This window comes from Panthera pardus, unplaced genomic scaffold, assembly GCF_024362965.1.
Source record: "Panthera pardus isolate Hobbes unplaced genomic scaffold, ASM2436296v1 HiC_scaffold_12, whole genome shotgun sequence".
NCBI classification, from domain to species: domain Eukaryota; kingdom Metazoa; phylum Chordata; class Mammalia; order Carnivora; family Felidae; genus Panthera; species Panthera pardus.
Window position 1 is genome coordinate 10,662,775 of NW_026526677.1, and position 68,777 is coordinate 10,731,551.

General features: G+C 55.2%; 3 protein-coding genes across 10 annotated transcripts in view; all 3 read right to left on the reverse strand.

The window, feature by feature from the left end:
- Positions 1 to 18,580: 18,580 nt before the first annotated feature.
- Positions 18,581 to 31,814, reverse strand: MS4A10 (membrane spanning 4-domains A10). Of its 8 annotated transcripts, none has more exons than XR_008421119.1 (10): positions 31,724 to 31,814; positions 28,105 to 28,323; positions 26,796 to 26,915; positions 26,228 to 26,284; positions 24,480 to 24,611; positions 23,169 to 23,279; positions 21,226 to 21,347; positions 19,668 to 20,409; positions 19,010 to 19,619; positions 18,581 to 18,686 (listed from the first exon to the last, which is right to left on the reverse strand). XR_008421119.1 is itself a non-coding variant. In XM_019414547.2 (8 exons), exons 1-7 carry the CDS (start codon positions 31,757 to 31,759, stop codon positions 21,243 to 21,245), a joined length of 780 nt encoding a protein of 259 aa, XP_019270092.1. In that variant the 5' UTR covers positions 31,760 to 31,814; the 3' UTR covers positions 18,581 to 18,686; positions 21,226 to 21,242. The 8 variants fall into 8 exon arrangements, 2 of the variants coding, with proteins under 2 accessions (XP_019270092.1, XP_053755638.1); XR_008421120.1 differs by having other exon boundaries at positions 18,588 to 18,686; positions 19,180 to 19,619; XR_008421121.1 differs by lacking the exon at positions 18,581 to 18,686 and having other exon boundaries at positions 18,746 to 19,619; positions 26,228 to 26,271; positions 26,792 to 26,915.
- A 4,325-nt stretch (positions 31,815 to 36,139) lies between these two features.
- LOC109246516 (membrane-spanning 4-domains subfamily A member 15) lies at positions 36,140 to 44,328 on the reverse strand. The gene is made up of 6 exons (XM_053899193.1): positions 44,098 to 44,328; positions 41,445 to 41,567; positions 40,374 to 40,430; positions 38,355 to 38,447; positions 37,878 to 37,991; positions 36,140 to 36,971 (listed from the first exon to the last, which is right to left on the reverse strand). Exons 1-6 carry the CDS (start codon positions 44,326 to 44,328, stop codon positions 36,855 to 36,857), a joined length of 735 nt encoding a protein of 244 aa, XP_053755168.1. The 3' UTR covers positions 36,140 to 36,854.
- A 24,381-nt stretch (positions 44,329 to 68,709) lies between these two features.
- Positions 68,710 to 68,777, reverse strand: part of LOC109247026 (membrane-spanning 4-domains subfamily A member 8-like) — an 11,213-nt gene continuing 11,145 nt past the window's right edge. Inside the window, exon 7 of the mRNA XM_019415368.2 lies at positions 68,710 to 68,777. This exon is cut by the window's right edge and continues 388 nt beyond it. The gene's annotated coding sequence lies outside the window, so the exon portion shown is untranslated.

The window sequence follows — 68,777 nt, forward strand, 5'->3', positions numbered from 1 at the left end:
AGGGACTGAGGTACGCGTGTAGAGACCGGGGGTAGGGCCCTGGCGCCCGGTCGTTGCTGGTGAGTGACGCCCGCTAACCTTACGGAAGACATCTTCGGCATCACTGGACTTGTCAGAGTCCCTGACATCAGACACACGCTCTTTCCCTCGCACTGTTTTCAGACGTAAACCAGGTGAGCCGAACAAACCTGGGTCTGTTTTCTGGAAGGATCGGGGGTATGAATATTTGGGGCAAGGGCTAGCCTCCACCTCTCCCACGTTACCCTCTGATTTGACTGTGCGATCTTCTGTGGGTCCTCAGCACGTGTTCCTCTCCTTCTGAAGGACCCCCGTTTCGCTTTGCCCGGCCAGTTTCCCTTCCTTCCCCAGATGCCAGCTTTAGGATAGTTTTCTCTGCACTCCTGTTCCACTCTGGAGTCCCCCGAGGGCCGGGAATGGCTTTCCTGGTGGTCTCAGCTAGATGTCGAGATGTGTGGTGGGGAGACCACTCTGCCTGGCCCTTTCCTGCCTCCCTAGCACCTGCATTGGGGTCTGGCACAGAGCGGGTGCACATGCATTTTGTCCACGAGAATTTGCCCCACAAGGATTCTTCCCCAGCAGATCTGTCAGAGAGCACAGAGTATACCTCCCGAGACTTCTATCGGCTTCTTCTGTGGAGACTGGGGTTTCACCATAGAAGGTGGGTTGCCTTGGTCTGGGGTAAGTGGGGGTTGTGATGATTAATTTTGTGTGTCAGTTGGGCTGGGCCACAGTGCCCAGATATTTGGTCAAACACTTTTCTGGATGTTTCTTTGGAGGTGTTTTTTTTTTGGGAGGGGGGAGAGATTAACATTTAATCAGTGGACTTTGAGTAAAGCAAATTGCCCTCCATGACGTGGTGGGCCTTGTCCAATCGGTTGCAGGCCTGAACAGAACAAAGACTGATTTGCCTCTGGCTAGAAGGCACGGATGGGAGCTGCAACTCTTTCTGAATCTCCAGCCTGCTGGTCTACCCCATCAGAGTTTTAGACTCACCAAACTTCCATAATCAAATGAAATTGGTAAAGATGTTGAAGAAGAAATCTCGGGAGGGACTTTCTCCTCCTCCATCTACGACGCTTTCCTTCCTTGGGGTGGGGGGTGGGGATAATGAAACAATTATACTTTTTTTTTTTTTTATAAGTGTGTTTACATTCAGGGCTTGCTACCTGTACGCTTGTCTTTACTGAGCATTTTTCTGAGAGTTGCCGGATTTCCTTGGGTGGGAATGGATGGAAGTATCATAACTTCTCCACTCATGTTCACGAAAATATTTTCCTTTCATGGCTTCTCATTTAGCATCGGGGTCTTGGGAAACAAAATCGGGTCGCCACATGAGGAATGGACAGATAATCCTGCCTGCTTGTCCATCTACCCATGTGGACATGAGATGCCCGGGGTCCCCAGACTTGCACACACAGGTAAGCTATGCAACTTTAGGCACTGCGTCCAGACAGATGTGATCCCAGCTGAGTGCCAACCTTTTATTGATGACAAAGAAGCCACATGGGGGATGTTTCCAAGACACCACGAGCAAGTCTGTCTCCATGCTGGTGTGTGTGTGTGTGTGTGTGTGTGTGCGTGCAACTGGGGGACTGATCTATGAAGCTGGGAGTTCCAAACCCCCAGAGACAGGAATGGAGAGACCACAGAGCCTCGGAGAGGCCAGGTGCCAGAGAAGAGTCCTCACAGACCATATTGAGCTCAGCCCCCGGGAACAGCAGGTGCTTTGTGCTCACGCAGCGGCTGGGGGCTCCTGCACCTGGTGAGGTGGGCTTTCAGGAGGTGCTGCTATAGCCATGGGCATGGCCTGGGTGCAGGTGCTAGAGTCGGGAGAGGAAGGAAGAGCCAGGCTAGTTGACTTTAGCTCGCCCTGAAGCCCCCGCAATCCCATGATCCCTTAAGATCCTTTTGTGTCTGCTCCTCTGCGACCCAGGCCTCCCCACTTGCCGGCCAGGCAGCACTTGCCTGACCCCCAGACCACGGGCTCGGGGCTGAGTTCCTCTTATAGCCCCGGTATCCCCTGGAAAGAAGGTTGCCCACGAGTTATATCTGGGTTCCAGAGCTGGCTGTGACCTCAGCCAGGTTATGTCAACTCTCTGAGCCTCACTTTCTTCTGTGACATGGTACAGAATCCCTTTCCTGCGCCCTGGAAGGCCGGTCGTGAGGGGCCAGGGCAACGAGCTTATCACCAACCTCTACAGGGCAGGCTCAGCTTCAGGCACCAGCCAGGACCCGGAGGTGTCACCCCTCTGCCCTTTCTCCCCATCGCATCTGCTGCCCCAATCTGTCTGGCCTTGCCACACGCTCTCGCCCCTCTACCTACCCCTGTCAGTTTTACAGTGGCCCTGGCCTTTAAGCTCCTGTAGACATCTTCTTCCCCAGCCCTCTTCTCCATTCTCAGGGGCTCCCCAGAGCAGCATCCCCGAGCATGGACCCAGAGGGGCTCACCCTGGCCGCTGCACAGGAGCCCCCCAGTGTAGACCAGTGGGGCTCACCCTAGCCACTGCACATTGGGTGTAGGGGAGAGGCTTCTGTCCCCTCCCCCACCCCAATGTTCTTGTTGTCCCTCCTCCCTTCTGCACCCCTGCTCGGGTCCTGGGAGTCAGTCCAGCAGATCTGACCAGGAGGGCACGCACTGGGTACTGGGCTGAAGATTGGTACAGGGACGGGGAAAGGAAGACAAGCTTCCAAGGAGGTGGCAGTCATCAGCCATCCATTGAGCACCTGCTAATCCCTTTATCAGGTCGGTAATATTATTAGCCCCATTTCACAGAGGATGAAACTGAGGTTCAGAAAAACATAGCCACACAGTGGGGGAGCTAAAGCCATCCAGTTCCAAATTCCACAAGATCAGCCACTCAGACAGACTTCCCACAGCAAAAAGTATAGAGAGGTCAAGTAAGAAAATACACAGGAGAGCGTCTAGGATTATTTGGCGTTGGAGCACAGGAGAGCTGGGGGGCAGGTGGGAGGTGAGGAGGTAGAGATGGGAAGAGATGCCTGGCCGTGAAAGGGGAGAGAGGGAGGACCATGGTCTCAGCACTCAGGAAGACGGAAGGCGGGAGAAGTGAACAAGGGTCGGGGTGGGAGGTAGGAGGAACAATTTGGGCTCTACTGGTAAGGACAGCTCGGAGGGGGGCCATGTGAAGATTCAGGTGCACGTGAGGTCACTGGCAGGAAGTGGAGTCTTGGGGGTTTGGGGGAAGGTCTGGAGTCATGGGCAGTAGGGCTGCTGAGGTGGTCAGGACAGAGCGGCAGTGGACGGGATGGTGTGTGTCCGCCCTCCCGTGCCCACGTGGGGTGTTGGACCCCATTGGGAAGAGTGGCACTGGCCCCTCCTGGCCTTCCCCTGGGACGTAAGCAGAAAGGACTCCGACCAGTGTCCTCGCTCCCTGTTCTTGTCACATCGGGGGCCACAGTAGTGACCGCACGATGTGTTTGTGCATCGTCCTGCAGATCGGACCTGGACCCCGGTCAGGAGAGGGTGACACTCACTGGTGAAGCCCAGTTACCTTTAGCCTCACCGTCTTCCCAGCTCTGTATGCTCTCTGGAGGGCTCCCTGCGTAGGAGGTGATGGGCTGGAGCCTCTCGCTCCGTGCAAGCATTCTTTATACCACTCGAAGCAAAAGAGCAGGTCTAGCGGTAAGTCTGGAGGAGGCAGATCTGGGGTCGGGTTCCGCCGCAGTCCCTCTGTAGGTACGTGACTTCGAGCTCATTGAGAAAGCAATTCAGTCGCATCCCCTGGCTCCCACTTCGGTAAGTGCGGAATAAGAAGACAGCTCCGGGGAGTCGTTTCCGGGGTTCGAAGGTATGCAAAAGGGCAGGTGCTGGTTCCCTGGCCCCTCCACTTGCTCTACCTTTTGGGCCCGGGGCACTCACCCGGGGGTACCTGCTCCTGGCAGCCAGCTGCACCACCAAGGCGCACATCCCGAGGCTGGCGCACGGCAAGCTGACCAGGTTCAGCCCTGTGCTGACCTTCACCTGCCCAGGAGATCAGAGAGCATCTGTCACGGCCCAGCCAGCAAGGGAGTGTGCTGGTCTCACACGCTTCGGGAGTCACAGGCTTCCTCCATGGGCTCTTGATCGGGGGAGAATTGTTGACCTTCCCCGGGGGACTAGGAGCTGATTACCGGAGGTAGGAAAGACATTTCTGCTTTGACCGTGGACCCCACGGGCCACAGACCCCAAGAGCTGCTGCTGGTCCTGACTGCTCTGGTGCCGATGGCACAGGTGACGCACATATGGTCCTTCCTTCCTGTGCCACGGCAGACAGCACGCATCAATCCTGGTAATCCACCAGAGCAGGCATCAGTATAAGAGCCGCCCGCCGTCTGCTGTGGGTTTGTGTCCTCCAAAAAGATAGGTTGAATTCCTATGGACGTGAATGGGACCTATTTGGAAATAGGGCCTTTGCAGCCGTAATCAGGTTAAAATGAGGTCTTCCTAGATTAGGGTGGACCCTTAGTCCAATATGACTAATGTCCTTATCAGAAAGGAAGAGACATATGTCATGTGATGAAGGTGGCAGGGGGCGAAGGGTTGCAGCCATAGCGGGGCAAGGGCAGGGACTGCCAACAACCCCCAGAAGCTCAGGAGAAGCGAGGAAGGATTCTGCCCCAGAGCCTTCAGAGAGAACGTGATCCTGCCGCCATCTTGATTTGGGGGTTCTGGCCTCCAGAATTGTGAGGCTATGAGTTTCTGTTTTTTGAAGCACCCCTGGTCTGTGCTAATACATTCTGGCAGCCTGAGATGAACACATCATCTCGCTTCCCTAGATTCGAAATCATCGTTGTGGTGTCCTCTGAAGTTCTGGCCCAGCAGGGGCAACATGGCGGCCGCGGGAAGGGCTCTGCTGTACGAAGGCGAGGAGGACTGGGGCATTTACTGACAGGCACAGATGCGGGAGGCCCCCACAGGGGAGGAGGGTAATCAGGTGTCCCACGGCAGGCAGGCAGCTTTGAGAACCAAGCCCCCTCTGCACCCTCCCCGCCATCCTGTGGAAAGGTTCCCACAAGGATCCTGTGAGCTTTCCCCAGGATGCCTTGTACCCGGAGGTAGAGACTGAGGTGGCTGAGAAACTCACCCTAGGAGTCGTGCAATTTGCCGTGGCCATCAGGGTGGCCGCTCCTGTGATAAAGACCTGCAGAGAGGGGCGGGAAGATTCACGGTCCCAGGGAGTCCCGGTGGCTCTGCCCCCCCCCGTAAAACCCTTGCTCTGGAAAGTTCGCTGGAAACTGCCACCTGTGAAGGATTTAGCCTGGGGGTGGAGGTCTATGGCTCATCACAATGTGGTCAATTAACAGGGAGGAACAGGGCTATGGCTACAGAGAAGGGCAGGAGGTCTCCCACCGGGCTCTGCAGAACTTGGTAGGACAGAATTCTAGAAGGTGACCACTAAAGACTCCTAGGTGCCTCGCCCACTACTTCTCCAACTATATGAGCATACAAGTAGCCTAGGCACTCCTTAAAATGCAGACTGATTCAGTTGGTCGTGGGAGGGTGGGGGTGGGGGCTGAAATTCTGCATCTCTAACACCCTCCCAAGGGGATGGCCAGCGCTGCTGGTCTGTAGATCACACTTTAAGGAAGGACCAGTCTCTTAATAGGAAGATGAAGAGACTAGGGCGGATTGTTCCCTTGTCTCCGCCTAAGTCACAGGGCTGGCAAGTGATAGATCTGGGTCTAGAAATCAGGCGTCTGACTCTACGTCCTGGGGAGGGGGAGGGTTTCCACTGCAGAGGCTGTTATTTCTTGACTTGTGTGCCAAATGTGGGACCCCCACCCCACCCCACCTCAGGAACCTCACCTTCCTTCTTCCTTGGGCCGAACCTACTGGGCCAGGAGACCCTTGTCCCCTGCTCCCTCCCCCGCCACCCCACGTGCAAGGGAACGGCAGCCTCTGGCTGACCACCCAGAAGCCCAGCTCCCAACCTGGGAGCACCCAGCCCTGCAGGGGGGGGGTGTGAGGTGGGGTGAATGAGATCTTCCTCTGGAGCTCAGGACAGCTCCGCATCCTGAATCCTTACCCCCATTTCAGACTCAAACTCTCTCCCCCGAGGGTCCAGGGAGGGAGGAGGATTCCCAGGTCCCCGTAACCCTCCCTGACTCGGCAGAAAGCCTGCCTCTGGCCACCACCGGGCAGCATCTCCAGGGTACTTACCACCAGTCCGCCGGCCAGCAGGTACCAGTAAGTGGTGGGAGGCGCCACGAGGTTTGGGGCCACAGCCAGGATAACCCCACAGCTGACGTGAAGAAAGCCAATAAGGATCTGCAGGGCCTGTGGGGTGGGGGTGGGGGTGAGCTAAACCCCGGTGGTCTCTGGGGGTGGGCTTCGTCTTTCAAGCACTTAAGTGGCTGGAGCTGAGCAGACGTCTGTCCGGATGTCACTTGCCAAAAGGGATCTTAGGCAAACCTCTTCGTCCACCTCCTGACTTGGCAGTGAGGGAAACAGAGGCCTGGAATGCCTGGCCAAGGGTCACACAGCCAGTTAGAGGCAGACCCAGGGCCCCCCGCCCCCAGCCGGGCACCACTGGTCTGTAGAACTCTTGGAAGCCTTGGGGTAGGTCCATTTTGGGCATTCAGCCCGGTCCTCCTTCACGGGGGATTAGCAGTTAGTAAGTGGGTTGCCTCCAAGGGACCAGGCTCCGAGCGTGCTAAGCACTTTGTGTGCGTCAACTCACTGAGCTGTCAGAACCCGGGGAGACAGTCACCTTGTCTGTGCCCAAGCACAAAGCCCGTGTTCCTTGCGCGCTGTGTCCCGCATTCCGTGTAAGCATCCTGATGGTTTCGACCTCGCCTTCCAGAATGCTGGGTTGCCTCGGCTGATTGCCCCAAATTTGTGGTCGTTTGTTCCAAGGTGTGACCTTGTTCTCGGCTTCTTTGACCCCGGGAGCAGCACCGTGACCTTGCCCTTGACATGCTGCATCCCTGAGTGTCACCCAAGAGACGTAGCTTCTCCTAGGCTCTCTCCGCTCTTTCTATCCTTCTCTGCCCATGGACAAGGTGAGGGAGCCTCCATTCTGGAAAGAGGCTCAGAGCTCCCGGCTGGTGACCGGATGATGTAGGATTCAAACGTGCGGTTCAACTGCTACTGTGACCTCAGTGCTGGACAAACATCCTCAGCCCTCACTTGCTGACCACGGGCCAAGACCCACTCAGGCCTGGTGGGGAGAACGGCCTGCAGGTGTGGGACATCAGCAAAGGACAGTCAAGGGGAACCAGAGGGAAGCTGACTGCTTACCCCAGAGTGGCCCCAGGAGCAGGTCACCCCGCTGGCTCTGGGTTCAAGCAGCCACCCTCCGGGATGCGGTGGCAGCCCCAGGCTTCCTGTTATTTTCCCAAGCTGGAGGCCATGCAGGGAAAGCCTTGCAGCTTTGGCTTGTTCTCGGGCTGCTCTAACTTTCCTGCTGAACATGCCCTTGGCCCTGCAACTCCTGCCCACTCTGTAGCTGCTGGGACCGGCAGTGGCTGTTTCGTGTCTACCTTGGAGGGAGGAGGGTCTGTGGGGACTGAGTGGTCCACTTACCCCCGAGGTGGCTGGCCGTCCCTGGAAGAAGAGGTCCTTCCTGCCGGGGCGGGGCGGGGGGTCTCCTGGGTCTGAGGCTGCAGGGGAGGGTCCTCCGGGCTCTGCCTTGACACCCTTGGGGTTTCGGGAGGAGGGGGCATCACTGGCTGTTGCTCCTGGCTTGTCACCCCTGATGCGCTGACTTCCAAGGGCAGCTGGGCCGGGGGGCCAGGCTGCCTCAAGCTCGTGGGAGGGAGCTAGAGCTGGGGTCTCGGAGCCTGCCGCCTCAGACATCCTCTCCGTGGAGCTCCTGGGCACACCCCTATGTCATCCAAGGATGCGGTAAAACATTCCCAAGCGGATCCCCATGTCCCGGGTCCCAGTTTCCCCATCTGCATTGCCAGGAGAGGACATTGGTAAGACGTGGGTGTTTACGCGTGTGCAACTTGCAGCCGTTAAAAGCAGAGGTCTGGCTGTCTGCAGAGAGCGATACGTATGCATCTTAAACAGGGCTGAGTAGGAAATTAAAGCCAGAAACGGAGCGAGACGTCACAATGCCGTTCGTGTAAATTAAATCCTTGCACACCAGACGATTCCCCGAACAAACACACGCGCGCGCGTGCCAAAACATACCGAGGGCGCTGCCTGGGGCTGGAGGATGAGAGCCGGGAGGGCGGGTACAGGGACCAGTTGAAGCAGGTGGGGGCCGGGTTGGGACCACCTGCCTTAGGCTCAGGCTTACAAGCATTTACAATTCCATAACCCCCATTTCCGTCGCACTCACGGGAAACAGTACTAGCTTGCCTGGGTCACACCGTTCATAGAGACCGGAGCTGGCCTCCGAGGCAGGACAGCTGGCCACGGAACCCGAGTTGTTCCTGCTTTGGGGCTTCCCTCCCACCCCCACCCCTCCCCCTTCTTCTCCCCCTCCCCCTCCTGCTCTGCCAGGCTAGTTAATAACCCACACCTGTCTCTGCGGCTCCTTAACCACGTCTCTAGTTCCCTCAGGTGGGTGCCCCTGCTTAATTACTACCCATCCCCCCCCCCCCCCCCCCCCCGCCGAGTTGTGAAAGGCTGGGAGTATCACAGGTCAGACGGATGGAAATGGGTGGGCCCACGCTAGCACCCATGCCTTCTGACCCCCACATCGTGTGTTCAGTCCACTGGCTCATGCTGCCTCCCTTTGCAAAAAAGGGGGACCTTAAAAATAAACAACAGAAACCCCAAACACCTCAAATTACGAGTGAGCTCAGGAACGGAGAGCTGGGAGGCCCCCAGAGGCGGAGGCCTGCGACTTTGAGCCTTCCTCTGACCGTGGGGGCCTCCGTCGGCAGCCTGGGGGCCTCCTCCCCTCCCGCCGCATGGCTCCTTCTCTTACCGAGCCTGCGGCCTCTCCCTGCTCCAAAAAGGGCCCCGCTCAGTCCCGCTGCCCGGCCCCTGCTCCAACCGCATCCACAACCTGCCACCTTCTCCCTTCTCCCATCCCCTGTGGCCCAGTCTTGCTTGATCGCCACCCTCGGCTGGGTGCCTGCTAAAAATAACCAACACTTGGGCCTCAGCATCTCCAGGTGAGGCGCCTGGGAATCCCGGCTTTGAGCACCCCCTCGGGTGATCCTTCCACTCAGGCCAGCTTGCGGGTCGCATCCACGCATCCACCCCTCGGGCCCTCGGCCCCTGCCGTGTCTCTGCGGCACCAATGAGGTCTGGCTGCATACGTGTTAGCTGCTTTTTTTCTGCTAGACGCAAACCATGTGCAGGAAGCATGGACCAGGGGGGCCTTCCTGAGGTTTGAAAGTGTGGTCCCCACTTGGGTCCAGTAGACCTGCCTCAGGGGGCCTCCTTTTATAAATGGGTGCCTGCCGATCGCATCGCCAGTCTCACATCAGCTCAGGGCCATGTCTGGACCTAGGCAGGTGCTGGTCAGGCCGGCATCCCCATCCCTCCTTCTGCTGGAAGCATCCAGAGCCCCACGTTCACTGCCTCCCCAAGCTTACCGTGGGCGCCACTGTTGCCCCTCAAAGGTCAGGCCTGGGTTCTCCTTCCTCCAAGCTCATGGCCACCTTCACTCTCTTATTTTCGCAAGGATTATTTTCCTAGGCTTCCTTCGCCACTTCTGGGGGCCATGACCGTGGAGGAGCTGTGGGCGGTGCCAGCGTGGGGTGGAAGGCAGGCGTTGGAGCTGGCGGAAGGGAATGTCTCCTGAGTTCAGTGGGAGTTGGCTGGTGACGGTAGAAGGAACAGTTTGGAGGGCGGGGGGGTGGGGGAAAACGTAGCTTCTTCCTGTAAAGGTACTGACTTGCTGTGTGACTTTGGCGAGACCCTTCCCCTCATGGGCCTCAGTTTTCTCATCTGTAAAATGGAGATGTTGGACCAGGTCACGAGCCCCAAGGCCACTTCCAACTCTAACTGACATTCTTAGTCTCAGGTTGAGATCAAGTAGACATTCCTAGCATAATTGTTAGTGGCGCAGGGAAAAAAATGCATCCATCGTCCAGGTGGGTGTGACTTCCATGCCTGACATTTGTGGGGTCCTGCCTGGACTCTGCCTGTATTTCCGCAGAATTTACCTTCCATCGACTGTATCCCAAAATTCGTATGTTGAACCCTGACCCCCAATGTGATGGTATTTGGGAGTGGGGTCTTTGAGAGGTGGTCTGCCCTCACGAATGGGTTTAGTGTCCTTACGGAAGAGGCCCCAGAAAACTCCCTTATTCCTTCTGCCATGGGAGGACACAGTGAGAAGACAGTCTGTGAACCTGGGAGGGGGCTCTCACAGGACACCAAATTTGCCAGCGCCTTGATCTTGGACTTCCAGCCTCCAGAACTGTGAGAAATGTCTGTAGTTTAAGCCACCCAGTCTACAGTGTTTTTGACGCAGCAGCTGAATTAAGACGGAAGCTTTTAGCCAGGCTCCGGGGCTCGCCTGAGTTAAGCAGTGATTGTTGTAAGGGCTGCACTGGGGTTCCATTAAATATGCTGCTTTGTGACCGGGAATGTCACCCCTCTGATGCTCGGCCTCCTCATCTATGCACGGGGTGGTGGGGGGGGGTGGTATCCTCATGCCCGGGGCCCCGTGGGTGCCAAATCAATTCCTTCTGTCTCCCCTCTGCCCGTCCAAGCTGGGGAGGGGTCTGAGCCGAACCCCAGCCACGTAGCTCTGCCCTCCTTCAGGCTTCCCCAGACACATCCGGAGAGGAGGACAAAGTCAGCACATGCCCGGGGATACAAAGCCGGAAAAATCCCAGCAGCCTCCCCCGTCTGGCCGGGCTAACACCTACGGAAGAGCAGCTGACCAGATTCAGTTTAAAAGGGAGAGACTGGCCAAGCACGGACATCTTAGGAAAGGATTAGCCCCCGAAGGTAGTTCATAAATGGGGTAGAGGATGTGAGAGGGTCTCAGGGCAGGAGAAGCCATGTGTGAGGGCCACGCATCCCCCATGAGGAAATGGACAAAGACAGAGTGTTTGGAACCTGAGGGAGGGGGACAAAGGCTCACAAAGAATACGAATTTGTTGGGAATTCCTTCCTGGGTCATCTTAGGAAGAAACACGGACACATAAGCCCCAGTGTCTGGGCCCCAAGAGCTTGTTGGAGGAACAATAATGGGTTCAAGTCTAATCACAAAGTTCAAGTCAGCTGTGCCACTAATGTTCTGTGGGGTGATGACGGGTCAGTTAATCCCTTCCCCGGGACTCAGTTTCCCCATTTGTAAGATAATGGGGATGAGCTGGAGTGATTAGTATCGTCAGAGTTCTGAGTGAGGCTGTCAACCCCATGCATGTTTCTTGCGGGGGGGGGGGGGTGGGGAAGCGAGCACCTCTCTGGCTCCTGTTGCCATGGAAACAGAGAATAAAGTCCTCCTGCCCCTGCGGTTTGAGATGCGGCTGGGGACACCCAGGGAGCAGGGAGCCCGGCCAGGTCACTGCAGGGCACGGGACCCTGGTGCCCAGGAAGGCCGCGGAGCAGAGACTCCCGGGAGAGCTGAGACGCCAGTTTGGAAATTCAGTAACTCTGCCGACCATGCTCTGTCACCCTCCAGGGCTTCTAATTTGTACCCAGAGCACGGCGGAGACCCACTGTGGGTTGCCCACTGTTGTTCTCATCATCTGCGTTGTTATACAGACGATGAAAGACACCGTGCGAGGCAGGAGCTCGTGGGCGGGCGGGGAAGATGTGCACGGACCAAGGGCAAGTATTTGGGGCCCTGGACAGAACTCCCTGATTCCTGGGCCTTGTGTCACCAACAGGGTATGAAGTGCTTGGAAATAAGTGGCTTTAGGAGGGAAGCCTTCTTGCTGGCGGCCAGTTCCTCTTGACTTAACACTCACTTTCTTTATTCGTTTATGCGGCTTACTTGGCTCCTGGAGGGCTGGGACTTTGAGACCCTTAAACATGAAGGGCCCACCGTGAGAGCCAGCGTGCGGTGGTGGGTGAGGAGTGTGTTGGTGGGGAGGAGGGGGGGTTGGCTCCATGGAGGAGTAGGTGAGCCCGGGAACTTTCCAGGCAAAAGAGCCAGATGGGGGAGTGGAGACGCAACCTGATGGGGCTGGAGAAAGACGGTTCTGCAGAAAGACGGTTCTGGAAAGGAGAGGAGGCTGGAGGGATTCTCTAAAGGCCACGGCCACGGCCACAAAGACAACCAGTGAGGGTAGGGTGGGTGAGACATACTCCTCCAGGCTTTCCCCCTCCAGAAAGCAGTCCCTGGGGCTGTTCACCTGTCCTCTGGAATCACAGGTGAGAGGGTCCCAGATAAGGGTGGCTGTTGGGGAGCCCTCTGCTCCCACCCTCCTCCCTTCCCTCTCCTCAGAGCCCCCTCAGCCACGTTCTGCCAGATGAGACAAAGGGTCCGGCCCTGGGAACTCCTCAGAAAGAGTCTTTTCCAGGATTTGGAGTGGAAGCGGGAGGCCGGGACAGAAAGGGAGCAGCGGTGGCCATAGGACACAGAGCAGGGACAGCAGGGGGGAGGAGTGTGGGGTTGGGGCCGGATGGTGTCGCTCTGCCCTACGCCCGCCAGACGGGGACCTGGTGCAGGCCCCTCACACTCGTGGGCCTCGGTTTCTGCTCTGTAGCAGGGGAACAATGGCTAAATGCAGGGCTGTCCGCCCTGACCCTGCAGGGCTGTCTGTCCACCCTGACCCTGCACCTCTGCTGGTTAAAGGCCAGGAGCTGGAGCCTGGACGTCCCCCCAGCCAGCAAGGGGACTGCTTCTCATGCTGGGTGGAGGGGGGCAGAAGGGCCTGCTGGAGAAATGAACCGTGCCTTTCCCCTCCTCTCCTCCAGTCTGTAGCTTCATTTGTTCTGCCTCCTGGGAAGGGTAGACACGTCTTCTGAGATCTGTCTGAGGTCCAGAGAGAATAGGGGACAGTAAGAGCATCTTTGTTTGCGTTAATTTATATATTTATTTATTAGGAATTAATTTATTTATTTTGAGAGAGAGCAAGACAGCGTGAGCAGGGGAGGGGCAGAGAAAGAGGGAAACGCAGAATCCGAAGCAGGCTCCGGGCTCCAAGCTGTCGGCACAGAGCCGGACGCGGGGCTCGAACACGAGAACCGCGAGATCATGACCTGAGCCGAAGTCAGACGCTTCACCCACTGAGCCACCAGGTGCCCCAGTGCTTTCAACATCACGTCACATCTGGAGGCTGTGTCCCTGGAGCAGCCTCTGGGAGTGGGAAAGTCAGAGGGAAGCCACATTCCAAGGATGGGGGGGGGGGGGGCGGTGAGTGCCTGGGTCTAGCTCGCAGGGCAATTGGCGGTCATGTCTTTTTTGATCATGGTCCCCCAGCGCTTGTCCACGTTTCCCTGAAATCCTTCTCCGAGAAAGTCACTGTGTCTGAGCGGAGCGCTGCACCCACATCACTGGGATACGGAGGGGAGGTAGTGAGGCCAGACGCCCACACCCGCACCCGTGCGCGCATGTGTGCGCAGCAGCGCGCGCGCGCGCGCACACACACACACACACACACACACACACACACATTCTTGGGCCACTTTCACCTTCCCGATGTTGGAATCTTTGCCCCATGGCTGCTTTTGCTTCCCTTGGGTGCACCTTCCCCCTCTGTGCACTTCGTACGCCCCGCCCCCCACCCCCCTGCGTTGCTGTTCTTTTCTCAGCCCTCCCTTCACCATGTCCGTCACCTTCCTGTGTCCTCACGAAGCCCCAGGCTCCCACCTGTTGAGGTGGGCTGGCCCAGCTTTGCTGGCCAATGGAGCTCCGGGGCAGAGAGGGGCCCTGTGCTGTGTCTGAGGTCTCACCCTCTTCAGGGCCACACGTAGCCCCGGCCCCACCCTGCCTCACACCTGCTGTGTCACCTCGGACAAGTCACTTAACCTCTCTGAGGGCTTGAGGTACCGGCCAGAGCACGGCGGGAGACTGACTGTGAAGAGGGTCTTTACTTACCCTTCTGCAGGATTAAACAGGCAAGAAACTCCTGATTACCAAGCCTCGAGTGCCGGGCACAGGGGCTTGCCCCTGAGCTGATGAGCCAGAGATGTAAGTGCTGGCCCCCAATGAGGTGAGAAATTCTCCCGACTTTGCACACCACGGTCTCAGAGAGATCTCTCCAGAACATAAATCGATGGCTCCCTGTGGCCGACAGCACACTCTCGAAGTGCTGGCCTCATTCGAACACGGTTTCCCAGCTTTGGCAATATTGGCCTGGGGGGCTGGTCCTTGCTGGGGGAGGTGGGGCCGTCCCCGGGCATTACCCCCGCCTCCGCTCACTAGAGCTGGTAGCATCCTCCACAACCAAAAATGTCTCCAGACATTGCCCATGAGAACCACTGCTCTGGCCCAGTTAAGGGTGAGTCGCTGGAGGTAGGGCGTGGCGGGGTGGGGGGGAGAGGTCTGCACAATTTAAAGGCTCCCAGGTGGTTCTGATCCAGGTGGTTCTGGGGAGGACCCTCTTCCTGGCCTGCCGGTGGCCGCTTCTCACCGAATCTTCTTGTGGCAGAGAGCAGAGAAGGGAGCGAGCTCTCCCCTGCCTCTTCCGAGGGCACTAATCCCAGTCACGAGGACCCCACCCTCGTGACCTAACTTCCTCCCGAAGGCCCCACCTCCTAACACCGCCACATGGGAGACTGGGGTTTCCACATAGGAGTCTGGGGCGGGGGCGGGGGGTGCGCAGACCTTCAGCCCACTGCAACGCTTTTTATCTTACCTGCTGTCTGTGGATGCTTAACTCCCGTGTGGAGAGGTTCTTTTCTGTATTTGGAAATTCCATTTGTAATTTCTTTTTCTTTTTTTCAAGTTTATTTATTTATTTTGAGAGAGACAGAGGCAGCACGAGTAGGGGAGAACAGAGAGAGAGGGAAAGAGAGAGAGAGAGAACCCCAGGCAGGCTCTGTGTTGCCAGCGCAGAGCCTGACTCGGGGCTCGAACTCACGAAACCTAGAGATCGTGACCTGAGTGGAAACCGAGAGTCGGACGCTTGGCTGGCTGAGCCACCCAGGCGCCCCCTCCATTTGTAAAAAAATTTTTTTAATGTTTATTTATTTTTGAGACAGAGAGAGATAGAGCATGACTGGGGGAGGGTCAGAGAGAGAGGGAGACACGGAATCCGAAACAGGATCTGGGCTCTGAGCTGTTAGCACAGAGCCCGACTCGGGGCTCGAACTCACCGACCGTGAGATCATGACCTGAACCGAAGTTGGACGCTCAACCGACTGAGCCACCTAGGCACCCCAACCCCCCTCCATTTGTAATTTTATAACTGTTTCCTGCTTCCCTCATCCCGTGCCTTTGCCCATGCTGTTCCCCATATTAGGGCACTGTTCCTGCCTTGGAGGCCCAGCTCAGGCACCCAACCCTCCTGCAGGGATTCCCTGAGCGCCCCATCCCCACGTTCCCCTGACACCCTGTCCTGCTGGTCCTGTGTTTACTTCCATTCCCAGGAGCCACCCGGCAGAGGGGCCTTTTTGCCTCTCTTTTAAGTTCCCACGTATTCAAACACCAGTCTAGGGGTTTCTGTGAAAGTATTTTGGAGATGTGATTGGATCCATAATCAATCAACCGGCTTTATGTGAGGGAGAGTTTCCTAGATAACCTGGGTGGGCCTGATTCAATCAGTGGAAGGCTCAGAGAATAGAAGTGGAGCTTCCCTTACGAAGGAGAGACTCTCGTGGTGGAGGGCGGCTTCGGGCGGGCCCCCCGAGATCCAGCACTGCCCCCCACCCCCGTGTCTGCTGCGCCCAGGGTACACCTGCCTGCCCGGCCCCCACAACCACGGCAGCCGATGCCTTGCAGCAAATCTCAGTGTGTGACTCCCCCTGGTTCTGACTCTGGCAGAGGGCTGACAGGCCCCAGGTGGGCAGGGGCCTGGCGCACAGTAGGCCGTTTGCTACCGAATGCATGCAAGGCAGCAGGAGGGCTGGAAGCAGTGGGGAGGCAGGGGGGGAGGTGGTCTGGTCGCAGCCCTGGGGGCGGGGCGGGGGGTGGAGCCCAGCGGGCAAGCTCCAGGCTGTGGCCCGGAAGAAAGGCAGGTCCGCTTCTGCCTTCTCTGCCTCACCCCGGAGGTGTTCCGGATCGGGTCCCTAGCACAGTCCTCACCACACCTGTTTCCCTTACAGCAGCTGCACATTTCTTTGTGCGATCGTTCGTGCCTGTCTCCACCCCAGAGAGGCCGGGGGCTGTCGTTGCTGGACTCATTCCCCAGACTCCCAGGGAAGGTGGGGCTGGGGGTGGGGGTGGGGGGCACGTCATGGGTAGACACCCGGGCCTCAGTTTCTCCACGCGAGGGGTTAGTGAGATCACCCAGGAAGATTCATCCAGTGCAAAAGTTCCACGAGACCGGGAGGTCGAATCAGGTTCGAGGGTCCGAGTAAGCTTGCATCGCAGGGTGCAAACCCGCTTCCTTCTTGTGAACGGGGTGGGGAGGGCAGGTCCGCTTTCCTTGCTTCTCAGACGTCGGTCATTCAAGCTCTACCTTCGCGATTTTTATGGATCTCTCTGTGCCTTGTACCATGATTTAACGGGCCTCTTCGGGTGGACTTCCTTTTTATAATTTTTTTTCCAATGCGATGATGCTCGCTGCCCGAGGTCTGCTGTCTCCCCGTGAAGGGACATTAGCTGGTGTTAGTTAATGACACAGCAGTCCCAAACGGAGACTTTCTCCCAAAAGAAATCCAAGAGATTGAAGGAGATTGAAAAGGGGACTCCTCCCTCCACACGCGCACTGATGTCCTTCATCACCATGGTCTTGTCTCCCACACCGTTCCCCCCCGTGTCTCACGCTTCGGGGAACACTGAGTTGGTACTTTCACATCCACAGTCTTCTCTGACCCTCACTACCACTCGGTGGGGGGAGGAAGCGCCATTCCCATTCTACAGATGAGAAAATGGAGGCTCAGTTCCATGAGGAGTCAGTGGTACAGGAAGTTCTTACTGCAGTGACTTTCTATCCCCCCTGAGCGCCGTGATCTCCCCTGCCCTGACCAGGACATGCGCGACTCTGTGTGTGCTCATTTCTCAGGAACCCACCGCTCACAAAGCTGGTCCCTCCCCAGGCACAGGGGTGGTCGGCGGTGTCCTCACTGGGGAGGGGAAGGCCTCACTCCCCATGGGGACCCAGGGGACAGAGCACTCTGGTTTATTTGCCCCAAGACCACTGAACTGACATCTCTAAGCAGCGGCATCTTGAGGCCAGCTGTGGGGCCGTGACACCTTTTCTGCTGGCTCACTGTCGCGGAAATCTAAAGTTCTAGAGCTCGCTGAGGCCCTGAGGGTCATCGAGGCCACTGCCCCCCCCCTCCCCCCTGGCCGCTAGGCTCATGAATCCCTTTCAGGGTTTGGTAATCGTATGAGCCTTGGGAGCATTTCCAATTTCTCTTCATTTACACATGGTATATATGATAATGAAGAAATTTTAAGAAGAAAGAATGAGTTTACATCACTGTACTCGATATAAGACTGTCGAGTTAGTGTTTACGACATTTGAGAGTTTTGTATATTAGACATTCAGCTCTTACAGAAAGACCAACTTCGACATTTTCCTCTCTGATAAGGGATGCGAGCTGTTTTGCTTTCTTAAAAACAACAACAACAACTCTGTAGGAAAAGCAGGTATAGAAAATGACAGTGGTTGGGGTGCCTGAGTGGCTCCGTCAGTTAAGCGTCCGACTCCGGCTCAGGTCATGATCTCACGGTTCGTGGGTTCGAGCCCCGCCTCGGGCTCTGGGCTGGCAGCTCGGAGCCTGAAGCCTGCTTCGGATTCTGTGTCTCCCTCTCTCTCTCTGCTCCTGCCCTGCTCATACTCTCTCTCTGTCTCTCAAAAAGTGAATAAACGTTAAAAAAAATGTTAAAAAAATGACAGTGGCAGTGGCGAGCTATGACAGTGACCCCCATGCCCGGGATTACTAACCGAGGGACAAGCAGGTTCCCGGGTTCGGGACATGACGCAGCGAGAAGGCCCCGCACCACCCCTGGGGAGTTCTCCCCAACGTTCAACGTTCACCCTGCATCGACCCAGGCCTCCGGGTCGCTGCCAGGTGACAAGAAAAGGGAGGATGGGGGGCAAGGGAAGGACACCGTGAGGAAAAAAACAGACGCTCCACAGACAGCTGTTCTTTTCAAAAAGCCCCTGTCATGAGAAAAACGTGGGAGGATTGTTCTAGATGAAAAAAAAAAGTGATGTGACAAATATAATGCATGAAACTTGACTGGGTCCAGGTTTAACCTGAAGTACAGTAAAGGACATTTTTGGCACCATGGGGGGAATTCAAATATGGACAGGGTCTCTGTAAAAAAAAATTAAAAAAAAATTTTTTTTTAACATTTATTTATTATTGAGAGACAGAGAACGACAGAACACGAGCAGGGGAGGGGCAGAGAGAGAGGGAGTCACAGAATCCGAAATAGGCTCCAGGCTCCGAGCTGTTAGCACAGAGCCCTACGCGGGGCTTGAACCCATGAACCGCGAGATCATGACCTGAGCCGAAGTCAGACGCTTAACCGACTGAGCCTCCCAGGCGCCCCCCCAATTTTTTTTAATGTTTATTTATTTTTGAGAGGGGGGAGGGGCAGGGGAGGGGGGGCACAGAGGATCTGAAGCAGGCTCTGAGCTGACAGCAGAGAGCCTGATGCGGGGTTTGAACCCACAAACCGTGAGATCACGACCTGGCCCGAAGTCAGATGCTCAACTGACTGAGCCACGTAGGCGCCCTGGAATTAAAAGAAAAAAAAATTATGTTTATTTATTCATTTTGAGAAAGGGAGTGAGAGAGAGAGAGAGGGAGGGAGGGAGAGAGAGAGAGAAAACAAGAGGGGGAAGGACAGAGAGAAGGAGAGACAGATTTCCAAGCAGGCTCCTGGCCACCAGTGCAGAGCCCGACGTGGTGTCTAAAGTCACGAGCTGCGAGGCCGCGACGTGGGCCAAGGTCAAGAGTCGGATGCTTAACTGACTGAGCCAGCCAGGCGCCCCACCCTGGAATCATCTTTAATGTTCTTACTGTGATAATACTATTGTGATTATGCAGAATGCTCACATTCTCAGGAAGAAATGCAGGCAGAAGAATCTGGGGACGGAGGGTCGTGGTGTCTGCCACTTCCGGATGGTTCCACACAAAAGCTTACACGGAGATGCAAGGGTGCCTGGGTGTGGACGTGCATGCCCGAGACGGATACACATGGAGAAAGAGGAAGCAGGCGTGCTAACCTGACACCCCAGTTGAGTCGCTCTACTCTCCTTTTCATAGATTGGTTGAAATGAAACCACTGGTCCAGTACAACATCCCATTTTACAGGTGAGGAAACTGAGGCCCTGTAAGGGGATGGGGCCGGGTCAAGGTCACAGAGGAAGCCACCACCCGAGCGGAAATTTGCACCCGGGATCTCCAGACAGCCAGGCTTTGAGGTTCTTTTCTTCGGATTCTTTGTCCTAACTGTTTGTCCCACACATCGGCATGGCTTTGGGCCCTCTGATGCTCCGTCCAAGGCCAGGGACTTACGCTTGACATTCTGCTCCAAAGCCAGCTGTGACCCACAGAAGCAGCAGAACACAAGCAGAGACCAAAGGTTACCGGCAAGTCACTAACTGAGACCAGAGGTGACAGCCAGGAGTGGCAACAAGGGAAGTGACGACAGAATTCAGACAACCTTGAACCCTGGGAATATTCAGTGCAGTGACGACAGAATTCAGACAACCTTGAACCCCGGGAATATTCAGTGCGAGGCTCGGGGACCCCGAGGGCATCGCTGCACCCTGGGGTTTTGTAGGACTGCGATCCCGGACAGCTGCAAACCTGGGCTACCACACGGCAAACGACCCATCTGGGAAGACGGGGTTCCTGTGAACTTTGAGGGCTGACTTTGCCGTGTGGACTGTGGTGGCTGTCGTACGGGCACGTCTCATCTGACCAGTGAGAGTAGCGCTCCTGGAGAGCAGGGGCCATCCTGTCGCCACATCTGGGCGCCGTCAGCGTGGAGTCAGGGTGCTCGGGTCCGAATCTGGGCTCTACTGCTTACCAGCTGGGTGCCTTCGGGAAGCCTGTTTAACATCTCCGAGCCTGCGTGTCACGGGGATAGTGACAGAACCTACATCACAGATTGATGGGAGGGGCAAATGACACGGGCTGTGGCCCAGAGTCAGAAGCCCCGTCTCTACTGGGCAGAGCGAGGGCCTGATTCTCCAGGGAAGAGAGTCCAGGCAGAGGAAGGGCAAGGGGGTGGCTCAGGGTCTGTGGAGCCTCAGGGACGCCGGGGTGGCAAGAGGCAGAGAAGCAGGTGCTGAGATCACCGCGTGGGGTGGCAAGCGAGTTTCGTCGTATGTTTGCAGCGTTTCCATCATTTTTGTGCTTTGCTTCTTTTTGTGGAAAGGTATCGGCTTCCTGTGTGTTGCTGACACAAAGTTCCCCTCGACGATAATGCGCGGCGAGAAGAAAAATCACTTTATGGAAACATGAGGGGAATAGAATACAGTCCGGAAATCGCAGGAATCACAGACTGTCCCGGGAAGGCTACATTCAGGAACGGAGAAGGCGGTTCTCCCTCGCTTGGCTTACTCCGCGGCGCCAGCCGGTGTGGACCCGGGACCTGAAGCCTCACTCACAGCCTTGGGTATCACAGCTGGAATCCCGAACCTGACTCCTATCTCTGAGCTTTCCAGCTTCGAGGCCCAGGTCCCATCATCTACCTCTCCCTCGGAGTACAGGTGGAGACACTGAGGCCCAGGGAGGCAGGGAGATGCGTTAACCGTTTGTGGGGGAGAACTGGGCCCCGTTTCCATCCGACTCGAGGCCCCGGCTGCGCCCACCCCCGATCCAGGGATTCAGACCCACGCTCCCCCAGAGACCTCACGGAGGGTTGAGTCTGGAGGCCAGGCCTCCCTGGGCTCTGAGGCTCCCTTGTGACTCGCCCCACGGCCCCCCCATGGACGAGCTCCCCATGTGTCCGCCAGTGACTGGAGGGCAGCGGACAGGGAGGGTAGAGGGGTGGAGTGGGGGCTGGGGTCTGTTCCTGGGTGGGTAGGACCTGGCCGTGCTCTGGTCCAGCTGAGGAACTGACATGTTACAGGGGGTGGGGCCCGGGGGTCCCTTCTGGGCCTGCGGGCATGGGGGCCGCCTCTACCTCGGCCACCAGCACGGGGCAGACGTTTCTAGCAATAGCACCGTTTGCCCCTTTCTGGCAACCGCCTCTTCGGAACTGTGCAGGGAGAAGGGACCCGGTGAATTCTGACAGTTTGGGGAGCCCAGGGCCTCCTCACCTCTGCTCTGGCTCGTCTTACATGTCACGCCAAGTCACATCCTCATAGGTTGGTGGAGGACTCATCGGTGGCCCCCTGAGCCCCCACGATGATGTGTCCGGAGCAAAGGATAAGTCACCTTCCTGCAAAAGAGAAGCCACCGTCCCTGCTGCTACAGTTGGGGAGTGAGTGGCCATTCACAAAGCACTTATCCACGGGCTTACGTGCTCAAGGTTCCCCCAAAGATGGGGAAACCGAGGCTTGAGAGACGACGGAGGGACTTCCAGAAGGCCAGTGTGTGCCTCTCTCCGCCTTCCTGTGGTCGAGGAGGGAGCAGGGAGAGGGGGACTCGCCCCTGGTTCTGAGCCTGTTACTCGTGTGCAGGTGACCTTAGGCAAATCACTTGCCCTGTCAGCTTCCCTGATGGGACTGAACCAGCTGATTTGCCAGGGTCCCTCCTCACCAGAACACGTTCCAGGGGCCACGCTGGCAATGTCCCCGGTGACTGTTGTCCTGTCCTCACCACTCGTTTGTGACGAGGGTGCTGCAAAGCCTGTGCCCGGAGCCATTCTCTCAGACAGAGGAGGGCACGGAGGCGTGTGGGGGAGGGCCAGCTTGGCCACTCACCGCGTGTGACAGTGGGGAGTCACTTAACCCTGCTGAGCCTCCTGCTTCCTCTTCCATATGCGTAAGCAGAATTAGTGATAATTTGTGGCCATGGCAATGGGCAACCAAGAGAGTCGCCTGCAGTGTTTAGCACAGTGCCCAGCACATGGCAGATGCTGATATCCGGGAGCGGTGACTGTGAATTCCCCCAGCTGGGGAGGGGGCCTCAGTGTCCCCATCCTGTAGGGCGGGGTTGGCCTCAGTGACTCAAGGCCCCTTCCAGCTCTCTGATGTCTTAACAAGAAGACTTCCTGCCAGCCAGCCAGGCAGTAACTGGGACAACCGGAGGGGGTTTGGTAAAGCTCAGGGCCACACGATCCTATCTGTGCCAGGTGAAAACCCCAAAAACGGATGGCACTAATGCGAAAACGCTCCGAGTGTCGAACTCGAAGGATCGCCAGGATCACATGTTTTTAGTGTTCGGAAAGTTCAGATTATAATGGGAACTTTTTTCCTTTAAAGAAATGGGCCTAGGAAAATCACCTCTGGTCAGGGTCAGGGTCACCGGCGTGGGGCGAAGCTAATCTATTCCAGAATGTACCTGGCCCCAGCCTGCCGTTCTGCCGTCCCCGCCCCCCCCCAACCCCAGGCAGACCAGCACTTGGCCATGGGGTGGACACACCTCGGACTGATTCCTGGATTTCCTTACGGGCTGACTGACCTTAGGAAGTGAAGGAAACTCTCTAAGCCTCAGTTTATTGATATTAAGAATGGGGAAGTAACTACCTACCTCCAAGGGCTGTTGAGAAGATTAAGCTAAATCACGGTATGGGTTTTTGGTTGTGTGTGTGTGTGTGTGTGTGTGTGTGTGTGTGTGTGTGTGTGTGTTTAATCTTCAAGTCATGTTTTTCTAAAGTGCTCATAACGGGATTGCCTGTAGCTTGAAATGCTCAGTCTCCTAGGACCACCCCCCCCATCCCACCTCAGTTACTCCCTCCACAGCCAAACCCCACAACATGCTATAGCTCTCCGGGCCTTCCCCTTCCTGGCCCCAAGCCAGTGTCCATGACATTCTCTCTGCTGGAGGCCCCTGCTCCCACCCTGCCTGCAAGTCGGGATCCCGCTCAGCCTCCAGCCATCTCCCTGTGACAGCTCCCTGGCCCACAGATGTTTTCTCTTCAGTGACTCTGCAATTTTCACCTTCAGTCAGCCTTTGCTCCCCCCTGACTTGTCTCCCCGGCTGGACTGTGGTCCCGCCTCTGTCTGTGGCCCCCACTGAGTAAATGCTCAGCAACACCCCTGCCTGCCCCCTCCCCTTCCCGAACCTCGCGTCCCCACCCGTCTCTGGAGGGCCTCACCTTTGCAGGCCGGCGGCCAGCCCTGCAGACTGTGACGGCCGTGTAGCTCAGCAGGAAGAACTCCAGGAAGGAGAAGCAGAGCAGAGCCAGCTCCAGCCTCTGGATGTGGACCTGGAGGGGAGGGGGGGAGAGGGAGCCGGAGAGAGGCCTCCTGGGTATCTGCACCCCTCAGGCTGGTGCAGGCGGGGTCAGACCCAGCCAACAGGGGGCAGCAAGGGCTTCCGCAGCCAGGTGTGCCTGGGGGAGGGCGGGGGGGGGGGGGGGGGGCTCCGCGGGGCTGGGACAGGGTCCTTCTTAGGCGCTGCTCTACGCCCACCTCCCGGCACCCGTGGGTCCTCAGCGAGCATTTATTTGTCTGATGTTGGAGGGCTGGAGAATCTTGTGGGCCTCTGGTGGCACCGCAGGTGGCCTTAAGTGCCATCTCATCCAGCCCCACTTAGATGGGGACACTGAGGCTCAGAGAGAAGGAGCGCCTTTTATTGTTGGGGGGGAGCTGGGCTTAGGACCACCAAGCAGCTGGGACATCTCACAGGGCACGAGCGTGTGGATGGGGAGTGTGTGTGTGTGTGTGTGTGTGTGTGTGTGTGTGTGTGTGAGTAGGCCTGCCTGTGTGCCTGCACATGCGTGTGCATGGGGGAGCTCGATAAGGAACAGCCCCCCACCACCGTGGTCAGGGACCTGGCCCAGAGGCCAGCAGCCACCACGTGCAGTGTCGGGCCCACCTTCTGCTCCAGGGGCCCCACGCTGTGCTGAAAGGGCCCTGGGCTCCGAGTTGTAGGCCCAGGTTTGAGGCCTCGCTGCACCCCTGACACTTGCTGTGTGGCCTCGGTCTACGAATTTAACCTCTCTGGACCTCAGTGTTCACTCCCTTAAAACGGGGGTAATGAAGTAGACTCAGCCTGCTCTGCAGGGCTGCTGAGAGGCTCACCCATAGTGGGGTCACTGGGGGGCTATGTCGTTTACAGAGCCTTGACCAGGGAATTGGCCATTCTAGAAGGGGGTCCTGAATTTGCTGCTCAGCCTCACATGGGCCCCTCTCCCTTCTGGGCCTCAGGTCCCCTACCTGCAACAGTGGGCTCGGACTCAGTGACCCGAGGCCTCCCGCAGCTCCCTGACGCTGACCAGTGAGGAGCCAGCATCCCCCTTTGCCCCGTGCCTCAGGAGGGACGGGGTGGGAACAGATTGGCTGAGGGCTTCAGCTCCGGTGCCTGGGCTCTGGAAGGTTTCCTGAGAGCCAGAAGCATCCTCCTGGCCAAGCCCAAGGCCGCACCTTCCTGGGAGTCAGGGGACCCGTGGGGCCGGGGCACTCACTGTGCTGTTGGGGTACGGGGTCCAGATCGGGAAATCAAACGTCCTCTCCAGAAAGAGATCTTTGGCAATGACAAAGAGGCCCGCTAGCACGCAGAAGAAGCTGACGCCGTGTGCTGTCAGGCAAAGTATCCTCTACAAGCAAAAGTCACAACCGTCGCCCGAAAGTTAGAGACCCAGATCTAGGCCCTGTGTCTAGGCCTGCCAGGTGCTTGCTCCGTGGCCTCAGGAAAGACTCTGCCTGTCTCTGGACCCGAGGTTCCTCATTTAAATGTGACTTTCTGAGATAGCTGACCACAGGGGAGGCCCCAGGTGGCTTTCACCTTCTATGGGACAGGATTGGGGGAACCCAAGGGCTGCTTCCCGACCCACAGACTTTGTACCGAAGAGGGATGTTCCCACCACTGTCTCCCTCTCAAAGCTGGTTTTGACCATCCCGGCATCAAATGTGTCGCCTGGTCAGGGCACTGGACGTCCAAATGGCCCCTTACCCATCCTCCCCGCTCCATAGGCTAGAGCAGGAGGAGCCCCAACGGTGCCCCACACTCACACACTCTGGGTCTGCCTCCTTCCCCACCCGGCACAGTCCCTGAAATGTCCCCATTCCTCACCGTCTTGGGTTGAACACGATTCCAAGAGCCTCTTATCAAGAGCAGACCCTTGTAATGGACAGAGTGTGAACATATGGAAACTCCAACCTGTACCAGGACGGACGTCCCTGCAGTAAAGCCTCCCTCTGCCCAGGTGTAGGAAGGGGGAGCCTTCTGGTTCCGAAAGGGGCCCAGCCCAGGAGGAATGGCAGGTTTTTGCCATGCATCCCCTGCCTCTGTGGGTAAATGGCACCACACTGCCCTGTTATCTATGCCTCTTGAGAAGGCAGGGGGATGGCCCCAGCCTAGCCCAGCTGGAAGGGCACAAATGTGGGCCAGGCCAGGGCGTGTGGGGCAGAAGGTGGGCTGTGGCCATGAGGTAGGAGGGGGTAGGAAGGGTCCTTCTGTCACCGATGTCCATCCATCTGGCCAGTCTTGTGTCGGTGTTTACTCTGGGCCCACTCGGGCCACCCCGGGCTGCTCCAGCAGCCCGGTGCTCAGACACCCCACGGCTTAGTGTACCGCAGAGAGATGAGAAGACAGGTAAGTCCAACAAGCTGTGGGGATACAGAAGCCAGCCATAGCAGGTGGGGAAGGACTACCAGGAGGACGGGGCACGGAGGCTGAGTTTTGAAGAATGATCAGGAGTGAGCCAAAGCGGGGCGAGAATGTGCCACCCGGAGCGGGCAAAGTTCTCAGGCCGCGGACAGGGCGGCACAGAGGAGGACAGAGTCCTGTCTGGCCGGTGGTGTCTCTGAGAGATGAGAAGCAGATAGAAAGCGGGCCAGGGCCCGCAGGCCTCGTGGAGTTGCTGCTATTGGGGGCAAGCAGGGGCTCCTGGGCACCAAGGAGGTGGACGGCCACGGAGGGGTGGGGTCAGACTTGCACCGCGGAACAACGGGTCGGGCCGCGGTGTGCAGACACGAGGCCAGACGGGCCGGACGTGAGGACAGAACTGGGGCCCAGGAAGGGCAGTGGGGGAGGGGCAGACCTCGGGGCCCCGGGGCCCCTTCTGCTGTCGGGAAGACTCGTGCCTGCTCCCAGCGAATCCCAGAGAACGGTTTCCCGAATCTGCACTCCACACGGACGCCCTTCACAGAGCTGACCCGGGGAGGACTGGGGACTGGGACGGGAGGGAGTGACCTCACTGTTTCCACTCACCAGATAAGTCTTCAAGACCATGTCCGTCGTTATCACCAAGATCCCTGAAATGAGAAACTGCAGGCCAGATTGGCAACAGTCATGAGGGAGGTCGGGGTCCCCTGAAACCCACAAATTCGCTCTCTTCTGGCTACTCTCTGAGAAAGCCGAGCTCTGGTGGCAAGGAGCTCCCCCTGCCCACCACGTGGCCCATCCTGGGCCTGCCCTGGCCATGCTGGTCTCCCCTGTGCACCCGAGCCCCCACACCGGGGATGCAGCTGTGCCCGGCGCCTCCCGACCCCTCCCAAGTCCCCAGCTCGTGCTCGCCCTCCTGCCGATGCGCGTGTCGGGTTAGGGGAGTGTGCAGACAGCCCGGGAGTGCTCCCCTGGGATGCAGGCCTGAAGGGGCCTCCTGGGAGGGGCCAAGAGGACAGAAGCAGAGGCAGGGAGGCTGGAGAAAGGGGTGGGCACGCGCTCCCCCCCCCCCAGTAGCTCATTCTGACCCACCTACGTCCAGCCCCCGATGCCGGGGTCCCCCAGGCCTGCCCACGGACCCCCACATCTGGCCCGTGTTTTGGTACCTACTCACAGAGGCAGCCCCCCAGAACGGATACCAAGACTTCAGCACCACCAGGTGAAGATCCGTGACAGTAGAGACCAGGTAAGCCCCAAAGAACAAGTGCAGCAGAGCGATGACAACATGGAAGGCCTGGGGGCGGGAGGGAACAGGCAGCCACTGCTGGGGGGACCCGCTGGTGCCCTGTGCCAGCTGGCTGATCCCAGCCCACTGCCCACCTTCTAAGGGATCCTGGTGGGTCTACAGGGAAGGACTGGCCCCTTGGAGAGGCGGCTGGGAATCCAGTAATTCTCCCTCCGCCTGTGGTGCTGCTGGGGCCTCCCAGGGCAGGGTGGGGGGGGGCAGGGGGGCGGGGGGAGGGGACGGAAGAGAAGGGAAGGGGAGAGACTTCTGTTGAGGACTTGCTGTGAGTGACACGGAGCCAGTGCTGGTGCAGGTGTAGACAGTCTCTCCCATCCCTCGGTGGCGTTTTCAGTTTTCTTTTTTTTGTTGTTGTTGTTGTTTTTTATTTTTGTTTTTGTTTTTTTTTTTTTTAATTTTTTTTTTTAATATATGAAATTTACTATCAAATTGGTTTCCATACAACACCCAGTGCTCATCCCAAAAGGTGCCCTCCTCAATACCCATCACCCACCCTGCCCTCCCTCCCACCCTGCCCTCCCTCCCACCCCCCATCAACCCTCAGTTTGTTCTCAGTTTTTAACAGTCTCTTATGCTTTGGCTCTCTCCCACTCTAACCTCTTTTTTTTTTTTTTTTCCTTCCCCTCCCCCATGGGTTTCTGTTATGTTTCTCAGGATCCACATAAGAGTGAAACCATATGGTATCTGTCTTTCTCTGTATGGCTTATTTCACTTAGCATCACACTCTCCAGTTCCATCCACGTTGCTACAAAGGGCCATATTTCGTTCTTTCTCATTGCCACGTAGTACTCCATTGTGTATATAAACCACAATTTCTTTATCCATTCATCAGTTGATGGACATTTAGGCTCTTTCCATAATTTGGCTATTGTTGAGAGTGCCGCTATAAACATTGGGGTACAGGTGCCCCTATGCATCAGTACTCCTGTATCCCTTGGATAAATTCCTAGCAGTGCTATTGCTGGGTCATAGGGTGCAGCCGCTCTGGAAAGCAGTGTGGAGGTTCCTCAGAAAATTAAAAATAGACCTACCCTATGACCCAGCAATGGCGTTTTCAGTTTTCAATCCGAGCAGGAGTGTGAAGGAGGCCAGCTGGAGGCTCTCCTCTCTCCCTCCCTCCTCGGGGCTCTCCGGGTGTCCCCCTCCCCGACTTCCAGGGCCCCAGGAAGTGGGCACTCACGCCCAGCTCCTTGAGAAGGCTGCTCCTCTTCCTGGGCTTCTGCTGGTGCCAGGCTGGAGGCAGGAAGCCCGGTGGGCTCAGCTCCCGGGGCAGGTATCTCTGGCCGGGCCAGGCTGGGCTGGGGGCCTGCTGTGGCGGGAGCCCCCTCACTTCCGTTCTGGGAATAATTGTGGCCACTCCGTAGTCTTCTGCTGCCAGGACTTGGGCCAAGGACCTTAGCTGCGGAGGAGGGAGAGAGGCTGGGGCAGAACGCATCTCATTTCTGGGGCTTATGTCTGGTCAGACTCAGTGTCACCTCTGTTCTCCGGGTCAGGGCCTTCCAGAACAGTCTGCCCTGCTCAGTAACCCCTGAACTTGGTTTGACCTGGAATAACCTGGCTTCTGGGAATGGGGAGGACCGGCCGCTTATAGCCTCTGTGGCACTGCAGGGACACCGCTCCTTCTGGGGCAGAAGAAAGGGTCAAACTTCCCAGCCATTGCAAGACAGAACACATCCAAACTGGCGATGTGGTTCCTCTTGATGGGAAAGAGGATGGAAGGAAACTTCTGCTGAGCCAGGAAGTCAATATTTAACAGTGAGTCAACATTTACAAACATTTTCTCCATTCTTGGCAGTGGGATAAGCACTTTACATGCATTATCCGATGTTATCCTTGTCCCAAACCTCTGGGGAAGTCCTGTGGCTTGTTTCCATGTTGCAGATGAGGCCCAGAGAGGTTAAGCCACTTGCCCAAGGTCACACAGTCAGGAAATGACTGGACTGGGACTCAAAGCCTGGCAGACTGGCTCCCGAGTGCGTGCGCTTAAATGCTTTACACACTGTTGCCTCAGTGAATGAAAGGAAACGTTCTGGATGTTTTAAGAGGCGTGAGAGAGAGGTTGAGGGAAAACCTTGCGGGGGACTGAAATCACCACTTGCTGAGGATCCCGGTCACGATGTTGTATACTGATGGATGCTGGGGCACGTGGGGCTTGGGGGCTGCCTGGGGACTTAGTGAGAAAAGCTGGTCTTTCCCAGGAGAACGGAAGTGAGGTGGGGTGCGGAGGGGAGGGGAGCCAGTTTATGGAAATCGAGGTAGGAGACGGTTGTCCACGGGGAGGGGACTCACAAGTAAGGGAAGTGGACCGTTCTTACTCTTTTTTGGTAAAAAGAAAGGGGGGGGGGCGCCTTCCCCTTGATTTTAATTCTCAATTTTAATCCCAACTGAATGAGTTCAGGAGGTGCTGCTTGAGCACCCCCATTTTTGCAGGTTTCCTGCCGTGGGGGTGCGGAAAGCAGGAGGGGGAAAGAGCTTTGGGGAGGCTGGGACGGACAAGGGGCCCGGATAGCTAAATTCCAGACGGGGAGGAAAGGAAGGGACCGTGTCCAAGGGCCAAAGGGCCAGACAAGGGGCACGGGCTCCATGCTACGTGACGTGCCTCAGTCCCCGGGAAGTTGGCTCCATTCTGTAAACGAAGACACGAAGCCTCGGGGAGGTCCGATGCCTTGGCCGAAGTCACACAGCAAGAAAGCGCCTGAGGTTTGGGTCTCTGTGTGGTTGGATGCCACTGCTCTGCCCAGGCTGCTGGGCCCTCTGACAAATGTCTCCTTTGGTCTGGTTCCCGATTCAGTGGAGAGGCTGGGGGTCCCAGCAGCTGAGCCCAGATTCACCATGATGCACGACATCATGATGTGACTCTTCAGTGACCTGACCCAGCTACGCCTGGGGATTTGTTCTCTCGATTCCCGGCATTTCAGGCAGAGCCCCTCCGACAGAGCCAGCTGGACCGGTGGGGGCGCGGGGTGGGGGGCGCAGCAGGTGGCAGAGGCCTATCCAGTCAGCCACCCACTGTGACTAGACTTCTCTGGTGTACCAGGGGAAGGCGGGACTTAGAGCTGAACCTGGATGCCACTGGGGAGCAAGAAAGAAGGAAGATGCCCCGGCCGGACTGGGTTGTCCAGGGAGATCGTGAGACCTCGGTCCCCGGAGGTGCGCCTCGTACCCGGGCTTTCGCTTTCCAGAATGTGGCAGTGGGAAGGGTTCAAATATCCACTTGGGGGTTGTGTTCAGGGAAGCAGAGTAACCCTTCTCAAGATGTATTCCATGGAACACAGACAAGGACAGAAAAGGAGCAGAAGGGAAATTCTGGGAAATCCTGGTTATCGACTTCGCCCTCTTTAGCAGAGCAGAGGGCCTGAGAATTCTTGTAGGGGAGCACCCGATTTTAACACTAAGGACATTTCCCACACTGAATTGGCCGTGGAACCTTTTTTCTCATAGTCCATGGACCCTACAGTTGTTCTGTGTGGAACGCTTTTGGGCCGAGAGGCCTTAAACTGGCAAACATTTGGTTCTAGGGGATTTTGGCCTTCTTTGCCCCCGCTTTGGTTTTCTCCTGCGCATATCGTGTGTGGTCGGGGTGGGGATTGGACTGCGATCCCTAGGTGCCACTTCCAATTTCACACAACTCTCTCTCAGGACAGGGGTCTGCTGCGGGGATGTCCTGCTACCGGGAGGGAGGGGTGCTGAGGGTGGGACTTGGGGGAACCAGAGGGACAGTCTGTCTGCTGCGAGGTTCCCACTTTCTGAGGAGGGCGTGGGCTACGAGCCCTTAGAGGGCTTACACACTATTGCCCCCGCTCTCCGCGCCCCCGCCCCCCCGCCCCCCGCCCCACGTCCCATTCCTCCAGAACCTGGTACAGAGCTGCTTGGGTGGAGATGGGCTGATTGGGGTGGGGGTGGGGGGCAGCCAGAGACCCAGGGGGGCGATGGCCTTGGTCCCTCCCCTGTCCCGCAGCCAGCTGAGGCCCCGAAGGCCCAGCCAACCTGGCTGTTCCAGGAAAGCCAGCCAGGGCCCAGGTACCCTTTGTTCCTTCAGCTCCTGGAGGCCAGCTTCCCCTAGTGTTTCAGGGGAATGCTGGTATAAGGGGACAGTCCCCAGCAAGGAGCCCAGGGGCCAGCAGGAAATGGAGGCCTCCACTCTAGGGTGGAGTCAGGAGGCCTAGATTCTAGTACTGGCCCTGTGTGGTCTTGGGTAAATCCATTCGCCTCTTTGGGGCTCTGTTTTCTCATAATTTGTGTGTGTGTGTGTGTGTGAGAGAGAGAGAGAGAGAGAGAGTTTCTGGGATTGGAATGGAAACAGCTACAGCCCTTCCCACCTCTAATGGTCAATGACTGGTGGCAGATGGGTTCTAGGCAGTGGGTTCCTCCTTGGGGCAGATGCTGTTGGTGCCCCCCGCTCCCCATTTACCGGGGGGTGGGGCACCCATTGCCAGCGGCTCTAATCGCTGGTGCTAAGTGCTCCTAACTGCTCCCTTCTGGGAGTTTAGTTACACCCCTCCCCCAATCTGCAGTCAATGACTGGCTGGCACGGGGTGTAAGAGGACAGTCCCTTTGCCTCAGGGCAGGACCAAGCCTGTGCTCCCAAGCACCCCTGGCGTGGGATCAGGCTGAAGCCAGTGATCAGCTGAAACCGCATCTGTCCCTGGATTGTTTCACCTGCCCGTCCTGCTTTTTGCTCTTCTCCCCAGAGCACTCCCTCATGAACCAGTCGCACAAAATCCTTGTCTCAGGCTCTGCCTCTATAGAATCTGACTGAAGACACTCCCCTTCTTATTCCTGCTGTAGGGACCACTCACCTGGCCCTGGGACCTCCACTGGGAGCTTCCGGCCATGCTCTGCCCTCTGGATCCGACTCAGCCCCACAGAGACAATGCCAGAAGATCAGAACATTTTTATGACATTAGACTTTGGATCTTTCCCTCCTGGCCCCGCCTTCTGCTTCATGCCCAGCAGCCTGTGAGCTGTCAGCATCTTCCCCACCCCCCAAACCCAGGCAGGTAGAAATCCTTGCACCCTCTTTACAGCTGCAAATTTCCTTCGGCAAATCAACCTGTTTACAATGCGGGACAGATGGGGTGAAGAAGATTGTAAATCTTCATAGAGTCACGGTTGAGCCTTTTAAAATATCTTTCTGGGGGCCTGGGTGGCTCAGTCGCTTAGGTGCCTGACTCTTGATTTCGGCTCAGGTCATGATCTCACGGCTGGTGCATTCGAGTCCCTCATTCGGCTGTGCGCTGACCGTGCAGAACCTGCTTGGGATTCTTTTCTCTCCCTCTCTCTCTGCCCCCCCCCCCAATAAATAAATAAACAAAGTTAAAAAAAAAAACAACTTGCCAGCTTTGGAAAATTTCAGACATTTCCAAAAGTAGAGAAAATGGTCCAGTGAACGCCCACATACCATTGCCTGGGTTGCAGTGGTCATGGGCTTGTAGCTGACCTTGTCTATCTGCCCCCACTCCTCCCCACGGGGAAGCAGTGCTCTGGGGTCCCACAGCTGCACCTGTAAACATGGCAGGATTTATCTCTGAAAGATAAGGACTCTTTAAAAAGATTATGATCCCGGGGTGCCAGGCTCCGAGCTGTCGGCACAGAGCCCGACGTGGGGCTCAAACTCACGAAATGTGAGATCATGACCTGAGCCGAAGTCGGACGCCCAACTGACTGAGCCACCCAGGCGTCCCCCCCCCCCGTTTTTTTTTTTAAATATATATATATATATTTTTAACATTTATTCACTTTTTGAGAGACAGAGACAGAATGCAAGCAGGGCAGGAGCAGAGAGAGAGGGAGACACAGAACCCGCAACACTAAAAAATATTTAAAAAGACGACGATCCTGTGTCACAACTAAACAATCAAGGCATGTGAGGTTTTGGTGCCCAGCGGGCTGCACTGAAGCTCAGCGCGGTGACCCTGCGGAGCCCTGGGCCGTACGGTTTTGCGACGACTCCCGTGCGGCACAGAGAGAGCTCCTCTGGCCCAGCCCTTGCTACCTACTGAGCGTCAAACGTCTGGTCAGTGTTCCGGTTTCTCCGATCGTGTCAGGAGCGTCTTGTTACCTCTGATTCTACCACTTTGTAGCCGTGAGAGCTCGGGTGAATTATCTGACCTCTCTGGGCCTCAGTTTTTCCCTCTGCAAAGTGGGGATCACAATACCTCTGGAAGGCGTTGCTGGAGGGTTCAACGAGTTAGAATATTAAAATGCTTCCAGCGGTGCCTGCCCCGTGTCAGGGGCTGTGTATGAGTATCAGAGTCACCGTGAGCTCCCAGGGGTCCCTCACACCCAGCCGTCACGCCTGCTGCAAGGTCACTCGCCTGTCAGACCTGCCGGACTGGACAGCCTTTCTGCGAGAGGTGAGGCCGGGCCATCAGCGGCTCGGGAAGGTCCATTTCTCCTGTCGGGACACCCACCCACCACCGTCTGCAGGCTGGTCGGTGCCCCGTGACCTCCTGTGTTGTGCGTCCCCGCTTTGCACCGATTCGTCACCCACACCTTTAGTTCCTTGATTGTGGGATGAATGTTTTTCTGGAAGCTGTGGTTTTTCACCGGGTTAGAGGTTTCTGCTTCGCCACATAGTCACAAACAACACGCGACGCACACGCACACAGGGACACCCGTCCCCCCCCTTCCCGCACCCTCGTGCGTTAACCGACTCACTCTCAGAAGCGTTAAGGAGCGCTTAGGATGGGCCGGCCACGCTGCTCTGGGCTGGAGGTCCCGCAGGGGCGGGGAGTCTGCCCTGCCCTTGAGGAGCTTGGGGGCCGTGACAGGCAGGATAGGGACCTCCCCCCCCGCCCCGCCTGGCAATGTACACATCCTAATCCTGGAACCTATGACTTGGTTACCCCCTGCAGTAGAAAGACTTTGCAGATGCCATTGAGTTAAGGGTCCTGAGAAGGGGGCATCATCCTGGCCTAGCGGGTGGACCCCATATAATCACAGGGGCCCTCCATGAGGGAGGCAGGAGGAGCTGAGTCGGTGAGAGCGACCGGAAGGGCTACTGGCTTTGAAGGTGGAGGCCAGGGTCACCCACCGAGGGTTGCCACAGGGCCCTGAAAGCTGGAAAAAGGAAGGAAAACGGATTCTCCCCTAGAGCTTCCAGAAGGCACTTGGCCTTGCCAATTAACCTTGACCTCAGGACTCCTGACCTCCAGAGGATGAATGTGTTGTTGAAAACACTGAGTTTGTAGAAATTAGTTACAGCAGCTGCAGGAAACCGATACAGCCCAGCGGGGAAGAGGGTCAGGGAGGCAGGCAGCTGCCTGGCGGGGACGAGATGTGACCCTGGATGTGTGACTGTGTGAACAGCCCAGCAGAGGCTACCTCACCTAGACGGGGGAGAGAAGGATGGGGATAGGGAAGGCTTCCTGGAGGAAGTGGCATCTACACGGAGGTCTGAAGGAGGGTGGGAGCTCAGTGGGACAGATGGGACAATGCGGGCCAGCAGGGACTGCTCTCCAGGCAGAAGGGTCTCCCAGGTTCAGTATGGCTGCGGGTCATGCGCCGGAGGAGGATGGGGAGAGACAAGAGAGGGGAGCAGGCTCTGTCTCCAGGGCTTTGTAAACCTCCCTGGGACTCCTGGACTTTAGCTTCAGGGCAAAGGAGAGCCCCAAGTGGCAGGGCAGTAACCCCATGGCTTTTGTGCCTTAGAAAATTCCCTCTGGCTGTTATCTAGCCTAGAAATGGGCAGAGCCAGCTGAGAGCAGGGGACACAGGCTATAAGGTCAGCTGACGGATGTCACAATGTGGGTGAGAGATGACAGTGGTCCAAAGGTGCTGGGAGGAGGCTGGAGGGAGGGGTCCGAGTTGGTAAGAGCCAGGAGAATCGCGTGGGTGATCATACGTGGGGATGAGTGTGCGGGGACCAAGTTGGCTCTCAGATTCTGCCTTGGGCACTGACTGACACAGGGGACCCAGGAGGGAAAATGGTTTGAGCTGGAACAGAGGCTGCAAATTCCTTGTCAGTGGGAGGAAAGCCAATGCTGGAGCTGGCTCACAGGAGAGGTCTGGGTGGGAGGCAGATTTGGAAGCCAACGTAAGCGCCACGAGGGCAGAGACGTCGGCCAACTCCCGGTGTCCCCAGAGCCCGGACACACAGCAGGTGCTCAAGAAGCTCTTGCCGAAGAGCGTGCAGTGCCCAGAGGAGTCCAGGGGAGGTGAATTTCAAGGGATGGATGGAGCGGTCGTTATTAAAACAAGGCTTTTTAAAAGCCCATTGATCTTGGTGACAAGGAGGTCACCAAGCATGGCAGCAGCCTTGGAGAGAACAATTTCAGCAGAGCGAGTGGGAAGGGAGGAAGCAGACTCCACCAAAAAGAGAGAAAGGAAGCCCGTAGTTGAAGGCTTTTGGGGTGGGTGGCTTTCAAGCTGGGAGAGAAGGGACACGCTACAATTTTCACACTGGGAAAATTAAACCGCACAAAACTCCCCGCTGTGAGTCCTCCGACCTGGTCTAGGGATTCTGAAAGCCAGAGCTGGTTGTAACCCCACCCCAACTCTGCACTCGCAGGACCTGGGGACCAGGGCTTCCTGAAAGGGCTGAACGGCACCAGCCAACTGCCTGCCTTTGGGAAGACCTCACGGAAGGGGCAACAGTCAAATAGGGTCTTGAGGCAGGAGCAGGAGCTTGTTAGATGAAGAAGTGTGGGTGCCGAAAAACGCAGCCAACCCGTCTTTGGGATGAAAAAGCAGGAGGCAGGAGGGGAAGGGGTTGGTGGAAAGCACTTGGTTTTGGACCTGGAGAGCCGGGTGGTGACACACAGACTCCGACGTTAGCGGGAGCTAGGTTCAAATCCCAGCATTGCCTCTCGCTAGCCCAGTGGCCTTGGGCACTTGATTCGATCTCTTCAAGCTCAGTTGTAGAATGGGGATATGGATGCCTGCTCGTCTGGGCTCAGGTGGGGCCAGACCAAGTGCCGGGATCATACCACCCAGACTCCAGCTCCCACAGATGCCCCCTTTCTGTGCCAAGGGGACCCAGATCTTCTAATAAATATGGGACAAGCTTCGAAGCCCCTGTGGTTAAAAAGAAAAAGTCATTGCAGTGAGACCAGTTCAAAGTGTAAGCCACACTGTTTATTTCCCTCTGTGGTATGGATGAGACGAGCCACCCACCAGGACCTCTGACATCTGGTAGGGGTGTGTCCTTTGCCTCAGACCCCAGCTCAGCTCACAGTGACCTTCAGGGGAAGCTCTGGTCCCCCGGGGGTAGGGGCTGCCATGGCTGTGCACCTGTGGATGCTGACTGGGGTGCAGTGGGCTGGCCTCAGCCCTCCCCTGCACCCTCCCCAAACCTGACTCCATTTAATACATAAGGAAAATGAGCTTCTCCAGGGGGCGTGGGGGGACATCGCCTGACTTAGACCAGGACTTCGGGGAGCCCTGGGAAGGGCCTTGAATGCCATGTAGTTAATGCGTTAGTTTCCAGGTGGGAAAACTGAGGCTCATGACATTGCCATGATTGCAAAGCAGAGAGCTGGTCCTGGGGCCTGGAGGCCTGAGGTCAGGCCACGGCCAGCTGTGTGGCCTCAGCACTTGGACTCTTTTCTGGAGGATTCTGGGCTCCTGAGCTTAACGGTCTTCCCAAGACCCGAGGGCAGCCTTGAACCTGTCTGCCAGTGAGGCCAGGGATTCCCCCGAGGAAACCCAGAGAAATGCAGAGCAGCACATGGGGACAGTTCCAGAAGGGTGACAGGGCCCAGGGAGCTGAGTGAGGGACACTCACCCTTGACATCAACTAGCTCTTTAAGGAAAGAAGCCACTGAGGGAGCTGTGTGGGACAGACGTCCCCCGGGAACACTTCACCTGGGTGCCGCGATGTGTGAGGATGGGGTGGGGGGATGGGCTGCCCCCAGATTAACGCGGTGGGGGTGGGGGAAAGGCTGGGCCCACGGGGGACAGGCTGGACTCCAACCGGCGGAGTGACCTCTACTCGGATGACTCCTTGGGCACATATGCCACATTGTCGTAGGCGGGGGGCGGAGAGGCTGCGGGGCTGGGGATGTTGAAGTCAGCGCTGAAGGCGTTGGGCAGGAAAATCACAGGCTGCAAAGAAAGAACCCCCGACGGTCCTGGAGGGCTCTGGTGCCTCCGGGCGGTGATGCAGCAGTGCCCCCCTGTGGTCATTCTGAGAACAGCGCCCTAGTAATGAATTCCGTAAGGGAATAATAGGCTGACTCACCGGCTCCACTAATATTTCAAAAATACTTACGGGGGCCGATGAGGCGTTGGGAGTGCAGCAGTGAACAAAAGAGACAAGAGTCGCCTTTCTCTAGGAGCTAAAGTTCTGGCGTTCTTTCTCCCTGGGCGGCCCCTGCCCCGGTTCCCTCCCTTGGGTGTTCAAGGTTCAAGGCCGACCCTCCGGATTAGTTTCCCTCCCTGTGAGCGCGCACTCCTCCGCGCAAAGCCTTTCAGTGGCCTCACCTCCCAGTTTGCACAAAGCCACCGCCCAAGCAGCACCCCCGACCCTACGGCCTGCCTTTCCCGCCTGAGGCTGCCTTTACTCCACCAACGCCCTACCCGCCCCCCCCTTCCTGTCTTCACTGTCCTCCAGATTTGGGGAAGCTAAGCTAATTTCCCCCTGAAGCGCGCTGCCCTCTGTGATGCCCCTGTCTGTGCCTCACGGCCTGCGAACGCCTCTGTGCACAGTACTGCCCTCCAGGACTTCCCCGGGCTCTGCAACCAGGCTCCCAGAGCCGCTGGTCCCTTGGTCCTGGCGCCCCCTTGCGGTCGCGAGGAGAATAGTTCCATCCTGCCCAAAGACTTCGCTGGGTCCCCAGATGTGCAAGAGTGGGGTGGCGGGGAGACGCAGAGGGGAGGAAAAGGGACTCGTTGCCGCTCCCAATTGCTTTCCCGAAGGAAGAAGGAAGAGGCTGGAAGCAGAGCCTTCCCAGCCAGCAGCCCTCCTCAGAGGCCCCGGGTGGGGTGGGCGGCTGGGGGTGGGGTACTCACCGTGTTGGCTTGAGCGCGGGTGGCTTGACACCCGAAGTGGGTGGCAATGACCGCAATGAAGAACTCCAGGATGGTGAAGATGGTAAGCACGGCCAGATAGCCCCTGCCCACATCCTGGGGACCACACCCACAGTCAAGGCAAGCCCGGGGCTCTATGGGAGGAAGGGCCCCAGGGGGACGGTAACTTGCCCGAGGTCCCACAGCCAGGCTGGCAGAGCTGGAGCTGGAGCTGGAGCTGGAGCCAGGCCTCCTGCCGTGCGTCCTGTGCCCTCCCCTTCCCTCCGCGGGGCTGCCCCTCCGTGTCCCCAGGCCTGGGAATGGGGTCACGGGGTCTATGCCCCCATGGGGTCTGTGGGGACTGACAAACTCCGCCCAGGCCCAGGGCTCACTCTCGCCTCCCCCCCACCTCCTGGATGTGGCTCTCCCATGCTCTCCACTCCGGGGGGTGGGGGGGAGGGGGGGCGTCTGACAACACACCCAGTTAGTGACACCGAAATCCATGAGCAGAATGGCTGTCCCCGCAAAGGCCGCCACGGCGCTGAGAATGTTTGTCCCCAGGCTGCTTCTCACCTGCAGGAGGGAGAGGAGCAGAGGGAAGAGGCCAGGAGGAGAAGGGACAGAGGAAGGGGCACCGGCCCTCCCGCCCCCGCCTCCCTGGGCCAGGGCTCAGTGGCCACCCTGCCACGCATGCGTTTCTGACGCCTCTCCCTTCTCCGGTGCTCCTCCCACGCCTCAGGGTCGCCCTGCCGCTTTCACTGTGGGCGGGGTCTCCAGCAGGGTCCCTGCCTACCCGCGCGGTGCCCGCCCCCCAGGCCTGTGCCCTGCGGGTGCAGCTGCCCCAGGAGCAAGAGTCAGGGAGGCCCTCCTCTGCTGTGGACACCGAGGCCCAGCTGGGAGGGTGATGGGGTCGCTTCCATGAGATTCCACACTGCAGACCCCAGGGCGCAGGGGGCAGGGGAGAGTCTAGGGGCAGGTGCTGAGGTGGGGGTAGGCCAACCGCTCACGGGGAGGCCCCGGGCTTCTGGTCAAGGGGATGTCTGGGTGGTCCAGACGGTCACTCAGGGCTCACTCTCCCTCGGCAGCCAAAACCTGATGCTCTTTTGACCCAGCAGCTGGAACCTTCTGGCTGCATTGCCCTGGCCTTACATTGGGGGATTGGAACTGTGAGACCCACTCAGGTTCAAAGATCCCTGACTCTTCTTTTGCTTTTCTTTTCTTTTTTTATGCCGTCGAGGAGGTCGTGGGGCCCTGAGTGGCCTCACGGGAAATCAACGAATTGGTCAATTAATCCAACCAAGTGCTGTTGAGTATGTGTTGCAGCCAGATGCTGTCAGAGGCGCTGTGAGCGCGGAGACAAGTCAGGTCCCTGAGCTCCTGGACTTCACAGCCTGAGGGTCCCCGAGTCCAGTGCTGCCCGGTTGTGACCTATTCTCCACCTGGCCCAGCACCGGACGGCTCCCAAGAGTCCAAATAGGACAATGGGTCCCTGCTTCTGCTCGCAGTGGCCTCCCTTAAATAAAGGCCCTTAAAATAAATCCCACAGTCTCCTTTAGGCCCTGATTCGTCTCCCTCCCCTCGCCCTCTCTGTTGTGTCCTCCCTCTCTGCCTCCTTCATCTCTTATAATCTGCCCTGGCTTCTGTCCCCACGGCCAGCCTCTTCCCCATGGGATACTGGTCCCCGGGCTCTTCTGTGGCTGTCTCCCTCTGAACAGCAAGCTCGGCGGCACCTGCCCCAGGACCCTAGACTGTCCGGGCTGAGCGGAATGACACCCGTTATTCCTCCCCCTTCTCCCCCCGCCCCCCTGCCCCGCTTCTTTGTGGCGCTTTTCACGATCTGTAACTACTTACAGATCTGTAACTGTTACCAGACTGTCTGTAACTGTTACCAGACACTGGAGTGTAAGTCCCAGGAGGGCAGGGCCTTGGCCTTCCCTGCTGTGCTGAGCCTGGAGCCTGCTGGCTGGATGCGCTCCCCTGCAAAGCCCACATCGCCTCCCATTGCCCGCAGAGGGGTCCCAGCCACTACCCATGACGACCAAGCGCGTCTCTCCGTCTGATTTCTTTCCACGTGTCTCTCCGTCTGATTTCTTTCCACTTGTCTCCCCAGACCTCTGCCCCGGTCTCGTGGAGCCACACATGGTTTCCATAGCAACCCTGCCCAGGCCTTCTCCTTGTCTTCTCATGCTTTTCCCTCCGCCGGATTTCTAAGTCCTCCCAGCCCACCAAGGCCTCGCTTAGCTTCCTCCTCTTCCAAGAGACCTTTTCTCTGAAGGGCCATGAGCACTCCGTCTGTGGACCCTCACTTGCTGCCCTGTATTGTATGTCGAAAGTGTATCTTGCTTGGTTCCTCCTGTCCTGTGTCTGTGCTGTCTGGCTGTCCTCGGGCACCGGGCACTCAGCAGGCCCCCAGGGAATGTTTGTTGAGTGAGTGAATGGACAGGAGGGGCAGAGTGGAGAGGACTCAGCCGTGGCCCCGGGTCCCCCATTCAGACTTACGAGGCAGCTGGTGTGGTTCTTCTCGGCTGCCACGGAGAGGGACCCTGAGATGACGAACTGTGTGGAGACGAGGGGACCCCGGTGAGGCTTCGGCCGGGACACGGGGCAGGTCACACCATGCCTGGGCTCTGTCAAGGCCGTGGGCACCAGGGCGAGGGCAGCAGCCCCTTGGCTGTCACCTTCCCTGCCTCCCGGCCAACAACCTTGGGATCTCTCTGTAAGGGTGTCCCCTGGTTACTAGGGGCCTGTCCCGGGAAATAGGGCGGAAGCTGGCAAGGTGAATGTTTTCGAGGGACATCATTCACATCTCATGCAAATCTGGCTCTCTCTAAAGGGGGAATTGTTGCAAAGTGATGGTCACCATTTGCTGGTAATTAGCTCCTACTCGCGTTAGTTTTGGATTTCCTCAAACTAGAGGACAGGCAGGGCCAGGACTATGCTTTTCAGACGAGGACGCCAGGCCTGGAGACTGAGTGACTGACTCCATGATGACCCACAGTGGTGCTAGGATTTAGACCCCACTGGCCTCACTCCCAAGTCTGCACGCCCCCCCCCCCCCTCCTCCCCGGGGCAGCTGGGAGACTCCCGTCTCAGATGGGGCTATGTAAACCCTGAAGTGCTCTCTTGACGTTCGAGATTGCCCACTGGCCACGTGCTCCCCGATTCTGCTGCAGGAGTGGACGGCCAGGCGGGCCTGGCCGGCTGTGAGCACAGGAATGGGCTGGGGTGGGCGGGGCGGGGTGGGGGGGGTTCAGAGCTGGTCAGACTCCCAGGGGACGGAGCTCTTGCAGGGCTGGGACCCATGAGGGGGAGTAGAAGGGTTTCTGGGGGTGAGGCTTGGCATTCAGGTAATACCCAGGTGGTTAGTGCCCTTTAGCCCTGCGTCCCATTGTCTTGGCTCTTGGCTGGGAGTTTTTCCTAGGCAGGAGCGGCGCCGGGAGTAGGGTTTGCAGTTAGGAGCTGGATTTAGATTCAGGCCCCTTCCTCCCGGGGCGGCTGTGCCCCAGGGAATGTGGGAGGGGGCGGCTGCGGAGGTGAAAGGCGAGCCCCAGATGGCCCCCCGGCACTCACGCAGGCTCCTCCCCAGAAGGGGACGCCGCCTTCGATGAAGAGCATCCCCACGTGGCCGCGGCGGACCATGAGCAGCACGCTGCCGAAGCCCAGGTGGATGAGGCCGATGAGGATCTGGACGGTCTGCGGGAGCAGGCGCGGCTCAGCCGGGCGGGCTCCACACCGCCCCCTGCCGGCCGCGGGGAGAACCTGCGCTCCCCCCCCCCCCCCCCCCCCCCCACCGTGATGCTTGGAACTAAACTCCGATTCTGCTCTTTTGAGGAGACATCCTTATAGCAACCATCAAGGACTGTCTTAAGGAGGAAAGCCAGCTCCCACATCTGAGGGCCTCCCCACCCCCCCCCACCCCCCCCCGCCGCCTGTTGCCGCGTTTCTACGGATCTGCATCTGCTTTGTGCTCTGACCCGTGGATGTCCGGCATCCGGACAGCAACCGGATTGCCCAGCAACCGCTGGGTTGCTACCCGGTTTTCTGAGCTCTCGTTTCAATGGCACAACATTCCCTGCACCGGATGCCTCACCCTTTCCCTCCTCGTCGCCCTGCAGCCTGCAGAGAATATCTCCTTGAGCATCTCTCTCATTTCAGTGCCTGTCACCGATCCATTCCAGCTGTGTTTGGGGAGCTGACATCTGGACTCGGATTTGGGTTTTTCGAAGCTGATCCATTCCCAGAAGTAGGACGGTTTTCCCAAGGAAGGGGACATGTGGGCTTCTGGTAAGTTCTGCCACATTTTTTTTTTCCCCATACGTTTTCTGTAACGATTGAGTTCTAGAACGGAGCAGGGACGTTGAAGGCCACCCCCCCCCCCCCATTCAACCTCTGCCTAACTTTCCAGCTCCTGGCTTCTTAATAGCACCCCCCAGCCCTCAGTGGGGAGGTGCCCACCACCACGCAAACCACTGTGGTCCGTTTACGGGCAGTTCTGACTGGGAGCAGATGACTGGGGAACGTTTTCTTGGGATCACGTGGAATAGGCATGTCTTTCCGCGTGCCAAGGATTTGGATATTTATAGGCACCCCCCCCCCCCCTTGGATATTCTCTCCTGTTCTCTCTTCAGCTGCACATCTTTCGTCTTTGAAGTTTCCTTATATGGCACGGGGTCCCCGCCGCCAGCCCGGCTGTCCTCTGTGGGCTCTTCTCCTGCTCCTGGACACTCCCACCCTTGCCATTACTGCTCACGGAACACCAGCTACCTCCGGCCCCGTGCCCGTCCTCACTAAGCAACGTGCTGCGTGTTTTATAGACGTGGCCTCCTCGAATCCCAACACGGTGAGGTCGGTGTTATTATCCTAATTTGGAGATGAGGACACTGAGGCTCAGAGATGTCCAGCGACTTGCCTGGGGTCTCCCAGCACTGAAGTGGCTGGCCAGCCACCTCAAAAGCTGGTGTTCATCTACTGGTGACACTCCCAAACACCCATGCGTAGTTTCCACTCTCTGGGTTCTCCGGCAATGTGGATTTGTCTTGTTGGATTCCTTTGGAGGTCATGGGTTCCCAGGTCTCTCTGAGGCTTCAGGATTCCAGGGGCTGATGACCCCGTCTCCGTGCACGGTGTCTGGTCCCTTTGCACACCAGTGGACGTGGTGCAGCCTTTAGCGTAGAATCTCGAATTCCAGCTTGTTCAAGCCAGAGCTCCTGCGTGCTACAGAGCGGTGGGGTTGAAAACAGAACTGTACGGTCAGGCCATCCTGGGGTACAGGATGCCACTTAGCAGCTGGGTGGCCTCGGGCCAGTGACTTAGCCTTGATAAGCCTCTGTTTCCTAATCTGTCCGACGGGAGCCATGGTCACCGTCTCACAAGGTGGTGATGGGAATCTAAGGAGCCAGGGCCTGCAAATTCCATTCTCAGTGCGTGCCCGGGAGATGACAGCTGTCACCACCGCCGTCATCACCACAGCCATTGCCTCAGCTATGTTTACATCTTCCATTTGGGGAAACTGAGGCCAAGGAACAAACTGAAGACACTATATATGTATGTATGAGGATGGATATGTCTGCCTCTCTGCCTGTCCGTCTATCTACCTATTTGATATTTTCTTCCCGCCTGGAGACCAACAACTCAAGGCCATCTGAGATTGGCAAAGACCTCATGAGACATCTCTCATGGACCCGCAGGAGCTGTCCCCTGCCCACCTCTCCAGCTTCCATCTCCTCTCCCTTCTTCCTCTCCCCCTTCTCATTCCAGCATGTTAACCTTCTATTTCATCTTGAACGAGCCGCACGCGTTCCCACCTCAGGGCCTTTGCACCTGCTGCCCCCTCCACCTGATGAGCCCTTCCCCTTGCTCCCCGTGTTCCCGTGGCTTCGGCATCCAGGTTGTAGCCTCCCTGCCATCTCCCCACGGAGACCTGGCTGTCCCCCATCACTAGCGTCGTCCCTCCCACATCCGTCATTTTTTACCGAAGTACCCTATTTGGAGTCATGTTCGCCATTTCTTGGCTGGTGTGGTCTCTGTGAGCTCCAGGGGGGATGGGTCTGTCTGTCTGGTGCACAGGGGAATCTTCAAGTCCTCACTAAGTATAGATGGACCGCCTGCCCCTTTCCGAGGTGTCCGTGAGTGCTCCGGTGCTGGGACGCTCCCTCCTGGCACCTGTGTGCACAGGCCTCAGGTGGCCTGGGAGGGGGGTGGGGGGCGGGGGGTGTCTCCTTACCCCTAAAGCTTTGGGCTCTCCCGTCAGGAACGTCTCCGTCTCCGTGGGCCGCAGGTCGGACGGCTGGGTGGCCCTTGGGGTCTGTGCCCCCAGCGGCGGCTCCTCAAACTGCATCACCCCGGGAGGCTGGCACAAGGGGGTGGGCAGGATGGCTGGAGGCGGGCGGAGGCCGCCGGCGTCGCTGGGCGGGATGACGACGAACACGCCGTTGCTGGCGGGAGCTGCGGACATGGTGCTGGACGGCCTGGGCGACGAGGGCTCGGGAGAGAATGACGGTGCTGCTGGTTACACGTTTGCGGAGAGCCTTTTCGTGTGTAAACAATGTGCCTGCTCACCGCGGTCCCTGACGATGGCACCCGAGTCACCGACTGTCCTTGGCGAAGCTTCGCCCCCCAAGAAGTGAAGGGATGTCCTAGATCAAGGCCTCTAGGAGAGGCAGGGCCACGACTTGAATTCCTGTCTCTGACCCCAGAGGCCCCGCTCTCAGTCTCTGTGCTGTGTTACAGGGAAAGGACCTTTAGGAGGACCGTGTACTTAAACCGCCTCGCTTCTCCAGAGAGGGCAAGTGACTTGCCCAAGGACACACAGCTAGTATGAGGCAGAGCTGATCTACCCACCTGCCATTTCCCGTCCCTCAGCTCGGCTCATGAGCTTGTGTAAATAATGCCCCTGGGTCATTTCTGGCCATGGACGCTTTCTCTCTGGCCACCCAAACAACTGCTATTTATGTAGCTGAGAAATGCATGCCTTATGGAAGCGCTGTGTGTGGTTGACCCGAGTGAATGCTTTGGGGAGAAGCACCCAGCTGTCAGAAGGTGATCTTACTCGGGCACAGAAGAGTGACCAGCGAATCTGCCAGATCACACAGTAACATTAAAAAGTCAACCTTCTCATTGGATCAGTTGGTTCAGTGCAGGCTGAGGAAACAGAAGTCAGCGTTTGAATCCTGGCTGCTCTTGTTACTTGAGAACTGGGACAAGACGGCCACCTCCCCTTGCCTCGTTTCCTTATCTATAAAGTGGGGATAATACCACTATGACCAATCTCATAGGATTTGGCATGAATTAGATGAGATAATGCACACCAACTTGATTAAAGCCGTCTTTTAGACTGATGTGTTATAATGCTGTTTGCATAAAATGTTGTTTTTTTAATATTATATATGGGGGCATCTGGGTGGCTTCATTAGTTAAACATCTGACCTTGGGTCAGGTCACGATCTCACAGTTCAGGGGTTCGAGCCCCATGTCAGGCTCTGTGTTGACAGCTCAGAGCCTGCTTGGGATCCTCTATCTCCCTCTCTCTCTGTTTCTTGCCCCTCCAACCCCTCAAAAAAAAAAACATTTAAAAAAATAGATGTAAACAGGTCACGATGAGCAGTTAATTTTTTTTACCTCTTAAAAAATGTTTTAAAAATGTTTATTCATTTATTTTTGAGAGAGAGAGAGAGAGAGAGCGAGTAGGGGAGGGGCAGAGAGAGAGGGAGAGAGAGAGAATCCCAAGCAGGATGCATGCTGTCAGCATAGAGCCCGATGCAGGGCTCGATCCCACGAAGCATGAGATCATGACCTGAGCCGATATCAAGAGTTGGATGCTTAATTGACTGAGCCACCCAGACGCCCTGAAAAGTTACTTGTAGTGCCTTATTTTCCTGTGCTCTGAGTGCTGTCACACCCTTTTCTCTGGGGGAGAGCCAGCACATAGACCAAGCAGCAAATTCTCTGTGGTTCTGCAAAGGCTCAGCTGACGAGGGCTCAAGCCTCCCTGTCCTGGGGTGACCGTGCTCGAAACACGTGTGTGTCTCCTGGGGAGCCTCTGAGCCACTTATTTGCGATGCGTCCGACCTACATCGGTGGACGGCGTAGGGCCTGCTGCACAGAAAACGGAGTGACGAGCACCCACAGGCTGTTACGCAAAGTTTTCCACGGCTGGAGGCACCCCGCCAAGAACTCAGATGCGGGAACACAGGGCAAACGTCTGCCGGTGTTTAGGGGGTGACGGAAGTCATCTGTCATTTCGAAAGGGCTTCCGAACTTGGCTCCCCGCACCCTGGGAGGAGTGACAATGTGCGGTGGCAAGGACCGAGCTGCACACCGGTTATGCTGTGACTTCCCCATAAAGCGCCCACTCTCCTGGGGCTCTCGTTCCTAGAAACTCACACTGAAATGATCATCACTAGATACGAAAACTGCTTAGAACGGGGCTGGCAAATGTCTGTAAGGAGTCAGACCGTAAATATCTTGGGCTCCGTGGGGCCCCAGGGCCTCTGTTGCAATCTCGAGGCTTCCACAGTAGCTTCAAGCGGACACAGGCCACACATGCCCGGACTGCATTTACCAAGACAAACGGGGCCGGATCTCGTCTGTGGGCTCCAGGTTGCCAACCCTTTCTCAGAACACTGCCTGGCATGGTGCCAGGCATAAGAAATGCTCAGTAAATTTTGGCTACTGCTTCAACTATTGTTGATATTGATCATTTGCTGTGCGTCGGGGCAAGATGTTGAACTGCTCCGAGCCAGTCTACGAGCCTACGAAACAGGCATAATGATGGGTGTGCACCTGCCTCAGAGTTTCATGGTGAGGCTGAAATGTGAACACGGATGGATAAGAGAGTCTTGGAAATTGGCAAAGTGCTGTGGGGGTGTCAGGCGCCCCTTCTGGGTTCCCATTTCAAAGCAATGTTGGTACGATCCCATCTCATTGTGAATGTCTCTGGAACTTTCTAAACCAATTCACAGTGATGGAGCTCTATCCTGCTTCACGCTGCTGGCTACAAGGTTAACAAGAGCTTATAATAGATATATTTTTTAATAAAGTTTTTTTATGTTTATTTCGAGAGAGAGAGAGAGAGAATGAGCAGGGAGAGGCAGAGAGAGAGGGAGGGAGAGAATCCCAAGCAGGCTCCATGCTGTCAGCACAGAGCCCAGTGTGGGACTCAATCTCATGAACTGTGAGATCATAATCTGAGCAGAAATCACAAGTCGGATGCTTAAGCAACTGAACCACTCAGGTGCCCTTAGATTTTTTTTTTTTTTGAGGGCTTACTCTTTTCTAGGCACTTCATAAGTGGTATTTCTTATCCTCAGAAGGATGCTTTGATAATTGTTGGAGGCTTATTCTACAGATGAGACAACAGGGGCTCTGAGGAGTAGAGGGATTGCCCCAGGTGACAAGGTTGCTAAATGGCAAAGCCAGCGTTCAAGTCCAGGTTAGCCCGTCTCCAAAGCCTGCCCGTGTCCCCCTGTTGCTGCCCCAGTGGCAGCCATGGTTACCGTTTGCTCGTTGTTCTAGCTTTTCCGATCTGGGCACCATATATTTGGTGTGGCCACATGACTTGTTTTTGCTAAATAAATGTGGTTGGAAGGACATTCACACACACACAGCTTCTGGGTGGAGGCATTTAGGTATCAGGGAAAGCCACCACAGGGCTCTTTTTCTCTTTGTCACAGTGACTAACAATATCCCAGACAGGGGCTGCTCTCTGTCTGCCTGGGTCCCTGAGTGAGGACGACGGAGAGAAGAGCTCCCAGGGGACAGGAACACGAGGCAGAGATAAACCTTTATGGAGCTGTTTGTTACAGCAGCATCACCTAGCTTCTCCTGACTGTTACACTCTCGAGAAATGAATGTAACTGGGGGTCAGACGCAGAGCCCACGTCCTCCAAGGAGCCTAGCGTCTAAGAGGAGAAGCAAGAGAAGTTTGCCATTCAGTCCCACAGATGGCTAATGAGCATTTATCATGGGCACCAAATATAGGGGCTGAGAATACAGAGGTGAGTCAAGACTGATGTCCTGCCCTCACAGCACCTCGCAGTGGGGAGCAGGGCCAGTGCCGGGAGAGGTTGGTGGAGGGAGGTCGAAGGGATCTGGCCCCGGAAGGATGGGAGTCTGGGGCGAGGGGGACCGCCGGCCCCACAGGTCCTTGCCGTGTGGTGTGTGAACAAGGAACAGTGAGCCCTCTTCTTCCTCTAAGGGAGAGACAGTCCTGGGCTATTAGCTGTTTTAGAGATGAGGAAACGGAGGTTCAGAGAGGGTGAGGGTGTCTCCCAAGGTCACACAGCACCTCAGTGGAAGAACTGGTCTGGGCCCTGGACTCCTGCCTCCCTGGAGGAGGAGCTCTGACTTTGAGGAACTCGCTCACTCCTGGGTTTGGCCCCTGCCTTTGTCAGAGGGAGGGGGCCAGTGCTGGAGCCCCACTCCCTGGAGTGACGCTTCTAAAATGCTTAGAGTCTGCAGAGCAGCAAGCGCGTGCAAAACAACCGAGCGAGCGAGCCTCCAACCTTCTGCCTCCCCAAGGCAGTTCACTGGAAACCACCCGTGTTCTCGCCAGCATCTAGAAAGGATCGGAACACCCGAGAGCCGAGAAGGACAGGATTTTAGGGTAGAAGGACACAAGGTTTCAATGGAACAAACCTCACCGCTTTGTCTGTGAAACTGTCGCTTCACGGGGGACGGGGACGGTGAACACCCGTCCGGACACCCAGGGCAGGTTGTGGCTCGTGTAGGAGCCTTCCCTGGGGCTCCTCCTGGGTGCTGAGCAGCCCCCGGAAGGGAGCGAGTCGGAATTAACAACACGTCCCCGGGGTGGGAGGTGAGACCTCGCCCTCCTCCGGAGAAGAGAAAACACCTACAGAAATAGGGTCTCGGGTGCTAAGGCGGGCGGGGTGGGGCTGCCCGAGCACGGACACATCACATAGCTCCTGAGACTTGCAATCTCCCCTCTCTACCCACCCCTGCAGCCTTGGCCAGCACCTCGGCACCCTCAGGCTGGGGGCCACCCCTCCGCTGCACCTGGGCCGTGCTGCCAGCTCTGTGACACCCAGAAAGAGAATTCTTCTTTCTTTGCCAACCGGTCAGCCAGCTCGCCTAAACACTGTGCATGTGTGCCAAGGTCAGGCAGGTGGAAAAGAGGGAGAGTCATGGTCCCCTGCCTCCAGGAGTTTACAGGGTGCCCACCAGGGGACATGACTGCCTGTGACAGACGCAGAAGACACCTAGACATCACCAATAGGCAAGTTACGAGTGGCTGAATGAGCAGGGGTAGTGCTGGCCCCTCGTAGGCACTGCCCTTTACAGTTTGTAAAGAGCTGTCATCTGTATGGGAGCCGTGGACCTTTACAATAGCCCTGCGAGGTAATTGTTACTCAGCCCATTTTGCAGACCGGTACACGGAGGGTCAGAAATAGCGGTGTGGTCGAGAGGGACAGGCTGTGGACCTCGCCCTTGGGCATATTTGCCAGGGACGTTAAAACAGAGGTCTCCGCTGGGACCATGCTAGGGGCGAGCTATGCCACGGATGGCCCGGGGTGGGGGACTTGAAAAGCAGGGGGCCGAGGACCTGCTAGATGATGTCATACCTGCATCTGCAGGGTGGGGAGTGGAGACTGGGAGAGGATTTGGGAGGGAACATTTAGAGTGATCTGGGCACTGTGTGTTCACCTGGAGACAAGAATGACTGTCGGCTTTAGGGAGGCTTGGAGAAACTGATAGGCATCCCTTGCAATTTGAACTGGAGGGAGGAGCTGGGGGGGGGGGTTCCCAGGAGACGGGGGTGTCTCCGTAGATCCCATAAGACCCCTCTGCAGAGAATCGGTCTCAGGGAGGGTGAAGCCAGCTGACTAGAGCAGCGGTCAGGTACCCGTCTCCCTGCCCCCTCCTCTCCTTCCCATTACCCAGACCCTGCCGTCCCCCAGCTGGGGGGAGGGGGAAGGAAGGGAAGCCGGTGGAAAAGCAAGATGCACCAAGTCCCCTTGTTACATGCGGTGTGCCGGGCTGAGGACCACGCGCCCTAAATCTAGCCATGACGTGACACAAGACCGGCGCCCCCAGGTGGGCAAATTGGGGCTGATCGTCTCTTCTGAGAGCATCCAGAAAAGCCACGGGGCTGCCCTGATTCCGCCCGACACAGTCACTGTTTTTATAAGACAGGGTGCCCCACCTGGCGCCCAGCACAGGGCCGGTCCAGCTTCTCCTGCTGTTAACGACCTATTGAGTTAGATACTATCCTCCTTCCCATCTTGCTGGTAAGGAAACTGAGCTCAGAGACATCAAGTGAGGTGTCTGATCGGGGGCAAGTCACTTTTTCTTCATGAGTCTCAGCTTCCCCATCTGTAAAATGGGGCCAGGGGATGGTGGGTCCCTAAATCCCCTGCCAGCACTCGGATTCTGTGGCTCTGGAGCTTGGGGTGAGGTGAACGGTGCCCTGGCTGGGGACTGTTCTCCAGGACCCTCCGGGACAGGCAGGGGCCCAGCGGCCCAGCACATTCCACCCAGGAGGCGGGGCTCATTACCTGTCTCTTTGAAGATGAGCAGGTGGCTTGCCCGGGGTCATCTGGTCTGGAAGGGGAACCGAGTGGGGGCACAGACCTAGGCCCTCTGACTCTACCCTCTGCTCTTCCCCAACTCCCTGCGGCCCCCACCTCGATCTAGGGGTCATACCGTTGGGGCAAGGGGTTGCCCCAGATGGCCTCAGCGAGCCCCAGGACACTGACTGCACCAGCTTCCCTGCATTGATCCAATGTCCTTGGTCTTCGACCGCACTAACTCATGGACCTCACTGCCTTTGGCTGCAACCAGAGGCATAGACTGACCCTCCCCGCCCCCCTGCAGCCAGGACTTGTCTCGTGAGCATCTCAGGACATCATCTTTATTCACAAGGAGCCAGAAGCAGCTTTGCTCATTCACAGTTGGAACAGCATGGAGCGGTGTTACCAGCTGGAGGAGAGAGGCTCAAGAGGAAGAAGACTTGGGTAAAAATGTGCAGGAGCACATCTGGGGGGGGGGGGCGCTGCACAACTAGGAGGAGGCCTCTCTGCCTAGTGGTGAAGGTCGTAGTGCCCAGGGTTAACCCGGGAAGAATCCACCCGACCAGTCTACGAGCTCAGTCAGCTGCATGACCTGGGGCAAGTTGCTTAACCTCCCTGGGTCTCAGATTCCCCGTCCGTCAAATGCGTGGCTACGATGTTGGTGGCAACGGAAGGTGCTCTAGGCTTCCAAGGATGTCCCGTCCGCTTCCCCTGTCTAGATCCCTGCTTCCAGACCCTGCCACTGTCGACCAGGCAGGAATGTGTGCCTTCTAAGTCTGACCCTGTGGCATCGGGCTGCCGGGGTCGGGGTGGGGCTGGGGGGGTGGGGGGTGGGGGGAAGGGGGGGGCCCTGACCAGGCTCTTCCAATCCCAGCCCTCCGGGATCTGCCCCACTGGCCTGCAAAGGACGCCAGCAGATGCATAACACGTGATGGAGGAGGGCGGGCCTCGCCGCTCCCCACAGCCTCCACCCTCCAGACCGGCCCACGCCCACCCCTTGGCCCCTCAGCAGGGTCCCGCTCTGCTCTGCTGCTCACACTCCCTGAAGACCCGTGGGCGGGGACAGCCCCTTCCCTTGGGTAGGCCTCCCTTCCCCCATCTATGAATGGGGGTCCGGAAAATATTTGCTCTAAACCCCTTTCCAGCTCAGTTTCCCTGCACGTCCTTCTCTTTCCCTTGGAGAAGCAAAAGGGCAGGGTGCCTATGTCTGCGTCAGAATCATCTTTCTGCCCCACTTGGGGTGGAGAGGAAGACTCCATATCCCCAGAAGGATGATTAAGGTCCTAGGGTCTCCAGGGGATACCTGAGTCATCTCAGACTGGCTTTGAGAGCAGACAGATGTCCCTCCTTCACCCGCCACTGGGGGTCCTGAGCCGGCAGGTGCCGGTCAGCGGGAGGCCAGTAGTTCAGATGGGGCCCGGGAGGGAGCTGTCCTGCCCCCTCTTACTGCCAGGTGGGGTAAGAACCCCGGTGACAGCATTCTTGGCCCAGTGGTCTCTTCCTCAATCCCTGTGGGATCCGATGCCCCTGCGCCACTTCCCAGTATACGCCCCCTCCCCCCGGGACCAGGCAGCTGGCCGCTGTGCCTCGGGTACTCACCGAGCTGCCTCCTCCGCTCTGCCCGCGCCGCTCGCTCCCTGCTGCCTCTGCTCGCCTCTTCTGAGTTCACACATATTCCTGTGAAAGGCTTCCTATTCGCGTGGGGCTTGGAAACCCGCTCTGCTGGGGGAGTTGCTGCCTCTGGGAGGTTCTCAAGCCCCTCCTGGCTCTGAGCCCTCCACCCACCTGGCAGGGGCTGAGGAAGCTGAGGAATCGCCCAGAAGAGCGCTTAGTTCCTTCCTTCCGTGTACAGAAGGGGAAACCGAGGCCCAGAGAAGCAAGTGGCCTGCTGGGATCCCACTGTTAGCACCAGAGCCGTGAGCGGGATCCACACTGGCCTTCACCCTCCTGCAGCGAGGAGGGACGCTCTGAGACTCACCAGGAGGCTGCCGGACTTCCTTCCCCTGAACTTGCCCCCCCCCCCCCCCCCGTTAGATCAGAGAGGTCAGGTGCACAGCTTTCCAGCGGCAGGGGGCAGCGTGTGTGAGTGGAGGGGCGAGTATGTGAGCTGGTGGGGGCATGGGGATGGATGTGTGAGTATGTTTGCAACCTGTGTGTGTGAATGTGTACGTGTGAGCATGTATAGTATGCATGAGTGTATGTGAGTGTGAGCACTTGTGATGTGTGTAAGTGAATCGGCATAAGTGACTGTGCATTTGAACGTGGGTACACGTGAGTGTGGGAATGTATGGGTGTGTGAACATGTTATGAGTGTATAAGGATGTGTGTGAGGTTGTGTGAGCGTGTTTGCGTGTGTGTGTGTGTGTGTGTGTGTGTGTGTGTGTGCGGACAGGGTGGTCTTCAAGTAGCACAGGCACGGAGAATTTGTGCATCGGTTTCTGGATTCAGGTTCATGTCACTATCACCCTAGAGGCCTCTGCAAAGTCAGGAGGACCACACGGGACCTATGGCATCAAGATGGCACGGGAGATGGTCGAAGGGCATAGCCTGGGCCAGCTTTCACTCAAACCAGGGACAGAAGTGTGACAAGTTGACTGAAAAAATGGCCCCAGTTCTCTACTGCTTCATGTATCCACACCTCTTGCAGCTAGAACTGGAGTCTGTTCTCCCAGAACCTTGAACCTGGGCTGCCTTGAGGCATCCTTTGCCAATGGAAAGAGGCAGACAAGGCCATGTGCCGGTTCTGACCTGAGGCCTCAGGAGGCCTTGGCTCCTTCTGTTCTGTCCTGGAAATTTACATTTGCCACAGAACATGTCCAGGCTGGCCTGCTGGAGGATGAGACCCGGGCTGCAAAGCCAGTCTGCCCAGTTGTCCACACCGAGGCCCCATGCGTGTGAGAGAGTGCTGCCAAGGTCAGCAGGGCCATGTAGCTGACCCTCAGGTGAATGCAAACGCACTTGGGAATCCTGCCAAGCCCGGATCAGATCAGGAGAACTGACGCGCTGACCTATAGACCCATGAGCAAAAATAGATGCTGCTTGTGGTACGCCCATGAGGTTTCATAGTTGTTTGTTACACAGCCCTGTTGTGGTGATAGCTAACTGAAGCCATTCCTGTCTTTATGGTGGCCCTTTCATCTCCCACATCAGTGACCATAGGCCAGGGATCAGACAAGCTATATTGGCCCTCTAAGAACTAGAAATAGCAAGAGAAATGGAAGCTCCAGACTGAGCCCAGTGTGAAGCCCGACCCCATCCTCACCCACCACTTGGAGCTGTTGTCCCCGCTGATGACCTGTGGACAGCCCTGCTCTCTAGCAGAGTGATTTCTGCCCTTGCTTTTCCTTTTAGAAATGCTCCATTCTCTCCTGTTATTTGTCAGTTTTTAGAATAGAGGGTATGGCCTTTGGAAACCTCTAAAGGTGCCCTTTTTTTAAAAAAATTTAAACCCAAGTTAGTTAGCATGTGGTGTAATAATGATTTCAGGAATAGAATTAAGTGATTCATCACTTACATATAACACCCAGTGCTCATCCCAACAAGTGTCCTCCTTAACGTCCATCACTCCTTTAGCCCATCCACCCTCCCAACACCCCACCAGCAACCCTCAATTTATTCTCTAAGAGTCTCTTATGGTTTGTCTCCCTCTCTGTTTTTATGTTATTTTTCCTTTCCTTCCTTATGTTCATTTGTTTTGTATCTTAAATTCCACATATGAGTGAAATCATATATTTGTTTTTCTCTGGCTTATTTCACTTAGCATAATAACTCTAGTTCCATTCCCATTGTTGCAAATGGTGAGCTTTCATTCTCTTTGACTGCTGAGTAGTATTCCATTGTGTGTGTGTGTGTATATGTATGTATGTGTGTATATATATATATGTATATGTATATACATATATATGTGTATATATATATACATATATGTGTATATATATATATATATATATATATATATATATATATATCACATCTTCTTTACCCATTCATTGGTTCATGGACATTTGGGCTCTTTCCATAATTTGGCTATTGTCGATAGTGCTGCTGTACCACACATTTAAAGAAGAGTTAACACCTATTCTTTTGAATCTGTTCCAAAAAATAGAAATGGAAGGAAAACTTCCAAACTCATTCTACGAGGCCAGCATTACCTTGATTCTAAAACCAGACAGACCCCACTAAAAAAGAGAACTTTAGACCAATTTCCTTGATGAACATGGATGCAAAAGTTCTCAACAAGATACTAGCAAACTCGATCCAAAAATATTTAAAAGAATTATTCACCACGATCAAGTGGGATATATTCCTGGGCTACAGGGATGGTTCAATATCCACAAATCAATCAACATGATACATCACATTAATAAAAGAAATGATAAGAACCACATGATCCTCTCAATAGATGCAGAGAAAGCATTTGAGAAAATACAGCATCCTTTCTTGTATTTTCTTGAGATAATACAGCATCCCCAAGGAAGTAGGGATAGAAGGATCATACTCATGATCCTAAAAGCCATATACGAAAGACCCACTGCCAATATCATCCTCGATAGGGAAAAAACTGAGATCTTTTCCCCTAAGGTCAGAAACATGACAGGGATGTCCACTCTCCCCACAGATACCCAACATAATGTTGGATGTGCTAGCCTCAGCAATCAGACAACACAAAGAAATAAAAGGCATCCAAATCAGCAAGGAGGAAGTCAAACTTTCACTCTTCGCAGATGACATGGTATTCTATGTGGAAAACCCAAAGCCTCCTCTCAAAAACCTGCTAGAACTGATCCATGAACTCGGCAAAGTCACAGGATATAAAATTAATGTGCAGAAATCAGTTGCATTTCTATACACCACTAATGAGACAGCAGAAAGAGAAATCAAGGAATCGATCCCATTTACAATTGCACCAAACCCTGTAAAAATACCTAGGAATAAAGGTGACCAGTTTTAAAAATACCACGACTAGGAGGCCATGTATTTCAGCTCATCACAGGCATTGTTTTGTGATTCTTATTGCTGTTGTCATTATTCTTGATTTTCAGATTATTCCTTTTTTGGCCAGTGGGAGCCCCTTCTAACTGGCTCTGGCATCCTTCTGAGATGATCGCTGTGGCCACTGGCTGTTTCCTCTTTCTGGTCCAACGTATTCCTATACTTTAGTCCATTCTTCAAGGAGACCTGCTTCTTTTTATTTTATCTTATTAATTTTATTATTTTTAAAAAGTTTATTTATTTTGAGAGAGAGAGAGAGAGAGAGAGCACGTACACGCATGAGTGGGGAAGGGGCAGAGAGAGAGGGAGAGGTCAGAGAGGGAGAGAGAATCCCAAGCAGGTGTCTCGCTGTCAGCACAGAGCCCAATGTGAGGCTTGATCTCATGAACAATGAGATCAAGACCTGAGGTGAAATCGAGAGTCAGATGCTTAACCGACTGAGCCACCCAGGAACCCCAGCCCTGCTTTTTGGCAGGAAATGATATTTAGAGGCTACAATCTGAACATCAGGGTATTTATCAAGTTGAGTTGTTATTGTTTCTAGTGGGCTTTCAGTGAGGAGAGCTATTTTTTCATGGTGAGAAATAAAATATGCTTTTGTATTGCTTTCTTTAAAAATTTTTTTTAAATGTTTATTTTTGAGAGAGAGAGAGAGACAAACTGAAGTGGGGGAGGGCAGAAAGAGAGGGAGACACATAATCTGAAGCAGGCTCCAGGCTCCGAGCCCGATGTGGGGCTCAAACCCACGAGCAGTGAGATCATGACCTGAGCTGAAGTCAGACGGTTAACCAACTGAGCCACCCAGGTGTCCCTACTTTTGTATTTATAATTCAAAATTTGTTTAATATTAGAAGGAAAGTGCCTGACTTTTGAATATTTAGGTTTTCCCAGTGTTTAACTTCACTTTTTGGGTGTATAGTTCTATGTAATTTGGTCACAGGTGTGGATTCATGTCCCTGTCACCACAATCAGGACGCAGAACTGTCCCATTGCCACCAAGATGCTCCCTCTTTTGGGCCATTATTACAGCCTCCTTCTAAAATTTTTTTAATGTTTTAATTTTATTTATTTTTGAGAGAGAGAGAGAGAGAGAGAGAACGTGCGTATGAGTGGGGGAGGAGCAGAGAGAGAGGGAGACAGAATGGAAGCAGGCTCCAGGCCCTGAGCTGTCAGCACAGAGCCTGACACAGGCCTTGAACCCACAAACCATGAGATCATGACCTGAGCTGAAGTCGGACGCTTAACTGACTGAGCCACCCAGGCACCCCACTCAGCCTCCTTCTAACCATAACCCCCGCAACCACTAATCTGTTCTCCATCTGTAATTTCACCACTTTGAGAGTGTCGTATACATGGGCTCATACAAGTTGCAATCCTTTGGGATGGGCTTTTTCAAAACTCATGATATGCCTTTGAGATCCAAGCTGCGTGTATCCACAGCTTGCTCCTTTTCGTTGCTGAGAGGTATTCCACTGGACGGGTAAGGTAGCCCCAGCATTCATCCAGTGAAGCACATTTGCATCACTCGCAGTTTTTGGTTATTTGAATAGAGCTTCTATGAGCATGTGTGTCCAGGATTTTGTGTGAAAATAAATCTCACGTTCTCTAGGATAAATACCCAGGACAGAGACTGCTGAGTCACAGAGGAAGCATGATACAGAACTTCATAATAGTCCAACAAACTGTTTTCCAGAGTGGCAATGCCACTTATATTCCCACCAGCAACGCATGCGATTTCCAGTTGCTCCTCACTCTCATCAGCACTGGGCATTATCAGTATATTTTATTCCGTCCATTCTAGTAGGCTTGTGGTGGTGTCTCATCATGGCGTGGTGACTGTGTTGAACATCTCTTCAACTGCTTATTTGCAATTCTATATTCTTTAAGTGCCTGTTCAAATGTTTTGTCCATTTTGTAAGTGGATGGCTTGTTTTCTTGCCATTTGTTTTCTTTACCATTGAGTATTTGTTTTCTTACCATTGAGTGTGGAGAATCCTTTATATATTCTGAAACATTGCTATATTGATAGGAAACTACACAGCATCAGGAGCTCTTTGTACTTCGTTCCACTGACTTTGTCATGGTGGGACTCTGGGTGAGTTATTCTCTGTGCCTCCGTTTCCTCATCTGTAAGTTACGTTTTGGGGATTCCACAAGACAGCAGGGGTAGAGAGTTCCTTTATTGTAAGATTTCCTGCTGGATGGTGAGCTCTAAGAGGATGGGGGCCATGTTGGTTCTGTTCCATTTTGTACCCGGGATGATGCCGCACCAGGGGAGACTGATGCACAGCATACTGGTTACTGTAATAAGGAAATGCTTTCATTCTTGTCACCCTGGGCCCCTGAGACCTCCAGACTCATCTGTCCAGTGGTTAGGCCCTCTCACTTCCTCTTGATCCAACAACTAAAGGACTAATGCCTGGCCAGAGCCGTGCGCCTCCAGAACCCTGTTCCAGCACTGGGGACTTTGCTTATCCAAATTTGTTGGTGCCATTGATGTATCAGTTGTTAAATATTTGGATTTTCACCTGGGTGTACCCTTGGCATATAGCAAGTACTGAACCCCTATCTATACAAGATGACAGTATCTACGTGGTGCCCAGCACATGGTCGTGTGTCCCTCCCCTCCTCTTTCACTGTCCTGGCAGTGGTCTGAATCAGGGATGCAGCCCAGGGGCTGCTTGGGGTGCAGGTCTTGAGTAAGGATGACGAAGAAGGTGTAGCCTTGAGCTGGCATTTTGGATCCCCGCCTCCAAGTTTTCCTCCCTGGTGGAGTGAGAATAGATTCCCCCAGGGGTTCCTCCCCCCACCCTCCCTAGCACCATGTCCGGGCACTGCTCTCAGGTCAGCAGTGCTGCTTCCCTACCTGTGGGGTATACATGGGAACTGAAACCCTTTAGAGAAGAAAGGAAGCAGAAGGAACTGGAAAACAGAGGTGGTCAAAAGAGCTCTGGGGTGTGGGCCTGTTTTGTGTCCACTGCTCTGTGGCTGAGGCTCAGAGAAGGATTTTTCCCTGAGTCTCTGTTTCCTCACCTGTGAAATGGGCTGAGAATACCTACCTGGATTATTGTCGGGGACTAAATACCCAAGCTCTGTGAAACGTAGGTGCCGCACACATATTAGGTGCCCATCCCCCTTGCCCTCCTAGCCCTCTAGCTCTTGGATTAGAATGGTGTCTGGAAACACACTCGAAGGGGTCCATGGCGGTCACAGGGTCCTCTGGTGATTGGTGACAACAGTGTGTCACCCAGAAGTCCTGGCCTGGGGGCTCCAGGCTCTCAGGTGTGATAGGATGGGGTTTAGACTCTTCATGCATTGCACTGCCCACTCTTCTTTACTCCTGGTAGAAAAGAAATGCCTGAGCATCATTATTGATTGAAGTCCTTTGAGGAGAAGATACCACGTTAGCAAGAGAAAGGTTGTGGGTCCTCTCCTCGATGCGTCAGTTGCAAATCATCCTGGAGTCTGTAAGGAACCCTGCCGCCCTCTTGCGTGGCACCAGGAATATAGTTTCCAGCATCTTGACCTTGTCCCTGCTCGTAGACTAGAGCCAGGGCTCTGGAGGAGGGTAGAGATGAAGGGGCGCCTCCCACAGCTGACTGTCGATGGGGTGAAAGGCACATGCGGGGGCCCTGTTAGTCCATAGGGCTTCTTTGTGCCAATGGGGAAAGATACCTCTTGTCAAGGAAGAGTCGTGCTTTAAATTAGCATGTATGTCTTGCACATCGGATAGCTCGCCCTTTGGGGTGGGGGTGGGGCATGATTCCAGAGCTCCAGCAGGCGGCGTGTGTGTCCATTTCCCTCTTCCACTCATCCCCCCACGAGTGCTGGCCGCAGTGTGCGCACCCCCTGCTGCTCCCTCTGCTTCTTGGGGGTGACAGCGTGCCTGGGGAAGGGGCCGGAGCTGGACCTCCAAGCGCTCCGTGGCCGAGGCACCACTTTAGCAGTGATCTCTATGGTGCGTACACACCAGGAGCTCGGGGGCAAATGCACCCTGCAGTTCGCCAAGGTCAAAAGATGCCTAGAGCCCAGGGGACATTATTTATGAATTAAAAAAAAACCCCAAAGACATCAATAACAAACAGAAATGAAGCTGAGGAATAAAGAAGGGAGAAAATGGTTGTTCGTCTGGGCCCAGCAATGGTGTTAAGGCCATGGGCACAGAGGTTTCAGGGAGAAGGGGAGATTTCTGCCGCAATGGCTCCTCCTTGGTGCTGAAATGGGCATCCTGTGTCATCTATTGCTGGACAAAATGAGCTACACCTTCGGGGTGTTTTACCACTGGAGCGTCATTGGGGAAGGAAGGGCTGGCAGGGCCTGTAATGTTGGCCAGGCCAGTGGTAGGGTTGTTGGCTGGGTTGGCACTGAATATGGTTGGAATCGTCTGAAAGGCAAGGATCTGAGGCCATCACCTTCCTCTGGTGTAAATTGTAAAAATGGCCACAAATTCTTCCCTTCCCTGTTTCCGTGTCTTTGGGTGGACCTTCCCTCCTGGATGCTGGGCTTGGACACGTAACCTTCTTTGGCCAACGGAACAGTGGTGAAAGTGTGATGCAAGCAGAGACCTGGAAAGCGTTTGCGTGTTGGGGCTCGTTCCGTCTTGTTGCTCCTTGGACTACTGAGGCTGCCTTGTAAAGAAACCCCGGGCTCGCCTGCTGGACAAGGAGAGACAAGCGGACCAGTTGTCCCTGTTGACAGACAAGCTTTCCAACCGCCAGACCTGCAAGTAAGACCATCTGAGATCCTCTAGCCACCGGCTAGTCATGGAGCTCACAGTAGGGATCAGCTGGGCTGGCCCAGGCCAGAGATCGGCCCAACAGACCCAGAGAATCATGAGCCACATAAGTTTTGGGGTTGTTTGGCAGGTAGCAAGGGCCAACTGACAGAGAAGTTGGTAGCTGGAAGTGGGGTAACAAAAATTGAATGCACGCATTGTCTTCGGGACTAGGTGGCAAGAGGGGTCTGGAGAAGCAGCGAGAGCCCTGCCGTGGAAGGCTGGATCCACGGTTACCCACGGTAGGCAGCGGTGGAACACTGTCCCGTTTTGGAAGACAGGAAATGCACGTGACGGCGTTTGGATTTGGCTGAGGAGACCATCAGGCAGAACATTGGGAACGTCAGCCGGTTGCTCCCGGAGGCGTATGACCAGGTACTGCAAGAAAGGGATCAGGGGCGCCTGGGTGGCTCGGTCGGTTAAGCGTCCGACTTCGGCTCAGGTCACGATCTCGCGGTCCGTGAGTTCGAGCCCCGCGTCGGGCTCTGTGCTGACAGCTCGGAGCCTGGAGCCTGCTTCCGATTCTGTGTCTCCCTCTCTCTCTGCCCCTCCCCTGTTCATGCTCTGTCTCTCTCTGTCTCAAAAATAAATAAATGTTAAAAAAAAAAAATTAAAAAAAAAAAAAAAAAAAGAAAGGGATCAGACGGAGAATTATTCGGTTTGCAAGTGGCAGTTACAGGGATATAGAGGGCCTGGAATTTGGTGGGTCAGGAAATCACATCATCTCTTGTTTGCTGGGTCCCCAATGTAGAAATGATACGCTAAGTAAAACTAGGCCTGAGAACAAAGATCACATCAAGGAGGGGTCCATACAGCTGTCGTTAGGGTCTTTGGAAGACTTGCACAGTGGCAGTGGGCCCCTTCAGCTAGACTCAGAAGCTTCTAAGAATCTTGGGTGCACGGACTGACAAAACCAAGTCCCCAAACAGATGTGGGTAGATCTTTAAAAGAGAATGGTTTTTTTTTTTTTTACATGTATTTATTTTTGAGAGACAGAGAGCAGGCAGGGGAGGGGCAGAGAGAGAGGGAGACGCAGAATCCCAAGCAGGCTTCAGGCTCCGAGCTGTCACCACAGAGCCGGATGCGGGGCTCGAACCCACAAGCTGTGAGATCTCGACCTGAGCCACAGTCGGGTGCGAAACTGACTGAGCCACCCAGGTGCCCTGATGTGGGTAGATCTTAAAGAGAGGCGTGTCTAGGGGCGCCCGGGTGGCTTACTCAGTTAAGTGTCTGACTTTGGCTCAGGTCATGATCTCGCGGTTCATGAGTTCGAGCCCCACGTCGGGCTCCGTGCTGACAGCTCCGAGCCTGGAGCCTGCTTTGGGTTCTGTGTCTCCCTCTGTCTCTGCCCCTCCCCTGCTCATGCTCTCTCTCTCTCTCTCAAAAATAAACATTAAAACAATTAGAAACAGGAAAAGAAAAGGATTCTAATAAAGAGCATATGGCCACGTGGGAAAAACCCAGAAGACTTGGCGAGTGTGGTGTCCTGAACGCCAAGGGAAGAGAGGCTCGAGAAAGGAGGGCGTGGCCGAGGGAATGAAATGCTGCTAATAAGTCAGGGAGGCTTAGGGCTGAGAACCTGCTTCAGATTTAGCCATGTGGGCATCACAGGGATTTTGACAAGAGAGGCTTTTGGTGAAGAGACGGAAAACCCCGACTAGAGTCAGTTCGTGAGGGACGGGAAGGGCATGCAGACATGTTGTTCTGCAGACAACAGAGTTGCAGAAATTGTTCTGAAATCTTCCCCGTAAGGGGAAATGGAGAAACAGGGCAGCGTCTTTAGCTGGCTCTGGCATCAGGAGAGGGTTTCATCTTGCAGAGGGGAGAAATGACATGTCTGGGGGTTGTTGGGGGGGGGGGGGTAATTGAGTAGCTTGTGAAAAGTGATGATGTGGTTAAGAGTGAAAGGGAAGGTGGAAGCAGGTGCCAGGGTGGGGGGGGTGCTGGGACATTTTCTCTGTAATAAATGGAGGGAAGGCAGGCCATGGTTTCAGCGAGGGCTTTGGTCAGGGCTTGTAATTCTCTTCCGAAGGCATTCATTACTTGGTGGAAACGGGAAGCAAGCTCTTTAGGAGAGAAGTGGGGAGGAGGTCTTGGGGTTTGCAGAGAGAAGGTAAGATACAAGGTTGTCGTCTAGAGGTCGGGAGAGTACAGACCAGGGAAGGAAACAGAATTGCTAGACGCGTTTTCAGGCACCAGGGAGGCAGCCGGTTGGGCTGAACCAGGGTAGGGGTTTTGCAGAGCAAACTGGGGTGGGAGGGGCAAGGGACTTGGGAGCTGTTGTAATGGTTGAGCCATGGGGGGAGTCTGAGCTGAGCCACGGGGAGCACGGAGTGGAGATGGTGAGAGGGTGGGAGCCTGATGGGCTGCAGGCCCCGTGGGAGCAGGAACTACAGGGCTTGGCGGTGAGCTGGAAAGCTAGGAGGTGGAGGTGGGCAGTAGTGACCGGGTTCAGGTGTGACCCTGAGAGTGGGTGACTGAGGCAGGGTGGAAGAAGCCATTATCAAGGGGAAGGAGGACTAGTTTCCATTTCTTTTCTGAGTAGGCTTCGCACCCAGTGCGGAGCCCAACGTGGGGCTTGAACTCATGACCCCCAGATCAAGACCCGAGCTGAGATCAAGAGTCGGATGCGTAATGGACTGGGCCTCCCAGACACCCCATAGTTTCCTTGTACTCAGTGGAAAGGGAGGTTGCAGAGAGGTGAGTCTTGCAGACATATTTCTCTTCTCCTCCTCTGCCTTATTGGGTTTGCCCTCATTTGTGTGGGGCTGATGGTTGGTGGAGGAAATCCTCTTTATGGCCATCTGGCTTATTTCCTGCCTGGACGTATTTTGCTGACTAATATTTGCTGAAACCAATCACAGAGTCCCATTAGAGATTGGCGGATGCACCCTGCTGACATTTGTTTACTCCACTCTTTTTATTGCCTCCCATCCCTGGGGGGGGGGGGCTCTGATTATCAAGGGCACAAGAGGATGGGTGGGTCAGAACTAATTCATTCCCACCGTGAGCGGGTAGCTGGGGACCTCATGATTCTAGTACACAAAGGACAGTGACTGTTGTCATCACCATCACCACATGCTTCTCTTCTGTTCCGGGGCCAGCACTGCGGACATGGCAGGATGAGGTGGCCAAAGAGCAACGTCTTTGTAGGCAGGGGACACAGATTCAAATCCACCTCCCCCAGTTACTAGTGGTGTGGGCGTGGGCAAACGACCCTTCCTGAGGTCCAGATTTTCAGATTTCTTGTTCTTAAAACATAGTGCCCCTCTGTATCGTTTGTGAAATGAGATAATGCAGGTGAAAGGGCATGGAGCAGAACAGTTTAGTAGATAGTAAGGACTCGACATCAATTCCTTCTTTTTCAGAAGACTGAGTCTATCCGTAGATATTGTTGGGCACCTACATCCCTGTGCCGTGTTCAGTAGTAGTGGGTGAGGGATACTCTTTGATGGTAAAAGACTTCCGGCAGCCTTTGGACTGGCCCCACGGGGAGTCCTTTATGGAGTTTTATTGGTGTCTTACCTGGGCAAAGTCTAAACTTGTTGTTCCTGCCTTCGTTGCCCTTCCATCTGTCTAGGCTCTCCCTATTGACCCCTGGTCGCTGATTTAGCTTTATGAGACATAAAAAAGGGTACTTGGCAGTGGCCTCACCTGGGCAAGAAGTGGGGAGAAGAGGAGGCCAGAGGGAAGGTGAGGGACTTGGGTGTTCTGGAAGCTTTGGTGGGAAATAGATGGGCTGGGACTGAGTCTTATCCAGCACTCCGATTTCTCAACTCCAAAGGGGAGAGTTATCCTTCTATCTTCCAGGTGATAACTCGGGGAGTGTCTTGCTTGATTTTAGACATAGTTTATTCTTTGGCAAAGCTTCTCAGTGGAGTTGTCTAAGCATGGTATGGGCTGCCTTTGGAGGCACCAGCATGATATATGCCACCATATAAGGGGCTCAAAATCAGAAGGAGCAGTCATTTGAGAAGATGCTATTGGGCAAAGGGTCTCAAACCTGAGTGAGCGTTGGAATCATCTGGCAGGTTTGCTGAAGCACAGACTGCCGGGCCCCACCCTCAGAATTCCTAAGTAAGCATGTCTGGGATAGGGCCAACAGGCTCCCAGGTGATGCTGATATTATACATATGGGGACAATGACAGAGGATATTCAAGCATCAAATGGAGATTATCTTTAAGTTCTTGGTCACCTCTGGAATGCTATGTGCCTATGAGCTTTTGAGGGGAATATTACTGAAATTTGGGTTTTTTCCTGAAACTTTTTCCAGCCTTCCCCATTTCAGTAAATGGCTCTTCACGCAGTTACCTAAGACAGAAACCTTGGCATTGCTCCCAATTTCCCCCTCTGATTCCACTCACCCCCCAGTCCACGAACCCTAGAGATCTCCCCTCCAAGCCATGTCCCAAATCTACCTCTTTGTCTCCACTGTCACTACCTAGCTCAGGCATTCAGCGGATTGTTAATGGGCACCTGTGTCCCCAGGCACTTCCCGGAACTGTGGTTGCGTGCCTACAGCTTCTGTCTGAATTGATTTCACCAGAACAGTCTGATTACCAAGGGCAACAGAAGGTGAGTGGGTCACAGCTAATCCTTTCTCACCATGAGAATAGCTTGGAACATAATGATTCTGGCACACAAAGGATGATCCTCCTCCTCCTCCTCCTCCTTGTCATTATCTATCTCCAGGGTGGGCACATGTTTCTGCAAAGGGTCCAATAGTAAATATTTTAGGCTTTGCAGGTTGTATGGTCTCTGTTGTAGCACGGAAGCAGCCAGTCAACCAATGGGCCTGGCTGGTGTCCCAATAAAACTTTATTTACAAAAACATTTGGTGGGCCAGATCTGGCCTTCCCACAGGCCTTACTTTGCCAGCCCCTGTACTGGACTATCACTAAATCTCCTCTCAGGTCCACCTGCCTCCTTCCTTCACCCTCCTCCTATCCTTTCCCTACAAATCAGGCAGGGTGGTCTTTCAAACTGTAAACCAAATTACATCACTCTCTTGCATAAAGCCACCCCATGGCTTTTAGCCCTAGAATAAAATCCAAAGCCCTCTGTGGCCCCTGCCAGCATTTCCAGCCCCTTCTCGAGACATTCTCCATCTTCTTCACTAGGTTCCAGCTGCACTGGCTTTCTTTCCAGTTCCCTGGATGCTCCAAGCTCTTTTCCGCAGGAGCGGCTTCACACAGCTTCCTCTTCCTGCCTGGAATGGTCTTTACTGCCTTCTCTGTGTGGCTAGTTATTCTTAGCCTTCACATCTCCTCTTTGGAGGGGCCTTCCACGCAGAAATTCTGCCCTCTTCTCCATTTCCAGTAATGCCTATACAAGCACTCTGTTTCCCCATGACTGTCGGCACTCAACTGATCACGTGACTTGCCAGTCCAGCGCTGGGGGCGGGGGGTGTGCTCTCCAGGAGGGCGGGAACTATCTCTGCTCCCTCCAGCACTCGGCATACAATAGGTACTTCGTGTCACTGAATGACTGAGGGAGTGGGTACGTAAGGGATTCTTTCCTGGAAGCAAGAGGATACTCTTCATTCTAGGGAGTGTCTGGTGATAGCTGCTGTGTCCCATGTCTTATCCTGAGCCTGGCAAGACAGCAGGGAGCCGTCGAAGATGTTGGGTCTGCACCCAGGAAGACATCCACGTGAATGCTATAAACTGTGGGCAGTACGAGTCCTGGGAGGGAAACGTCAGGGAAGTATGGGCTGTCTCACGACACAGGGGCTGGGGTCCTGGGAAACAGGTGCCTTTCCTAGACACCCACACAGATACTGACACTGTAATGCATCTTCCGAAGAGCGAGCCCGCTTTCCCAATGGAAGGTCGCAAAGTTCTTAGGGAGGTCGAGAGGGGCTATAAATGTCGCAAGTGTGAATTAGCTACTGTGACACATAGCCACCGTCATATTTTTTCAACTGCAACACAAAAATCAGGCTTTTTTTTTTTTTTCCAGTTAAGATAAAAAACAAAACAAAACAAACCAAACCAACAGCCCTCAAAGTTAAGCCCTGGACGTCATCACTGACAGGTCACATCGCGCACCTCTCCGCTGCTCCCACTCTAGATGCCTGCTTCTCCTTTGGAGGCTTCAGGCTTTAGGAACCTAAGACAGCTTCCCTGGGGAAGTAGCACTTGAACTTACCAGTGGAGGAGATGGGGGCAGGCATATCAACTAGGAAACAGAATGATCTCTTCCATAAGAAATCCCACTTTGGGGGATGATGAGCCCTCAATTCAAGACCTGGCTAGAAAGCAGTGTAAACACTTTATAGAGCTTTTGTGCAGTGATGAGCACATTTGAATCCCGGTCTCACTCGAGAGCTGAATCTCAAGTTCCCAGGAGACAGGCTTGAGTACCTGGGCTGGGAAAAGGGGCCAAGGGCAGTGCCTTATTGGAGAGCAATGCCGGAGGCCCAAGAGGAGAGAGAGGAGCTCACGCAGGAGAATGAGGAGGGCATTTGGAGAAGCTGGAGTGGAACTAGCCTAGTGTTTTAAGGAGAGGGCGGTTTGCTGGGTCAAACCCTACAGAGGTCAAGTAAGATAAGGACAGGAACAAAGCCACTGGAGGGCATCGGTGACTTTGGTGATAGCAAAATTGTCACTGGATGGGGAGTTGGGGGAGAAAGCCAGTGGGGGGAGGTGCCAGCTGAGGAGGCAGAGACGGTGTCTCTGACTGTCATCACCTTGTTTTCCTATGATGTGTCCCTGTTTCTGCAGGGAGCCCTGGACCGGCCATCTGGAGTCTGGGTTCCAGTCCTGTCTGGGCTCCTGGCTGCTCTGATGATGCTAGATGGCCAAGGTCTCTTCCATTTTCTATGCTCCGTTGTTCTAGGGAGGCTGGGAGTGAATGGCATTGTGCAGACGGACCGCTTGTGACATGGTGCAGAGCAAGGATAAACATTTGTTGCCCACAGGAAGCTGTGAGCTGTCACTTCAGGTGGAAGGCCGTCTGGGATGAGGGGTCTAGCTCCCAGCACATTATCAGGGCAGGTGGTGGGATGGGAAAAAGGCTCTGCTCCAACAAGCTCCATAATGATTTCAGCACGTGGCAGGTGGCAGGTGCTACGTATCCTGAGATGCACCAGGTGCTCGAGAAGATTCGATCTCCAAGATGACCCACACTGTAGGAGGTGAGGCTTGTCAGGAGTGTCTAAGTTAACTCACAGGTCGGACAAGTCAGGAAAGAGACTCTGAGGACCGAGTGGGAGATCAAGGTTGAGGGTTTGAGGTCTGTGGAGGGAGCAGGTGTGGGATGAGATAGGGCAGTGAGAGGCAGCAGTAAGGAAGAGGGCAGAAAGAAGGCCAGACTTGCTCTGCTCACCCAGACCTCGAAGAGTAGTCTCACTGGGCCAGTCCCTTTTGGGGAGCCCAATGTACTAACATCTCAGCTTACAGAACAGATGAGTAAAGGGCTGGTCTAGAAGCAGGATATTACATGCCCCGTATTACATTTTGATTGTCCATGATTTCCTGAGACCTGGTCAGTTCTAGCAAATGACAACCCACCCCAGCCTTGGAACCTGACTAGCCGATGGGCATCCCAAGGATCCCTGTCAGAGAAGATGCAGAAGAATTCTGAACAAGCCACTGAGAAGAAACTTTTTAGATAAAGCCAGAGGCTAAATATATTTACAAGAGTAAAATCATGTTCTTACCTTTTCAAAGCCAACTGCCATCATGTATAGTTAAATAAATATTTAAATTAACGTGTGTAAACCTAGAAGTTCTAGATGTAGCCATTTCTCTTTGGATTATTCTCTTTCCCTTTATAAATAAAGGTGTGTGAGCCTCATAACTTTGGAAGATACCTTAACATTGCCTGAAGACAATGTTTATTCATGAGTACTGTTGCATCTGGGGTAACAGCATATAAAAGGAGTGATCATTTTGTGAGCTTTCTTTCCAAGCTTTTGTGAGCTTTTTTTCCCATGGCTCACTTTCTTCCAAGGTCTTCCCAATGGTGTGGCTGAAAACCCCTGCTCTCTCCTTTAATGCCCCCCTCAAATTTGCTTCCTCGACCAGGCTTGTTCTTTGCTTTCCCCGTCACTGCCAGAATAAATTATATCCCTCTCAGGGCACCTGGGTAACTCAGTCAGTCTAGTGTCTGACTCTTGGTTTCAGCTCAGGTCATGATCTCACGGTATGTGAGTTCGAGCCCCACTATCAGTGTGGAGCCTGCCTGGGATTCTCTCTCTCCCCCTCTCTCTCTCTGCCCCACCCCCCACTCGGTCTCTCTGTCTCTCTCTCAAAATAAATAAATAAACTTAAAAAAAAGACGCTCTCTCCTTCTCCCTCTGCCCCCTCCCCTGTTCATGTGTGCTCTCTCTAGAATAAAATAAAATAAAATAAAATAAAATAAAATAAAATAAAATAAAATAAATCATATCCCTCCGTTGTATCTCTGTGTGTCCCCACGTTCTGTCCCGTGTTATGGAAAATTGCTTGCACGTTGTCCTCTCCGTGAGGCCAAAGTTCCCTGAGGTCACAGACTTTGCTGTGTTCACCAATGTTAAACTTCCTTGAACATACCAAATGCTCAGGACATATTTAATCACCAAATGAATGATTGAAAGAATGAATATTGGGTTGTCTAGACATTTG

Bases quoted from the DNA above. Each gene is read 5' to 3' on its own strand.
- MS4A10 (XM_019414547.2), bottom strand. From the start codon at position 31,759: ATGGCCGGAAGCTCCCAGTGGAGGTCCCAGGGCCAG. The intron at 23,280-24,479 runs GTGAGTGCCCCG...CCTCCCCTCCAG, and splicing joins CCCCGTACCCCAACAGCACA to GTCCACATCCAGAGGCTGGA. The intron at 21,348-23,168 runs GTGAGGCCCTCC...TCTCTTTTGCAG, and splicing joins CTGGCCGCCGGCCTGCAAAG to GAAGGTGACTTATCCTTTGC.
- LOC109246516 (XM_053899193.1), bottom strand. From the start codon at position 44,328: ATGTCCGCAGCTCCCGCCAGCAACGGCGTGTTCGTCGTCATCCCGCCC. The intron at 41,568-44,097 runs GTAAGGAGACAC...CTGCTCCCGCAG, and splicing joins GAGAGCCCAAAGCTTTAGGG to ACCGTCCAGATCCTCATCGG. The intron at 40,431-41,444 runs GTGAGTGCCGGG...GTCTCCACACAG, and splicing joins CCTTCTGGGGAGGAGCCTGC to TTCGTCATCTCAGGGTCCCT.